This window comes from Patiria miniata, unplaced genomic scaffold, assembly GCF_015706575.1.
Source record: "Patiria miniata isolate m_02_andy unplaced genomic scaffold, ASM1570657v1 HiC_scaffold_20, whole genome shotgun sequence".
Lineage (NCBI taxonomy): Eukaryota > Metazoa > Echinodermata > Asteroidea > Valvatida > Asterinidae > Patiria > Patiria miniata.
Genome location: NW_024037059.1, coordinates 10,388,312 through 10,449,259, shown reverse-complemented (window position 1 = coordinate 10,449,259; position 60,948 = coordinate 10,388,312). Strand labels below are relative to the sequence as shown.

General features: G+C 41.2%; 2 protein-coding genes across 5 annotated transcripts; both read right to left on the bottom strand.

Annotated features, from left to right (window-relative positions):
* Window positions 1–11,349: 11,349 nt before the first annotated feature.
* LOC119727447 (zinc finger protein OZF-like) lies at window positions 11,350–44,169 on the bottom strand. 3 transcript variants are annotated; one of them, XM_038199328.1, is made up of 6 exons: window positions 44,082–44,169; window positions 29,364–30,628; window positions 28,736–28,851; window positions 26,214–26,442; window positions 17,183–17,332; window positions 11,350–12,131 (listed from the first exon to the last, which is right to left on the bottom strand). In XM_038199328.1, the coding sequence occupies exons 2-3, from the start codon at window positions 30,570–30,572 to the stop codon at window positions 28,774–28,776; spliced, it is 1,287 nt and encodes a 428-aa protein (XP_038055256.1). In that variant the 5' UTR covers window positions 30,573–30,628; window positions 44,082–44,169; the 3' UTR covers window positions 11,350–12,131; window positions 17,183–17,332; window positions 26,214–26,442; window positions 28,736–28,773. The 3 variants fall into 3 exon arrangements, with proteins under 3 accessions (XP_038055256.1, XP_038055255.1, XP_038055253.1); XM_038199327.1 differs by having other exon boundaries at window positions 11,350–17,332; XM_038199325.1 differs by lacking the exons at window positions 11,350–12,131; window positions 17,183–17,332; window positions 26,214–26,442; window positions 28,736–28,851 and having other exon boundaries at window positions 29,198–30,628.
* Window positions 44,170–50,949: 6,780 nt separating this feature from the next.
* On the bottom strand, window positions 50,950–59,561 carry LOC119728707 (monocarboxylate transporter 9-like). 2 transcript variants are annotated; one of them, XM_038201040.1, is made up of 5 exons: window positions 59,091–59,561; window positions 55,734–55,877; window positions 54,425–55,237; window positions 53,891–54,039; window positions 50,950–53,271 (listed from the first exon to the last, which is right to left on the bottom strand). In XM_038201040.1, exons 1-4 carry the CDS (start codon window positions 59,329–59,331, stop codon window positions 53,906–53,908), a joined length of 1,332 nt encoding a protein of 443 aa, XP_038056968.1. In that variant the 5' UTR covers window positions 59,332–59,561; the 3' UTR covers window positions 50,950–53,271; window positions 53,891–53,905. The 2 variants fall into 2 exon arrangements, with proteins under 2 accessions (XP_038056968.1, XP_038056967.1); XM_038201039.1 differs by having other exon boundaries at window positions 50,950–54,039.
* Window positions 59,562–60,948: the final 1,387 nt, after the last annotated feature.

The window sequence follows — 60,948 nt, the reverse complement described above, 5'->3', positions numbered from 1 at the left end:
TTAACATGATATTGTAACCATCTCAATGATGCAAAACTTGGTCAAGAAGATTTTTTTCTAGAATGACAACTGATGCTGACTGAAAGTAGATTTCTGATACCTTAATCATACTACAGATTGTTTACATAAAATATAAGTATTAATCAAAACTTAACATGAGTTTCCCATCTGAAGCATTGATCTGTTTTCAATAATCACACTAAATAAACATCTATGGTTCCTTTGGTCTGTATATTCTACATTTGTCAGATTACATTTGTCATACTATAAACTACAACACATGTGGATCACTGTCAGTACCGGTAGCTTCTGAAACCAGTGTAATCAGCTTGAAATCATTCTATAACATTTTAATTTTGTGAAGGTACATGTACATGGATAAACCCTGGGGAGGCGGCTTTGCCGCCTGTCGCCCCTTTGACTTTTTCCTATCACACATAATGGATAAGAATGTTGCCAACTTTATTTTGTTCATCAACCTTAAAGTGATGCCATTTGACATTACATTACTCAGACTTGTATAAGAGGCACCAAACATCGAGTCCAACATACATGTACTCCTCAAAAAGTGTAATTTTGTTTTCCAAGGAAATTCTTTATTACATAATGTGAGTGTAATAATATAATGAATACTCTGCATTTCTTTGTGATAAATCCTACTCTCTTCCTTCATTTCCCAAAGTAAGTTTTCTTCGATACTGTAGCACACAAGAATCTCAAATTAGTTAATCCATTTTTAAATCGTAAATTTGCGCTACACTGTTTTGTGAAGTTGGGGTAAAGTAACTACTTGAACGTTTTCAAACCAAATCCCTTCAAAATGCAACAAGACATGTCCTGCAAAACCATCAATTTCAAGTAAGAAAATAAAAAAATTTTGACATCTTTAATTCCATCAATATTTTGTAATTATAACAACTTTATCTGAATCAGGACACCAAGCAGAAATGATGATCTTTCTCCCAACAATGTCATTGTTCATAAATACATAGGCCTATATGCTAAATGCTCACTGGACCAGGACTACCAAGTGGTCTGGCAAAAGAATGACAATAACAAGTGACCAGATGAAGGCTTTTTTCATCATCACTTCAAGAATTATGAAAACTCAAGTATAGTGGGAGACAGTTGAAGGAGAATCAACTTTTCTATAGGGACTGGGAGATGAAAGAAAATACCTAGAGTTCCTGGCGGAAGATTCTGAGAGGATTTCTGTAAAGTTCAAAGAGAGCAGGTTAGAGTGGGTGATGAAGCAAAAGAGAGTGATGATCCATGAGACGCACACATGTACCGGTACATGTATCTGCATGTGCTGTTGCAGTAAGAAAAGAACATTGAAGAAGGGGAGGCAGGGTGGGAACAACAGATGAGGATTATGGATGGTGCCAACCTTTCTGTTTGAAAGAAAAAAGAACGCCATGGAAAGGAATGATGAAGATTATGGATGGTGCCAACCTTTCTGTTTGAAAGAAAAAAGAACGCCATGGAAAGGAATGATGAAGATTATGGATGGTGCCAACCTTTCTGTTTGAAAGAAAAAAAGAACGCCATGGAAAGAAATGATGAAGATTATGGATGGTACCACACTTTCTGTTTGAAAGAAAAGGGAAAGACATGGAAAGAAATGATGCAAGGGAAGTTGCCACGTGTTGGGTAATTTTGTAATCAAAAGGTGAAAGGAAAAAACATGTAGTTGGGAAAAGTGTGTTCTGTTCTATCCAGGAATTACTCTATTAAAATGAAGGCCATTAAAAGTAAATGGATAATATTGTGACTCAAATTGCTATGGCAGGGAAAAGTCAAAAGAGGGCGCGCTAGCAGCTACGGGCCCCTATAAAAGGCAGATGCAACAGGCTCACACAAACCTTTCCAGGGGTGAGACCACGCAAACATGAAAAATCCACAAACTTTGGTTGACATGTATATATCATAATTGTACCGGTACATATATTATACATGTATATTATTGTTCTACATTTGGTGAACCACCACTTCCTGTATTGAAATTTCTCCACTGAAATCTGTTTTTTTTTTCTCTATAGATATAGAAATGATGTGTGCTTTCTGGATGCTACATACAAAACAATCCAATATGCACTGCTGCTGTGCTGCATGGCAGTACGAACTAACATGGGATACAGTGCAGTGGCAGAATTTGTTGTCCAAATAGAAACCACAGCTGCAATTTTGAAAGGTGTCAAGACTGTGAAGACATGGATGGAGCAAAAGAACCTTTGCGGGCAGCCATCCTTTTTCCATTTCAGACTTTGATGAGAGAGACACATTGTATGTGCTATAAAATAACTTTTCCCAGGTTTGTTATCTCAGGTTAATTCCTACCACCGTGAATTTAATACCACGTTGATTTTCAATTTAGGAAGAGAAAGCTAACTGTTTCCATTGCTGGCTGCTCAGTTTGTAAGAATCAGTCACATGCAAGTTTGTTCAGTTCAAACTAGCCCATCAAAGTTTGATTTGTTTACACAGTTTTAACCTTTAAGTTTTACATGTTTCATATGCTTTGTATATCTTTTTTTCATAGAAAATAAAATGGTACATATGTGACTTTCATCATGAGCAGTCGTAGAGTTGGTGGGCTAGGAAAGGTACAAATGAAGTAACATCATGCAAGGAGGAAGTTTTGGCTCATCTGGGGCTCTGTGCTCATGCTCCAAGCCAACAGAAATTTAAAGAAGCTGTTCAGAAATTCCAGAAGTCTAAGGTGGGGACAAAAAATCCAAGACTCAAAGAGTTGGATGTCCAAGCCATGGCGTCCAAATAGCAAGGTACTGTTATAATATTAAAATCAAATTTAATGTGGCACAATGTACATTGTATATTCACACAGTCGAATGACAAGCTACAGCATCAAGCTTTTCCTTAATCTTCATCAGTAAACTTAAATAGATAAACATGTATACATATTTTATGCTTCAGATAATTTCCCATTTATTTGTACATGTACCGGTATGCTCATGAAATGAACAGCCCTGAACAAAAGAAGGCAACATTTTGTTGAAAGTTTGTAGTGTGAAAATCATGTGTTTCTGCATCCTTAGAATGTTTAACACTTAAACCCTAACCCCTTGCCTATCCTAACTACAAAGAACATCTATCCTGAATCCGCCAAAATGCACGTATTGTACGTGTCATGCACAAACATATTGGTGTTGGTGAATGGTCAGTATGGAGGTATCCTGAATCCATCAAAATCCTGCAGTGTTGCTAGACTTGCAATCTTGAATTCATCAAAATCTCCCTGTTTTCAATCCTGAATCCGCCGAAGTTCCCCAAAGTAAGAGTATGGATTTCTGGGAGGTTAGGGTTAATGGATAGCAACTTCTAACAAATTATTTCTGTTAATTTCAGATTCATCCCTCTGCGTCTGGGCCCATAACTTCAGAAATGCTCCTGAGATCCAATACCAAGGACTCCCGAAAACTGACAAATCGTTTGTTAACGTGCCTTTGTGATGAGCAGCACCTTGCTGCTCATTCGTTGACTGACGGGAAGTCAGCAAAAGTAGAGGAATCCAAACGAAAGGAGTGCTTGATGGGAATGCGGTGAATGCCATTATTGGTAATTTGAAAACAAGTGTAACGGTTGGTGTTGAAGCCACCTGTCTCACAGAATTTGTCACTTAAAGGGCCTTCAATGAGTCGCTCAATGGCCAACACACAGTTGAAAATGTTATGAACATCGACTTGCCCATTCAGAAAGAGCTATTTGATGAAATAGCATCGCTTGGAAAACTTACTGAATCCCAGCACTTCCACTTTGAAAGTTGTACTGGTATAGCCTTTTGACACTCTTTTAAGAAGATAACAATAGCGTGCTTTTAATAGCAAGGGGGACTTTGCATACGAGACACCACACACAGTCAGCTTTCGCCTCACTAAGAGAAAGCCCCTTGAACAGTATTCGTCTGAAGGTAATTTGGAAATTATCCATGGAGGCTTTGTGTTCAAATTGAAGTTTGTTCGTGGAATAGGAAACACATTTGAATTCCAATCCTTCTCAAAATAATCCCCCAATGTGACTCATCTAATTGTATTCTCTTCACATTATCTACATCACTGTGTGATTTTGAACAACGTATAACTTAATGCCATAAAATTATTCAGTGCAAGGTGGCATACAATGACACCTACATATGCCGACCAATGGCCAAAAAAACCCTCAAAGAAGCCAACACTACCATACAAGGAAAGATGGTGACAGCAAGTATTTGTGCAGCAAAACACTGCAACCACAAATTCACTCTAGCAGTCTTCATCCAGGTGACTGGGTCCTTGTCAGATGATTGGCTCTTCCAGGAGGACCAGGGAAACTCCAATCATATCGGGAAGAAAAGGTACAGGTGGTGGTGAGAAGAAAAAGTGATGACATCCCAGTATATGACATCAGACCTGAGGATAACACTGGAAGAGTTCATACCCTTCACTGAAATCATCTTCTTCCTTGTGATGGCTGGCCTCAGAAGACCCAGTAGTTCCCATTCAAAGTAAGGCAAGCAGCAAAGTAACCCATTCACATAGCAGATCATACATTCCAGAATGACTCGGTGTTGAAAGCCCAGCAGATGAGGTCCCTCAGCTTATCCAGCTTATTGGAGAGAGTACTGCACATTTAGGTTATGGTGCACCTCTGCCTGACGATCCAGCACCAAAACGCCAGAGAATCAGATGATGTACTGTACACGATATGTATCAAATCACTCAGATGAGGGAAGTGAATATGAAAAAGTTTAAAACAATAGGGCAGGAATACATCTTCAAGTGTAATGACGACATTATGACTGCGCATCTGTGTTGCCAACCTTATATCATGTTTTCCAGAGCCTCATCGACACGGTGACCAAGGGTGCTGTGCCTCAAGATCTCATTTGTATGGTGGTTGTGCATTCTGAGATAAATTACCCCATAACATTACCTGTCATCCCTGAGCAACACTTGACAGCAGAACATTTCTTCTCGTGGGATGAAAGAATGTTGCAAACATACAAAGAGTTTACGACAGACGGTAACCTTGAGATACATATGTAGCTACATTGTATGCCTCTAGGTGGCAAAATTCCAAAGAAAAAAATGTGGATTTTCAAGAAAGCTTTTTGGAGGAGAAGCAATGCATTATTCAGATAGTGAAAAAAAGCTTCATTGCGCACAAGCCATAGTCACTGCCAAGGCTAGAACTGAAAAACATGAGGAGTGGGAGGCCACCCATAAAGTGTGGAATTGACCAAATTACCCCCCCCCCCCCCCCCCACGCAGAAGGGAGGATGGGGTATATGAATGAATGCTTACCAGAAGAGCAATTCAAATTATGCATATTCCCCATACTGGCAGGTATTTACGCTAAGACTGTTCACAATAGCGCCCTCTTGTGTCTTACCCATAGTGCCCTGCAGCATGTACACTGTGTATGCCTCATGAGTGTCCTGTTTTCTTGAGCGCTAAGTTAAGGCACTGAAACATCAAAGATAGTGGGGTAGGAGGGAGGGATGCCCTACAGGTAAGTATTCGTTCGGATCGAGACCCCATCCATGCTTCTGGGTAGTGGGGGAGTCTACATCACTCTACTTACCTGTAGAGCAATTTACTTTATGCATAGACTAGCACCATGATGAGGCTCAGCTAGCCGCCCTCAGCACTGCTCTCCCTGCTTTGCCCTCAATCTGGAGAGCGTCCTTTAGGTAACATTTAGTGAAGGTGATGGGAGTCTTCCAACACGCTGATTAAGTGATGCTCTCTAAAGAGATAATGCAATTCTTGGGGATCCTGCATTCAGCTTGTCTGACTATTTGATAAAACCATATCCCGAGGGCTTGGCAACTGCTGGGCAAAAAAACTTCAATGAAAGACTCAGCCAAGCTCGCATGTTGGTTGAGCATTGTTTCAGACGATTGAAAGGACGTTGGCTTTGCATCATGAAACGCAATGACTCTCATGCTCACAACATTCATATCGTGGTAACGGTATGTGTCATTCTTCACGACTTTTGTGAAACTTGGAAGATTGAGTACGGTGGCAACAGACACCGATTCATTCATAAATACCCTCCAGGGCTTCATAGGTCGTCGTGGAGAACCCTTTGAAATCCACTCTTATAACAGCACCAACTTTGTTGGAGCACAACGTGAGCTTCTGCAAGCAGTACATGAGTGGAACCAACACAGAATTGAGTGTACTTTTTAATTGCACCAACGTGAAATCCAGCTGCTTCTCATATGGGCAGAGTACGGGAGTGCCAGATAAGGACCCTGCACTCCATCCTCAACAGTCTTCTTCACCAGCAACTTACCGATGATGAGGGACTGTCCACTGTAATGCGCATTGTGGAGGGAACCGTGAATGGACAGCTTATCACCAAGCTGTCAAACGATCCAGAAGAACTTGCACCACTCACACCTAACCACCTACTACTACTACTAGCAGTAAAGTCCACCTAATAGCAGTCTGGTCCAACAGTCTGGGCACTTCGCCAAGAAGGATCTCTACAAGAGATGTTGGTGACAGGTTCAATACCTTGCTATTATTTTCTGGTCTTGCTGGTTAAAGGAGTACCTCCCATCGCTACAACATTGCCAAAAATGGTTGCACCCTCAACGGAATCTTCATGTTGGAGATCTTGTTCTAATCTGTTATGAGAACACCCCTCGCTGTAAGTGGCCTTTGGGTCTAATCATTACCACATATTCCGGGAAGGATAGGTGTATCCATTCAGTAAAAGTCAAGACCCAGGCTGGAGTCTACAACAGACCGACTCACAAGATCTGTCTCCTTGAGGCTCAACTGGCAACTGTGATAACTCAAGATCCCAGACAAGATAATGCTTAGAATTAAGGGACATTTGCTCAGCTTCAAATATTTGAGAGTTGAGTTTATTGATTTAGAGTAATTGGCCTTGACTTGGTCAAAACTGCCAGCATTTTTAAGGACTTGATTTGTCATGGGTCAGATGTGCATCAGAGCTGTAGGGAAAATAATTGTACAGCAATGTAAACTATAGTTATGTAAACTGTGGATTTTTTATATGTCTGGGATGGAGTCATGACAAGGTGTGGGATGGTCATTTTATGGTAAAGCCCAAACTTCCTGAGAGGGGTGACGATGCTGGTTGCACATACACTGATACGGAGCAGAACCAGCCTGTGCCTTTGAGTATACAAGTGCAATCCCAGCCATACATGTAGAATAGCTTGAAAGGGGTGCACATATGTAGTATGTCTGGGAATGGACCCCAGATTCAGGGGAATGTGTTACCAGCTGCATTTCTGTGCAAGGAACGAGACTACATGTACATTTGGGTCCATGTCATAAGGACTGAGATAAATGAAGTATGTCACCGTTCATATGATGTTCAAATGGACAATTTAGAAGAATATGAAGAGCGCCAATGAGACGTACATGTAAATGTTGTCAGCATGATTGCCCTGAAACAAATGCAGCTGATTTTTCGGACTACACAAAATAAATTGATGGAGGCAGAGACAGGAAAGCATGCAACATCTTAACAACTCCAGTCTGTCACGAATGTCTGTAAAAATGCACTTCACACAATCACTGATCTCCGAAGGAAATTGTTTCATTCTCTGGACCAACACAAACTCAAGTCTGACAAGATACCACCCTGCGGCTTTGATGATGACTTAGTCATCCAGTTTTATCCCATGGAACCCAATGTTGGACGGCTGCCCAACAGCAGCACCTCTGTACCAATTCTACATTTGCCCTGAAGAATGGATGATGCAGTCACAATGGCACATGGTTTTGGGAAGATTTTTTTCAAATTGAGGAGGAAAGAGAAACATTTTGGTCTGTTTTGATACATCAGGAATACTCAACCTGATGTTTTGTATTTGACTCTTAATTAATTGGTCAGAGGATGATTGATGCTGTTTATAGCACATTCAAAGACAAGATGATGTATTTTGTACAATTCCAGCAATTGTATTATAGTTCTTGCAATTGTCATTGCGTGAAGATGCTGGTGCCTGCTGGTATCATTGAACGTATTGAGACAATGGACTTATTTGCAAGGAACCATGCAATTTGATCACCAAGCAAACCTGCAGCTGATTTCATGAAACTCAACGTAGTTTACAATGAAAGTCATACTACCACCTTCGCCACAAGATAGACACTGCAAAATGATCTATTTTGCTTGACAGCTGTAAAACCAAAAGTCAAATCTCAGTGTATGGTGAATGTTCATTGAATAGGAATTAATACACACATGTACATACACCGGTAGTTGGATTTTTACCATTGCTAGCTGTTGTGTACTACTGGAATTCTTGGGGCTGATTTCTTGCAGCATTTCAGTTTAATGGTTGACAGTGAAAACAAAAAGGCTGTACACAATAAAACCTTCCGGACGGTTTGGGGCATCCTATATCACATGCATTCAGCCATCTTTGCTAGCCCTGATCCAAACACATCATACCTCGTCATTTTGCATCGGTACCAAAACAGCACTTGAACAGGCTTGCAAGCACAAATAAGAGGAATTTGAGAAAAAAAGTATTCAGCAATAAGGAGCACAGGATGGTATTTAAATAGACAGGCAACAGAAGAGTGTGTAGGAATTTGACGTTTGATCTGCTTAATGAATATTCATCTACATATATTGCAGACCAATGAATGGCCATTTGAAGACAACTTCAGTATAAAACTGTTACAGTTTCAAGTTTTCCCACTGTAAAATATTTCATCTCAAGCCACGGAAAACCTTTGTCAATTGACTTACAGAATGATAATAGTTCACCAAAATGAAGAAAATGATCTCACCGTCCGAAAAAGGCCAAACGACAGCTCAAAGGGAAAGAATACCATAAATGATTACATTCCTTGCAGTAATTGCTTTGGCTATTTCCATCGTCATTATCTGTGGAAACACAAAGCAATGTGCCTTTATAGAAGTAAAGATAGCAAGTCATGTAACAGAAGGGTGAATGCTCATACTGACAAAATTCAATCTGTCGGTACATGTACAAATGAAAAATGAACTTCAGGACACGAAAAGTGATCAAATTTCTCCGATTGTCAGAAATGACCAAGATATCCTACAGGTTGGGGTCATGTTCTGGGTAAAAGCAATTCCAATAGGAGCAGTGATAAGGCCAGGGAGAAGATGAGGACCCTAGCAAAGGTACAGGTACTAGACATCTCCAGACAGCTGAACAGCAGCATTCAGCAGGCAAAAGATATTGTAAAACCATCATCTTTTGATACTGTTGTTAGAGCAGCTTTTAAATTATCAGGTTATGATAGTAGTAACCAGTCATACAAAGCATACAGCACTGTCCTTAGGATAGGCTTTGCCCTCACAGAGCCAGCAGCTGTCGCAAAGAACAACTACATACATTCTGAAAATCATGTATGATGTCTGGTGCTGATGATTTTTTGCACTTGATAAAGTCAGAATGGAGAGGCCAAAAGATAGCTCAAAGGGAAAGCATACCATAAATGACTACATTCCTTGCAGTAATTGCTTTGGCTATTTCCATCGTCATTATCTGTGGAAACATAAAGAAATGTGCCCATATACATGTAGATGTAAAGATAGCAAGTCTACCAACAGTCATGTCAGAGAAGGGCGAATGCTCATACCGACAAAATTCAATCTGTCTGTACAAATGAAAAATGCACTCCAGGACATGAAAAATTATCAATGTCTCTGATTGTCAGAAATGACAAAGATATCCTACAGGTTCGGGGTCATGTTCTGGGTAAGAGCAATTCAAATAGGAGCAGCCATAAGGCCAGGGAGAAGGTAAGGACCCTAGCAAAAGAACTGGACATCTCCAGACAGCTGAACAGCAGCATTCAGCAGGCAAAAGATATTGTCAAACCATCATCTTTTAAAATTGTGCATGGTTCGAGCAGCTCTCAAATGTTCAGATTATGATTGAAGTACAATGTACATATGTACATTGTAATCAGTCGTACGTGCACAAAGCATACAGCACTGTTCTAATTAGGGTAGGCTTTGCCCTCACAGAGTTAGCAGCTGTCACAAAGAATAACTACATACATTCTGACAATCGTGAAAAGGTGTCTGGTGTGGATGATTTTTGCACTTGTTGAACATCGAGGTGACTGATTTTTCACAGGGTGTAGGGTGCAGTTGATCTTGTGGGTGAAAGAAAAATGGGAGGAAGAAGCTCTAAGTGTAGGCCTCAACACATCGTCTGCAACTGATGAAGATGAATGGGGAGGGGACGCCCTCTGTGTTTTTCATCATTATTGTGAATCCTGCTTGACGTTTGATGGTTGCGGGTGTTCTTGCGAAGGGAGACCTTCCTGTCTGTTGTGGGGACCCCAGTATTCTTAGGGAGCAAGATTTCCAGCAGATGTTGGTAACATTGTCTTCATTGTTCATGAGTGAAGGCAACAGTGATCTGCACGGCGTAGTGGAGGCAAAGAAAGGGGCATATGGCCAGATCCCAGTCAAGATAACGTCCAATGATATTCACTGTCATGAAACAGTCCGCCACATCAGATGTCTCCTTCAAAGTAATGCTTGGCCAAGGTGTGAGTGAGGTCTGCAGGATTCATAGAAGTGACTTGATGGCCCTTGCAAGTCGGGAGAAGATGAAGTCCTTCAAGGATGTGTCCATCAAATGCTCGATATCTAACAACAAGTTGATGAATCAACAGCTTCAGGAGAATGTTTCCCTTCTGCAGACAGACAGGAGAATCCTGCAATGCCTAAGTCTGGCTTTGAAGAACACAGTAGCCTCCATGTTGGAAAAGGAGAATGTAGCTGTTGATAGAAATCAGCATGAGCAATTACGGACGACAGTGAAATCATGTCATTCAAAAGAATATGTTGCAAGGATGATGAAATACCAGTCGCCACCCATGTCATGGTTTGCATTAAGCCTGTTGCGGGTACCCGGGTACCATGTGGCAGTGGATATGTAAAGGAAGCACAATACAGAGCACATTCTGAGGGCATGATATGGAAGGGGCCAGCAGATCTGTTCGTTGTGCTGATGATGTCCAACTGTCTGCTACTCTGCATCAATATCCATTGATATGACATGGGAAGTAGCCATGTGTGAGCTAAAGGTCACCCCAGAATGTAAATTCTTTGCTAACATTCCCAGTGCTCAACAGTTGCCTTACGGTACCTTTCACGGATGGTTGAGATTTGGGGGGTATTGAATGTGTGTGTGGGGAACAGTGAATCCAGTGAGCTGGTCAAATGGTTACACCTCTATGTTCCGACACCCCTATGTTCCGACTGCACATATTCCTATTCCTAACCCTAACCCTAACCGGGAGTAACACAATATAGGTTGTCGGAACATAGGGGTGTCGGAACATAGAGCAGTCACCGGTCAAATCAATGGAAGGTACATGTAGTAGGGGCCTAATTCAGGCAGAGATGTTTATCACACATACCCAAATGCCACCATTCGTCATAAGATGTGCACACTGCTGGTGCAGAAGCCACGATGCAATGTGCGTCGGATTCATCAAGTATAGATCTGCATTCTTTGAGCTTTCAGCTAAGGATAAGTGTCCTCATCATGTTGCAAAAACAAGGAATGATATGCTGTCTGCAAAACAGCTCAGGGCCAAGGCTGCACTTTCGCAGGCACAGAAGAGAACCTTGCTACCTAAAAACCAGGGGCTCACCAGCAAGATGCAACAAACAATGGAGACTGAAAGTATCCGTCTTCCCCTCAACAAAATGCTGCATTTCAAGATGCATTCGAGGAATGTGATTAAACCATCACATAGGATATCAAGGCATCCTCAATTTTAAGCGGCGTACAATCTTCTTTGTAAAAGTGGTTTCATGAACCTCGCTGAAATCGTCCAAGTTGAAATCCCCAAACATGAAATGCTCCGAACCTTATGCAGCCATTTTAGAATGATAACGTTGTGTTTTGCGCATGTGTGTAGGAAGTTATACATACCTTCCCACAGTGCCACGCCAGTTGGTCAGGCTAATTAATTAGATTGATGTACTATTTACACAGCTAGCCTGCGGGCCCCCGACTCCCACTGTTTCTATGACTGCGGTGACCATCAATCTTCTGCAGCATCTCCAATGTCTCATCACACAACAGGCAGCCAGTGGAGATATCTGGACAACGCAAACTTCAATGGAGAGATCTGGGTGAAAATACAGGTACATGTATGTATATAAGAATTCTAAGTGTCACTTTCTTTTCGTCTTCTTTTTTGGTGCTAATTTTCCTTTCAGATTTCAGCTTCAGGAAATTATGGTCTCAGTTTTTGATGATTCCTAATACCTTGAAAGTTTTATTTTATCCAAATCATCTAATGGAAGATGCCATTCAGGCAACTGTGGTTATAGTGACCTTGTATTACATATGAAAAAATAATACTTGGGCACACCTTTTAAAAAGTGAGATGAACAAAAAGACTAGCTGGCTTGGCTGCAAGTTGCAAGGGAATAACATGCATGTTTGGAAACACTTTGTCTAAACACTTGCTTCTCTATTATTTTTCAGAAAACATACATGTTGTGAAATTTAGCATGAAAAAATATCGGCTGTGCTATAGAAAAAGTGAACGATAATTGTTTAACTTTAAGCCTGTTGAAAAATTAAAATGACTTAAATGTCAGGAGGATATGCCAAACAAAAGTGTGTTTATTTAAAGCGGGGAATGATGCATTACTGATAGTCAATTGTTGTTTTCTTGCATTAAATACAAGTAACAATCATTTTCCCTTTTCTTTATTTTCAACAGGGAGACAAGGGGGAATCCAGTACAAAGCTCGCAGTACATGTGTGTAGTTCTACACAGATGGGAATTCAGCAGACAAGACAGATTTGGTAGGAATGTTTCATGGGTCAGACACATGCCAACATGCAGTTAGTCTTTGCCATTTTCAGGAAGCAACTTCCTAACATACAAATAACATCAATGATTACTGTAGTTGTGTCTCCCAAGTTGGAGAGTATGATTTTCTGTGTAAAGTAACAGGACATATGGGAGCCAGCTTTGCCTTCCATACCTTTGGTGTTCCATTCCCCGCAAGTGGGGAAACCATTCTCCTTAAATTAGAGATGATGCTTGTGAGGGCTGGGTAGACAAACGACATGAACCAGACCAGATTGTACAGGATCTAGCTGATAAGTTGGCAGATCCACGGAGGAGTGGTAACACCAAGGCAAATGGCCCTTCCCCCATAACTCTAGTGCCAACCAATTGATCCTACCTATCATTCATGATACCAAACACATAGCTCCACCCATCCTCAATATTACGTCAGGTTTTGTAGTTAGATACCGTGACATTGAAAATCTATGTACAAGAAGGGATCAGTGTAATAGTCTACATTTGTAGGTGAAAGAGATGAGGAATTGAATGAAAGATTGCATTTCAATTGAGGCAGAAGAGAATGAGAGGCAACACAGTCAGGCAGTAAAGGATTTAGTTGTTGCGGGCTTCAAAAAAGTGATGGTAACCCTTTCTCGTCAACTGGGTTGCAACATACAAGATCAGCATTAGGGCAACATGGGTGTGTACAAGTTGCAAAATTCAAAAAAGATGGAAAGCGGTCCTGGAACAAAGCAGATTACTGCTTATATTGCGGGGAAAAAGAACAAGCAAAAGTTGCACACCATTGCTTAATGAAACACAAATACAAACATCTAGTCAGTGAAATAAAGCTCTCCCATGGAAGTCTATAGAAAGAAAACAAAAAATCACTGTTCTTAGCAACAACAAAAATTACTTCCACCACAATCTGTTGGTTTGAGAAGATGCTCTGGGCAACTTGTTCCCCAGAAACGTCCAACAGCAGATGAAGCAGCTCCAGAGTACCAATACCTACTTTGTGAGTGTTGCCAGGGTAGCTTCAAGACAGATGGTTTATGGAAACATCAAATACCGGTAGAGTATGCCAAAAGAAATATAATGTTGAGAAAGCACCGAACACAGTTAACTGCAAAAATGCTGATCCCTGAAAGTTATAATGGTAAGGCAACTGAACGTCTGAAGACAAATGTAATCAGTCCAATGCTGGCAGATGACATCACTGCATGTACGAGGAATGATGCTGATATCTTGTCATTCGGGACAAAAAAAATGAAAGACCATCCGGAACCACATCAAGCACTTCCCATGTCACAAAACATGCGTGACGTCGATGTAGAAAGGGATTTTGGTGGTGGTGAAGACCACATTGAATCCAGAACAGTTGTCTGATGAGGAGCTTTGCAGAACTGTAGAGAAGGAAGCCAGAATGATATTGATGTTGGAAGCATCCCTTCATCTCCTCCTCTGGATCGATGTCAATCTCCAGCGGCAACAGCCTTACGCTATAGTGACCCACCACTACTGGGGGACAAGGACCAAGTGGAAAGCCCTTAAGGAAAAGCGACTGCTGGGTGTTAATCCCCTGGGTTAACCGCCTCAAGCAGGTAATGGAAGGACTGGCTGCAATCCACAGAAGATGAGTGAGACACAGTGACTTAAAAGGTAAGTACAGTATTCCATGTTGGTACACTCACTTGGTTATAAAACCATCAAGTCCACCTTATAACAGAAGACAATTTAATTCCAAACTTTTATTTATAACTTTTAGTTAACAAATGCGTTGACAAAATGGACCCAATGTGCATGACTAATTGAAAAGAGCGTACATAACTCAATTGCATGGCTGCAGCAAGTTTTTTTTATGCACGTATAATATTTGGCTGTCTGGTACCAAAAGTCAGAGTGGAAGGAGAATGGCAGAGAAGAGGATGGAGTAGTTCCAAGCAACTGGCTCAGTGGGAATCATGCTGTGGCCGCCACTTGTGAACAAAAAGGAGCTCAACAAAACGTTGAGATTATTTGAGCTCATCAAAATAAACTTTAGCTCAGGTATGTACTGCAGTTGAAATTTCCTAAACACAAAGCTCGGCACGTAAGATTTCATATCCGTCTGTTTTTTCTTTTTGAAGATACATGTACCGTAGCTCTTTTAATTTCAATGGAACAGGTCTCAATTCACAATTTTGTTGTTTATTAAAAAGTGTACTGTTATACTCAAATTCCGATCTTTCCGAGGTACATGTAACCATTTTGGATTCTAGATGATCTATGACGCAATCTGAGGCATTTCGTGACTTCAAAGTTGGGAACGAAGTATTTTTCTTACTTTTCTGTTTTCAAGTAATTGCAAGGTTAATTTTGTTCAATTCCTCTAGGTATTCAAGCCTACAGCAGAGTACATGTACATCATAGTAAAGGTCCAACAGTATATGCTGCTGCACTGGTGTATGTTTACACCATGTCGGAACAGAATACAAATAATGAAAAACTAGGGTTGTACCAGGGTATCTGTAACCCGGCCGCTGATTACAGGTACCCAGTTCCATTATCAATTTTATTACCTGAAACTGCCAGAACCATAATATTAGTCATATTAAATTAATCCCAGTAATTCAATGTTAGATCCATTTTCTTGGGGTTAATTACAGCTAGAATTACAGTCTGGGCCAAGTGAGGAATATATTAAACCAGGGAACAAAATCACGATCGTCTTTCAAATAAATTTCTTCCAAGAAGAGCTTCCGGTCAATGATTGACAGCTGACTTGCATTTGTACAGTGTAACACAATGTGTATTTTTTTGGAGATACCTTAACTTGGCCAAGGAAAATTCTTTTGAAATACGCTTTCGGATTGTCGAAGGCCTTTGAGAATATCTGTGCGACACAACTTATCAACTAATGAAAATGAAGAATTTATAAACTGAACTTTGGGATTGGATGACGATCTTGTCACTGGGGCATTGGGCAGCACTTGGGGTTTGCGGACTAGCTGTGCCAGGATGTTTGTACTGGAGATCACAATTGATAGCAGGCAGTGATTGTAGTTAAAATCTCAGAAACGCTCGGCAGTAGAGAGGGCAGCGACGTGGTCGAAAAAAAATAATAATTCCGGGTTTTGTTATGATTTTTAAAATAATCACGGGTACCCAGGTCCCAACAAAACCCGTATACACACACCCCTAAAAAGAACTCACTGGAAAAGACAGTGGTTGCTGAACCATGCATGAAGAGCCAAGGGCATTTTGCAGCCTTGTCTTGATGGATTGAATAGGACTATTGGTCCAGATTATTGGTCACTCAATAGCAGTGTGTAACTTTTTGGGACGAAAATTCAGTTGTTACTCATGCTGCTTTTAGTTGACAGATTCACGTCATATTACATTCCTCAGTTACCAGATTCAATTCTAGATATTGGAATCCTGGCTGTGAAGCCACTGATTGTTTTGCTCAGGATTTGTCCCCATATACAGAGATGCCACAGGGTCTGCTTGAAAAAACCGAAACTGGGTCTGCTTGAAAAAAAACCCAAAACAGACCAGCTGCTTTAAAAATCAGAACTTTATTTTTTTTTTGTGAAAACAAAGTCCCCATTCTCATATTTCTCGTGTAGCTAAGCCCAATTCCATTTTATGTTTTATTTTTGCTTCTATGACCTATAAGCTGTCGGTTTGTTCAATCACTTTGACTTTTTCTATATTCCTATAATTAATTCTGCCTACTCGAATTTCCAATGTAATATGCGACACGAAACATGCACGATTCAACAACAATGTTTGTGTACATGACCTTTGCACTGCGCGATGCGTAAGACGAAAACATGGTTGGTACCCGGCGTTTTTTGTATTTACATATACCACTGCAATTGGAAACCACCGATAACTGAAATGATAGACTTGATTTTCAGGCTGAATGCTAGGGGTGCTGAGCACACAACACGCCCGCATGCCGTGAAGCACGCGCGAGGCGCCGTTGTATACTGCTTGCAAGTGCGTTGGCTGCCTGTTTTGCATACAGGCTCGATAACAACAAGACTTGTTTTTAAGACTACTTCAACGTTAATGCGACATTGTGCCGTATGTGCGTGTACCTAATTGTACTAAACTAAAAAAAGCTAAAAAAGTAAAAATCAACGCATTTCCCCAGTTCTTCTTCTCTTTGTCCAGTTTATTTTGACGGCTGGAAAAACCGGAATTCTGTGAGATTAAAAAACCCCAGAAATTCTGCTAAAACCAGAAAAGTGGCATCTCTGCATATAATAATTGGATTTGCCCTCCTTTTACCATGAAACTAGTGAAGTATACCTCAGTGGGAACAGTGTGCTGAAATGGCCATTGAAAGTTGGCCAATCCATAAATAAATTTACGAGACTTACCTGCCTTGAAGCAGGGAAAGTAAACACAGGATAGAGCCAAGTTGCATGCACCAAACCTGAACAGAGTCATGGACTGGGAAGGCTGCTTCATCAGAACAGGAACTGGACAGGCACAGCTAGGGACTTGTATGCAGCAACACACATGAAGATCTATAATATATATGTAAAAAAATCCTAAACCAATTAAAATGAAATTGCAATTCAATAAGAGTACACATAGGAGATACATGTACACACCATTACAAGTTCAAGCCTGAGGGTTATGGATTTCCATTACAGCATAAATTTGTTTTTGTCTTTGCCATTTTAAAGGGAATATACATCATTTGCTTTTGCTGTAAGTTTCAGAAATGGATGGAATTGGGGGGTTAGAAATATATAGCAAATATAGTTACACTGACTTTTTTTTAGGTTTTGGGTTCGAAAATGGTATAAAAACCAAGAAAAACAATCATTTTCCTTTAGTCTGGTTCCCTGACTCCATTTAAGAAGAAACAGAGCAGTTTACATACATTGGGGAATTGTAAGGTCAGGGAACCAGTCTAGCTGGCTTGTACCCTGTTCATAGGTGTGTAATGGATTGCAAACAAGTGCGATGGTCAACTGGGGCCAGTATTTGAAAAAAGCCAGTTTTTTCCAACGCTGGTCGGACGATCAGCGTTGGAAATTGATACAAAAATACCATTTTTCTTGAAAATGACAGTATACCAGGTGCCATGATTTTACAGAATGCTTTACACTGTCATTTACTAACAGTCCAGCAAGGTTTTTCAAAATGATTTGGTAGTTTTATTTTTTGATGTTTGCAAATGTTGTATTTTCCCTTTAAGGAGACTTGTCCATGTTGCACCACAAATTGACCATGTACGGTCCTAACTTGACCCTGCCTGAAGTTATGCGTGTGATAGCTGGCACCCAGTATGGTTTCATAATGTTATCTTCTGAGTTGTTAGTCATCTATCAACATTTCATGGTTTGACGTATAGTCCGAAAATGTGGGACTCTCAATACCGAGTATGAGACTGAGTCCCAAACCAACCTTAGGTCCCTAGGGTGTGTGGAAACTCATATGAAAATTGAAGGATTCAGGGCTTTTAGGTACTGAAACATGCGATACAAGAATATAGACTGGCTCTGAAACAACCAGTCTAACAACTCTTCAGTACTGCATCAATCAACTGTGCCAAAAAAGGAATATCTAGGATGTCGGGTACTAGTTTCTATTTCTACACATAATTCTCCATAGTCAGGCACCAGACTAATGACAATGAATGAAAACGTCAGGTTTTTCAAACGGTTGGACCATGGTTGGACATATACCAGTCTACATGTGTCTTTAGCCTCATATTCAAATCACTTGACTTCCCTCTTATGTGTAAAATATTGACAAAAGTCTCCTTTAAAAATTGAGTTGATCTTATAACTTGGTTAGTGAAATACTGAGGACCTTTTCTTTGCCAAATGAAAATTTTGGTGATTTTTGCTGGCTCAAGAGTGAGTAAAGTTGGCCTGATTTGGTTTTGCATGAATTTCAGCACTCCAGGTCCCAGTCTGGGTTGGACGAAATCCCGGTACATACCGTTATTTCATTTTACCGTTTTGGATTTCTTCAAAAACAAAAACAGTAAACGAGCCATTGACCGTTTTGTCATTTTACAGTTTTGTAAAAACGGTCAAACGGTATTAAGATAAATACGATTATTCCGTTTTATCAGTTTAGTAAAATTCATTACAGCATAACGATCAATGATTTTTGTTTGACAGTTTTACACATATAACTTTGAAGAACAGCGAAACGGAGTATTGAAAACAGACTGGATTTTTTCAGTGTCATAGTTAACAGTCCGTGGTGCATTTTGGGGCAGTTGGCAACGGGGGTGGATGGGGACCATGACGTGCATGAAGAACTGTTACCTCGGCATCTATTGCGATTCAGTTGGTGGGGCTTAAAGAGTTGCAAGCAAAAATGGCGTTGGAAAATTTCACAATGGATGCAGGATGGTAAGACGTATGAAGAAGTTGCAGATGTTGAAGGAATTGGGAGTCCAGCATGGCTCTTCAAAAGTCAATATTCTCAAATTCTGTCGTGAGAACAACATAAATACAAGGAGGGCAATTTAGAGCCGAGCTGAACTCCAATTTCCTTCAATATCTGCAACTTCTTCATACATCTTACCATCCTGTATCCATCGTGAAATTTCCTCCTTGAAATTTTCCATTTTTTCTCGCAACTCATTAAGCCCCACCAACTAAATTGCAGTAGATGGGGGGTCAGGGTTGAAGTGAGATGAATCAATGAAGAACTCAGAGGAGATTATTCTCAGGTTCTGTGCCACTGCAGCTTTATTCATCAGACATAATGTAAGAGTGAGCGCGGGCGAACTGTTCACCTAATGTGCTTGCGCACATACAAAGTAGTGCTCATGAAGTATCACAACATCCCTCCCCTTTTGAAAGTACAATTTCAGGAATAATTATTGGTGTACACATAAAACTGGAATTTACTTAATTAGCAAGCATTTACATGAAATGTGTAGTGATGGCTTTTCAATTGACAGACATATGAAACATTGGTGGCCATATCTTACTGACAACTACAACTTTTGTTTCTCTGCAATAGTTTCTCTGCAATATGTGGCACACAGTCTTAGTACCTTCTTTTCGAACGGTAACAAATTTAACTTTAACAGTAACAAGTTAACTTGAACAGTAACAAAGTGAACTTTAGTACTTTCTTTCTTTTGAAATTTGACTTTGGTACTTTCTTGCTTTCTTCCTTTTTGAACTGTTAACAAATTTAACTTTAAACAACAATAAATGTACTGAAACGGGTTTAATAAACATATGAAACTTTGAGTTCTGTTTCAAATCGTGTGGGTTATTTTTTGTTTCCATATGAAATTAAATGTGAAATATCGTTTCTGAACCAAATTGTTTGAAGTATCTGCTATGTATAATCTGGGTGTGTGATATTATTCAGTGTATCTGGCTGGTTTTCGGATTGTGCGTCCAGATTTTGTTTTGCGAGTGACAGTCGGAGACTTGTTTCGATCTGTGTTGTTTCGGTCTGTTTTGTTTCGGTCTGTTTGTTTCACAGCTTCTGTGTCTAGCTTTTTGTTGGACAGTGGAAGTGATTCATCAGCGAATCGAACTCGTTTGGGCGTAGCCAGGGATTTCATTTGGCTGGGCATCTCACGTAGGTGCGAACGGTTGCGACGTAGTCTGTGTCCATTGGGTGTGGTGACTTCATATGATCTAGGTTCCTTACAGACTGTTGTGACTTCACCAGGCAACCAAGTGTGGTTCTGCTGGTCCAGGATTCGCACTCGTTGGCCAACATAGAGTTGTGGGAGTTCTTTTACTGCTTGTTTGGCATCATGGTCGGTCTTCATCTTTTGTCGTCTTGCCTCTAGCTGGTCTCTGATATCCTCAGCTTTCTGGGGGTTTGCTTGCAGGTGGTTGTTTGGCAAGGTAGTTTGTATCGGTCTGCCGAAGAGAATTTCAGCTGGTGACGGTAGTTTGGAGTCCACAGGGGTTGCACGGAGGTTCAAGAGTGCTATGTCGACATTTTGTCCAGACTTCTGGCATTTCTTGATCACTGACTTGACGGTTCTGACTGAACGTTCCACGAAACCGTTTGAACGTGGATAACGTGGAGACGAAGTTGTGTGCTTGATGCCCCATGTGTTACACATGTCTTCGTAGTGTTTGCCTACGAATTGGGGGCCGTTGTCTGACATAACCTCAGCTGGTGCTCCAAGGAGGCTGAATGTGTGTGAAGTGATGCCAGCAACTGCTGCACTGGTTGTGCTGTTCAACTTGTGAACGACAGGGTACTTCGAATGATAGTCAACTATCAGTAGATAGTTGTCTCCGTGGATTTCAAACAGATCAGTGCCAAGTTTGGTCCAGGGGGTCGAAGGTACTTGATGTGGCTCCAATGGTTCCTTTTGCTGTTTGGGTTGGGATTCCTGGCAGTAGGAACACGCTTTGACAAGTTCATCAATATGGCGATTGATGTTGGGCCAGTAGACCGACTCTCTGGCTAGACGTCTTGTCTTCTCTATACCCATATGGCCTGTATGGAGCTGTTGTAAGATATCCGTCTGAAGTGAGTCTGGAATGATGACCTGTCTTCCTTTGAAGATTATTCCCCAGGAGATACCAAGCTCATCCCTGTATGGCCAGTAGACCCGTAGGTCTCGAGGTAGTTCCTTGACGGAGTCTGGCCAGCCACTGTATATTATCTGACACAGTGCACTTAGTACAGGGTCTCTTGCTGTTTCTCTCTGCAGTTGCTCTTGCTTAGACTGCCCAAAATGCACAAGGTCCATGCACATGGCGTCTTGGCCTTCATAGACATCAAAACTGCCGACCAGTCTGTCTAGGGGTATGTCATCACTCTTTGTCGGGTTTGGCAATCTGCTCAGGGCATCTGATAGCGTCATTGTTTTCCCTGGTCTGTACTGTACGTCAAAGTTGTATCCTTGCACCTTAATTAGCAAGCGTTGCAGACGAGGTGGTGCACTCGAGAGGGGTTTCTTCCAGATCATCTCAAGTGGCTTGTGGTCAGTGTGGAGTGTAAACTCTTTCCCGAAGAGATAGCTATGGAACCTGGTGATGCCGAACACTAGGGCTAGTGTTTCTCTCTCTATGTTAGAGTAGTTGGCTTGTGCCGGGGAAAGACTCTTCGACGCAAATGCTATCGGCCTGTTGTTTTGAAGAAGGCAGGCTCCCAGACCCTTCTGTGATGCGTCGACTTCCAGCACAGTGTGTATCTCTGGGTTGTAGTACTGGAGACACGCTTCAGTGGTGATGGAATATTTCAAGGCTTCGAATGCTGCTTGATGGTCATCCTGCCACAGATATGGCACATTCTTCTTCAGGAGATCCCTGAGGGTCGCTGCTTTGTCCGCCAGGTTAGGGATATATGCAGAGACGTATGTGATCAGGCCTAGGAATTTTTGCAGGTCTTCCTTGTCCTGAGGTGTTGGAATGCTGTGGATGTCCTCAATTCTGCCTGGGTCCGGCCGGATGCCGGTGTCGGAGTACAGTGACCCAAAGAAGTTGATTTGGTTTGTCTTGATGTGGCATTTGTTGCTGTTGAAAACTAAGCCTTCACGGCTGGCTGTTTGAAGTAGATTCAGGAGGTTGGCATCGTGTTCTTCCTCAGTACGGCCATATACAGCAACATCGTCAGCAATGCCGACGCATCCTGGGACCTGTTCTATGATGTCGTCCATGCACTGCTGGAAGATGTCTTGGCTGATGGAGAGACCAAATGGAAGGCGCTGGAAACAGTACCGGCCAAATGGCGTTCGAAAGGTGGTCAGCTCTTGGGATTCTTCCTCGAGCTTGACGGCCCAATACCCAGCTTTAGCATCAAGCTTCGAGAAGAATTTGGCTTGAGAAAATGCTGGGTTGAGTTCCTCCAGTGTGGGTATTTTGTGCGGACATCTCTTGAGGCTCTGGTTCAGCCGCTTAGGATCCAGACAGACCCTAAGTGTCCCATCTTGTTTGAAGCTCGTGGTTATCGAACTACACCAGTCGGTGTGATGGGTGACCTTTCTAATTACACCTTGCTGTTCCATCTTGTCGATCTCTATTTTGAGCTTCGGCTTCAGGTGTATGCTACACTTCCTGGGCGCGTCAATGCTTGGTTTAGCATCCTCCTTTAGATGAAGAGTTGCTCTGGCTTTGAAGTTTCCAATTGTGTCAAATTGGTTGGGGTACAACCTCACGAGGTCGTGGACCGACTTGATGGTGTCATGTGACAGATTTTGGGGTTCACCCACTCCTGGTTCTTTGGGTGATGCAGGGGGTTGAGGTGACGATTCAGTGGAGTGGATGGTGACCACTTCAAGCTCGCTGCACATGGGCAGGCCGGCTATGGCTGGTCCGGGTACATCTACGACGTAGAATCTGTTCTTTGTCCACTTCGGTGTCTTGTAGCGGCATAAAAGCTCAATGCACCCTAGGCATACAATCTCTGTACCGTTGTATGCCGTCAGCTTGGTCTTCACAGGCTGGACGAAAGACTTCCATCGACTTCCATACATCTGTTTGATCGTACGGAGTGGCAACGTGTTTCCTCCGGCTCCAGTGTCAACTTTTGTGATTAGTCGGTGTTTGCCGATGAGGTCGGGGCAGATAACGTCAAGCGTTGTGTATGCCTCCCTGTTGTTGTCTATCAAGCTCATGCAGAGGTTCGAGACAGTAACTGTGTGGAATACTGTTTCATATTCCTCTGAAGCTTCTGCTGAATGGATGGGTTGTTCATCTCTGTTGGTGTCATTTGGCTTCTGCTTGCCGGCATTGGATCGACTTTTGGATCTTGGTCTGCGAGTTGTATTTCCTCGCGATGGGCTGCGGCCACGTCTGGACGGAGATTTGCCCTTGCGTTTACCCTGGCTTCGGGTCTTTCTGCAGAATTTGGCCCAATGGCCCTTGGAACCACATGATTTACATGTGTCCCGGTAGGCAGGACACCGTCTTGGTGGGTGGGATAGACCACAGTTGCCACAGGTTCTGCCAGTGGGTCAGAAAGCATGGACAGCTGTATGTGACGCCTCCAACGTCTCAAGGCACTTTTTGCCAGCAAGGATGGCTTCGTACTTCCGTCCCTCTTGTAGCATGTCATCGATGCTAAAACCAATGGGTTTGTCTAGAAGATCTTTCTGGAAAGATTCAGATGTGGTAGACGCAATCACTAATTCGATGATGCGTTCCGTCATTTCCTCTGGCCCGAAGTTACATTCGTGTGCCTTTGCTCGGCATCTGTTGACGAAGTTGTCCAGGGATTCATCTGGTTTCTGGCGATACCGCATAAGCTCCAGGCGATGTATGCGGAAGTTCACTTTGATGTGAAGCTGCTTCTCGAACAACTCCCATAACTGGTTGGGGATCAGTTGTTCTTCTGCTGACAGGCTTGAAGAATTTATCATTTTGAGGCCTCCAGTTCCGACTGCTATTTGTATCTTAACAGCACGCTTGGCAGGATCGGTGATTTCCTGGTCCCTGAAGCTCAGGTCCATCCGTTGTTTAAAAAGCTTAAACTCTTCTGCGATGTCTGTGGCACCCCAGTTCATTTCTGGGAACTTGGCCATGATGCAGGGCTGTGGGATAGAAATCTCTGGGATACAATTCAATATGCTACAGCACACGAAATTGTAAACAATAGCAACTGCAATGTAGCTTAAAGGTAAGTGCTACGATTAGTGATCACAATAAATCACAACAATATAATTATTTCAATAATAATTTTGACTATTCAACAATATATTTGTCAAAACACATATTATTGTTCATATATGAAATGTCCAGAGTTCTTTTGGTAAGCAGTCCTTTCTCCAAGAATGTCCAAACACAGTTTGTCCTGCTTTTCCACAGAAATGAGCGATGTACTGTCAGATTTCCAACTTGACTTGATGTCCCGTACAGGCCTCCGTAGATATGATTGATGCACAGTTCCGGCACTGGCGGATGAATACGGCGAATGTTCACTGTGATGAGCGGGAAGCGCACAGTTCCGGCGATGATGCGGAGTGATAGGGTCAAAGGTCACACTTGACGTAAAGATGCGTTAAGCGGTTCACAGGGCTGGTGATGTTCACGGAACTATTTGTTCATACGCACAGCTACAAGAATGTGTGCACGATAGCGAAACAATGTTTAACAATATGAAGGTGATTCAAAGGTGTACATTGTTACGTGAACTGGCTGGGTAGGGGGGGGGGGGCTGATGATCACTCCCGTAGATCAGACTTTTGACAAAGTTATTGTAGTGACTTGCCTTGGTCACGCGATGGTGCGACGGGCTGGTCCCTGACCGGTCGACCGTGTGTACGGGTCGAGTAAGCTCGGTCGAGTCCCGGTACGGTCGCGTCAAATCGGAGCTCGATCAGCTTTCACTCAGCTCCACGAAAAAGACGAAAGAGTCCTCTGTCGCTATGATGCCGATGGTCGACTCGGGGCGAGGGGTTTTCTCTTGTCCGTGCTGTCCACAGCACGGTGTAGCGGTCCGCCTCAGCGTTGGCTCGGTGATGGCTTAGGCTTGGCCTCAGTCCGGCGATGACTCCGGGCTAGGCTACGCACGCAGCTGAGTTTCAGTTACGTTGCGTGCGGTGTGCAGTGGGCTTGGCGATGGTGGGTGTGCGGCATACAGTGTGTGATGTGGTGCGCTGAATCTACGCATGCGGCGAGTACATATGGATATGTACAGTTCACACTGGTGATCACAGCGGAAACGTTGTTGTCGCGGAGACAATTTCTGCTGATCTCCGGTAGTTTTCAGTTACTCTGCTTAGTTGAGAGTGATGGGTGTTCCCTGGCCTTTTTCACCACCGCTGCCACCATGAAGTGAGATGAATCAATGAAGAACTCAGAGGAGATTATTCTCAGGTTCTGTGCCACTGCAGCTTTATTCATCAGACATAATGTAAGGGTGAGCGCGGGCGAACTGTTCACCTAATGTGCTTGCGCGCATACAAAGTAGTGCTCATGAAGTATCACAACAAGGGTCACGCCAGGAATCACACCACGCATTAATTATGTCGAGGTAACACTTCTTTGTGCACGTCATGGTCCCCCTCCACCCCCTTGCCCATCGCCACAAAAATGCACCACGGACTGTTAACAATGACACTGAAATAAAGAAAAACAGTCTGTATTCAATACTGACCGTTTTACTGTTTTTCAAACTTATTTGTGTAAAACTGTAAACAAAAATCATTGGTCGTTATGCTGTAATGAATTTTACTTAACAGATAAAACAGAATTTATAACTGTATTTATATTAATACCGTTTGACCGTTTTACAAAACTGTAAAACGACAAAACGGTCAATGGTTCGTTTACTATTTTTGTTTGTGAGGAAATCCAAAACGGTAAAACGGAATAACGGTATGTACCGGGATTGGACGAGTGTTCCTGTTCTTTAAGGTGTGAAACACACTTCAAACATATTACTCCCTAAAGAAGATTATGGCAATTGGTATCTATAGGTTATTTAGAACAGCACTCATTCACTCACTTGTTTAGACCAGAGAACAATCATCATTGTAGAAGAAAATAGTGATAGTGACAGAGCCATCAGTAACGATTCTGAATTTGCTGATGATGGGGTCTGTGTTGACAGGGGTGGAGATGATGCACACAGGCCATGATGCAGGCAACGATGACTTACATGCAAGTTGAGATCAATGGTCTAGTTGACTGGCGCATAAACCATCCATCCCATTCAAACATACACGCAAGCTTACCTGAAAACAAATCACATGTATATGATACAGGTCAAACTTTCAAAGGAGATCATTTTTTTGTCTCTAGCATGTCTAATATAGTGATTTTCCAGAATAAATGTTTAACTAAAATTTCAATGTAAGAGAGGGGTCTATCAGGACATAATTTCCTGACAAGCATGTTGGATTTCTGGCTGGAAAGAAAGTAATTAAGCTATACTTTTTAATTCAAAATTTTGCCCGTTGCCATGGTAATGGGCCATTGTGTTTTGGCCATTTTGGGCCAATTTCGAGGCTGCAAAAATTGATGATTTTTTGGGCCTTATTTTCCATGTGAGGTAATGTACATGTAACTGTATCAAGGCACAGCATCACCCTTACTCTAACAAGAACAAAATAGAAACACTTTTTAAATTTCATCTTTATATTATTTATATTATTATTAGGCCCAACAGTTTCAGCATGTTTTCACAATCTAGCAAAATTGCATTTTTACCCCATTTTTAACCCTACAAAATGCCACTTGCTAGGGCACTCAGAATAATTTCGTTTTGGCCACGGTTAGTTCACTTCAGACACTATTTAAGCTTGCTTTTTTGTGAAAATCACCTTTTTTTGGAGCACTACTGCTCAAGGGTATACAAAACCCCAAGATGTTTTCACCAGATATGAAAACACTAATATCTGAAGTATAACCATGAAGCCAAAAGGAAATTATGAGTGCCCTGGCAAGTGGCATTTTCAAGGGTTAAAAAAGGAATAAAAAATGCAATTTAGCTAGTTATAAAAACATGCTATATTACGGGGCCTAACAATAATAAAGTGAATTTTCTTTGTTTTCAATTGTTTCTCAATTGCATGGGTAAGGATGATGCTTTGTCGTGATATAGTTACTTTTGTGACATTACTACACATTTTGGCTTCATGACCTTTGAAAATAATGCACAAAAATGAATTTTTGCAGACTCAAAAATGAATTTTTGCAGCCTCAAAATTGGCCCGAAATGGCCAAAACATATAGTGGCCAAATACCATGGCAACGTGCAAAATATTGATTTAAAAGTCTATTTTGGTTACTCACTCCCCAAGTCCTTTCATCATAAAGTTTTTAAAAATCTGATTTTTTGAGAATGGAAACTTAAGCCTACATGTATAGGAAGTAGTTACATGAAATGAGTCTTGAACAACTTTTTTTTATGTTCACGTGGGAATTTCTGAGATTTGCTCAAGTGTGCCACATTCAGGAATACTCGGCCAAATTTATGCCAAAATGTTCGAATGTAGGGCAGTAAACTCAGGCCAAGTCAGCACTCGCAGGAAACGGAAATTTGTCACGACTTACATGAATACCAACATCTGCTGTAATTCGTCATTTTGCTGACTTACATGAATGGCTATTTTGCACATATGTTTCATTGCACTAATTGGCTTTGATTACCCTGGTTTATTTCCTTAATGCTCAAGTTGATTCCAGCAAATTAATCCTCCAATTTTATCATCGCGCTTGAGGTATTGATACAATGTAGTGGAGACCACGTATACAAAATAGTATATGGTACGTGTACAGTTACGAATTAAATGCGTGCCTTGTACTGACTGCATCACTCAATAAGACGACCCCCAAAATGGACAGAGTGCATGCGTACAGGACTAGAGGGGGTACTGGTATTGATATGCTCATGATGCAGTAGTGGAAAACCCCTGGGCTTGGCTGTGCAGCGACACCGCACGATGCATGTAGCGGTCACGGGCCGTGCCGCGCCGGCCAAACCACTTTTCACACTTCTTGCCAACCGCAGTGCAGGAAATGGGTGCCAATGCATACTTTTTTTTAATGCCAACTTACACAAAGGATTTTGTTACGCTTTTAATGGAAAGGGGACCGAGACTAACACGACGACTTGAGCGAAATGGGGACTTATAAAAGCCGACTTACATGTATAAATAAAATATTCAATGGAAATGCTTTAGACAATCGAGACTTTAGTCAGACGGCCGACTTGAGCGAATTGACGAGTTGTGCAATGTCGACTTGGCCGGAGTTTACTGTACATGTAAAAGACTTTAAATTCTGACTAAATTTCATGCATAACCAGACAGTACAAATTACTTGCTTTACTCACCTTTTTGAATGCAATTACATGTACAATGTAGGTCCTTTCATAAATAGTCTGATAGCTTGGACCCTACTTTTGCCTTTTTAACACAGGGCATGGTCTAGCGATAGTAAGGCCAAATAAAATTAAATGGTGTATTTACGATAACAGCCTGAAATAAATTTTGGTTGGTAGTTAGGGAAATACAGTAAACTTACGTGGAGGGCCGACTTATGCTGTTACATGTAGTTAGTCCTCATTTTGCCGATTTACATGAATGGCCTGTGCACATATGATTCATTCCACTAATTGGCTTCGATTTACCCTGGCTTCGCTGCAAATGTCACAAGCAAATAGTTTCTCATTAGTGTGACCTCTCTGATGTTATTGAAGGAGACATTTCCGTGAGAAGGCTTTGTCACAAATGTCACAAGTAAATGGTTTCTCATTAGTGTGGATCCGTTGATGTCAGTTTTAAATAGGTCACTGTTTAGTGCAAAGGCTTTGCCACAAATGTCACAAAGCAAAGGTTTCTCGTTAGTGTGGATCCTCTGATGTTGTTGAAGGTGACATTTCCCTGAGAAGGCTTTGTCAAAAATGTCAGTCACAAACGGTTTAGTGTGGATCCCCTGATGTTGCTGTAGGTTGCAACTTTGCAAGAAGCTTTTGCAGTAAATGTCACAAGTAAATGGTTTCTCATTAGTGTGGATCCGTTGATGTCGTTTTAGGTCAATGTTAAGAGCAAAGGCTTTGCCGCAAATGTCACTCACAAACTGGTTTCTCATTAGAATGAATCCTCTGATGTTGTTGAAAGTGACATTTCCGTGATAAGGCTTTGCCACTTACATGTATGTCACAAACAAATGGTTTCTCATTAGTGTGCATCCTCTGATGTCGTTGAAAGATATATTTCCGTGCGAAGGCTTTGTCACAAATGGCACAAACAAATGGTTTAGTGTGGATCCCCTGATGTTGCTGCAGGTTGCCACTTTGCGAGAAGCTTTTGCCACAAATGTCACAAGTAAATGGTTTCTCATTAGTGTGGATTCGTTGATGTCGGTTTAGGTCACCATTTAGTGCAAAGGCTTTGCCACAGATGTCACAAACAAACGGCTTCTCATTAGTGTGGATCCTCTGATGTTGTTGAAGGTGAGATTTCCGTGAGAAGGATTTGTCGCAAATGTCACAAAGCAAAGGTTTCTCATTAGTGTGGATCCTCTGATGTTGTCGAAGCTGACGTTTTCGTGAGAAGGCTTTGTCACAAATGTCACAAACAAAAGGTTTCTCATTAGTGTGGATCCTCTGATGTTGTTGAAGGAGATATTTCCGTGAGAAGGCTTTGTCACAAATGTCACATGCTAACGGTTTAGTGTAGATCCTCTGATGTTGCTGCAGGTGGCCACTTTGAGTGAAGCTTTTGCCACAAATGTCACAAGTAAATGGTTTTTCATTAGTGTGGATTCGTTGATGTCGTTTTAGGTCACTGTTTAGTGTAAAGGCTTTGCCACAAATGTCACAAACAAATGGTTTCTCATTAGTGTGAATCCTCCGATGATCTTTAAGGCGACATTTCCGTGAGAAGGCTTTGTCACAAATGTCACAAACAAATGGTTTAGTGTGGATCCTCTGATGTTGCTGCAGGTGGCCACTTTGGGTGAAGCTTTTGCAACAAATGTCACAAGTAAATGGTTTCTCATCAGCATGATTAGTGTGGATCTGTTGATGTCTTAGTAGGTTGCTGTTATGCGCAAAGGCTTTGCCATCAATGGCACAAGCAAATGGTTTCTCATTAGCATGACCTCTCTGATGTTGTTGAAGGTGACATTTCTGTGAGAAAGCTTCGTCACAAATGTCACAAACAAAGGGTTTCTCATTCATGTGGATCCATTGATGTCGTTGAAGGTGACATTGCTGTGAGAAGCCTTTGCCGCAAATGCCACACGTATGCATGTATGCATGGTTTCTCATTAGTGTGGACCATCTGATGTCTTGTTTGACCTCTGAATGAAGCTCTGGTTGATCCTTTTTCTTGTCTGTTTTGCTGATGGCATTCATTGTGGTTGACACAGACTTTCAAGAATTGAAGACAGTCTCAAACCACCATAAGATTCCTGGATGGAAAAAAAATATATTTTAAGACCAACACGAGTGACATAAATCTACAGGGTGAGTAAAAAAAAAATGAAGTTCTGCATGAAGCACTTTCAAAATTTCAAAATCTAGGATATGAAAGCCCAATTAATGAGCTTCCTTTTCATACATGTACATGTAGTACAAGATTCATTCAAATATGTACTTATCAAGCTACAGAATTTAAAACACAACCACAGTTTTAAAGTTCTGTCCACAGATCACAAAAACGATCACTATTGCTAAAACAATAGAAATCTTGCCAATGTGATAACTTGAGAAATTACTTCACATAGGAACTTGAAATTTGGTTTGTAAGTTGTTCGTGATAGTCTTAAAGGGAATGTACATCATTGGCTTTTGCTGTAATTTTCAGAAATGAACTATTTTAGGGGTTAGTATAATAGATCAAATATTGTTACACTGACATTTTTGAAGTTTTGTGTTCGAAAAAGGTTGGAAAAACCAAGAAAAACAAAAATGTTCAAGTAGTCTGGTTCCCTGACTCCACAAAAGATCAAATGGATCAATTTATAGATGATGGAAAATTGTAAGGCAAGGGAACCAGTCTAGCTGGCCTGCACCCGTTCATGAACATGTAACCAATAGCAAACAAAATTTGGACTGAAAAATTGTAAATTTGGAGCAGTAGTTGAAAAATAGTTAGGTTTTTCCAACGCTGGTCGGCCGACCACCGTTGGAAATGTATACAAAAATACCATTTTCTTGAAAATGACTTCACACCAGGTGAAATAATTTTACAAGATGCTTGAGACTGTCATTTGCCAACATCCTAGTAACGTATTTCGTAAAAATCTTGGTAGTTTTATTTTTCGATGTTTGCAAATGTTGTATATTCCCTTTAAAGGGAAGATACAACATTTGCAAACATCAAAAAACTAAATGATCACATCATCACGAAATACATGTACATGTATTTTACTGGATTGTTAGGGAATTACAGTCTAAAGCATCCTGTAAAATCGTACAAATGTAGCTCCTGGTGTGCTGACATTTGCAAGAAAAATTGTATTTTCCAACGCTGGTCGGCCGACCAGCATTGGAGAAAACTGGTTTTTTTTCTCCACTGCTAAATTGTTGGGTTGCACCCCAACAAACGTGTGTGAATACTACATGTAAATAATGAAAGGTTTGCAGAAATACTAAACTACAAATGAATGAATGAACGTGTGAATAGGGGCCTACTATTATTTTTCTGAGTAATGCAGGGCTTGAAATATTCACTGGACCGTGGACTGTGTCTAGTGATTTCGGTGTCGGTCTAGTGCTGTGTATGACTGCACTAGTCCGGCTGTCTAGTGTTTTTTTCTTGCACTATATAAACAAAATGATGCCCAAATAAACTAGCAGTTAACTTAAGGTCTGATTCTGATCGTTTTCAAATTTGGACACATTCATTCTGAGTATTTGCTGTGTACTTCCACCGAAAATTATTGTCAAATTCGTGTACAGAAGTAATGTGGTGTGCGTTCTTCGCAATCACCTTCTAGTGCAGATCTGGAAGGTCACGACCCGGCACCGCTTTTCGTGTGCACTCGGTTCGGTTCAAGTGAAGAGCTTCATCTTGCGCTTTTCGGAATAGATCCGAAGACGTGCTTTCACGTGGTGTGTGTTCCATCCAGGTACCAGGTCGATCGGTTCACAAAAAGTGGAGGTACGAAATTTTGAAAATTTCAGCATTGTTTTTCGAGATGAAAATTCATGTTATTTACCATGTTTACCAGGGAACAAGGTGTGTGTAAAACATTGATATTCAAGCTTTATATTATATAGATGACAAGTATTTACGATTTGAGAAAAATCAATTGAAAGTCAAACGAAAACGATAGCACTTTTGGGGAGTTGCGTTTACGCACGTACTTTGTGTGTACGGTGTGCGTGGACTGGCTAGCTAGCATGCCTGCCTGGATGTGCGGCGCTAGCCAGTCAGCACTGGGCTACCTACATGTACATCCATGCCAATGTGCCGTGCCTTCGTGCCGTGGGACACGTGTTGCTTGGATCGTTTTGTCCGTTTCTGCTTCTAATTGAGGAGCTTTTTTTGGTGAAAATTTTCACCGGGGATAGTGAAAAGGGCTCCAGCTTATATTTTAGTGAAATTGACAACAAAAGATGTAAAGTAACTGTCGTATTTTTTCACCCTTTGCGACCGATAATCCAGTCATTGACTTCGCCCCCATAATGGACTCTCAACCACTTTGCCCCATATTGCCGTTAGAGTCTAACAGCCACATTGCCCCATGTCACTCAGTTCTCCCGAAATATATCTTCTTGTATTTATTATCTGAAACTCATAAAACAGATAGTCAGGGATGTTAGGGCGTTATAGGGGCTGTTTGGTTCAGATTCTTCCAAAAGCACCAAATTTGGCACAGATGTCGTCCATACCATACTATTTCACATTTTGACGGGCGCCAAGGCGGGCGTTCCACAGGGCCGCCATATTGGCAAAATCTAATATGGCCGCCAATCGGGTCAGGGGTCAATCAAACTAAACGAGCTAGAATCATAAATAATACCACTTTTCAGGTATGTTCGGAGTTGAATCTGATGTTATTTTAACGATTTGAGGCAAGACAAACGCCCCAAGGGCCCGCCATATTGGCAAAATCCAAAATGGCCGCCAATTATCACAGTTAAAAAACTAAACCAGATAGAATCATAAGTAACACAACTTTGGAGGGATTTTGGTGTCAAAGAATATGAATCTGAGGTGATTTCAATAATTTGATGCAAGACGGATGCCCCAGTGGGCCGCCATATTGGAAAAATCCAAAATGGCCGCCAGCCAAGGTAGATGTCAGCTAAAAACTAGACGAGCTAGAAGCATAAATAAAACCATTTTACAGGGGTTTTCAGGGTCGGAGAATCTGAATCTATTGCTTTTTTTTAAAGATTGTAGTCACATTTTGTTCTAAAGGTCATTATACTAAGGGATTAGACTTAGGTATCAATAAAGATTATTAGTTGAACTACTTTTATTAAAATATTTGAAGATGATATCTTCTTCATTTTGGGCAAATCTCATTCTTGCCCAAGTTGTTGGACAACTGAACCTTTCTTTGTAACGGTCCATAGCTCCGATGCCTCGTTTGTCTGACGTCAGACTTATGAGGCGTTGGACTTACCAATAACGATACTATACGGCCCCCTAATCTTCACTCAAACACCAACATAAGCTACAAGTAACTGAACAATGTACATCAGAACTTGGGTCCAAAGTTGGTAAAGCATGACATTTGGCCAAGTATCATTTCATGTACCCACCCATGGTGGAGATGGGGCTAGAAGTTTTGGCATAAACCACAACAGTGACAGTCTGATTTTTGTGTGTGTCTGAACTTGGCATAAGGAGGTACATGTAGATGCAGTGTAACATACAAATAATTGAGGGGCTTTACTGTTCAATAGTGAATTCACTAATCTGTCCGGTACATTGCCTAATCAGGGAACATTTAATTTGTCTCCAGATCAGGCAACACATTTCCAAAACAGGATACCATTCACAGATATTATATTTTGCTCATAATTTTTTAAGCACATTGAAAAAAAAAATTGAAGATAAAAACTTATTGGATTACTTATTGGACAAAATGGAAAAAAACCCATTTACTTATATTATTAATTTTACATATATTTTTCTCAAAAAAGAATATTTCATATTCTCATAATTTTTAGTCTGCAACACCTCACCGCTTCGTTATATAAAGATGTAGATCATTAAAAATTGCAGGTCAAAACAGTCAGATGAAATTAAATTAATGTTTCCTGAACAGGAAGCACTCTTATTTTACATCATGGATGGTCCCTGTTTGGGAAACGTTGTAAAGTGTCTCCAATTTTGGAGACATCTAATTGTTCCCTGTTCAGGAAACAGCTACGGCATCTTCAGTTCTGGAGACACTTTAAATGTTTCCTGATTTGGGAACATTGTGGATGTTTCCATATCTGGATTCATCGGATTGTTTCCATTTTTGGAAACATGCCTGCCATGTTTCCTGTTTAGGAAACATTTATCTTCTTATGGCAACACTTTTAAATGATATAACATGTGTGATTAGGGTATTGTAAGTAAACTTCAAAAAAAAAAAATTTTTCGGCTTCATTACAGTGTTGGAGTACTCGTACCGGGTACCTGAGTACAACTCGAGTACACTCAAGTACTCGGCCCGTGCATTGTGGGAGACGGTCGACAAAACATGAACTGACATGACGTCATCCTACAATTGCATCCTTAATACCCTGTATCTACAGAACCGGAAGTCCGATCGGGTTCAAACTTGGTATGTAGGTATTCCAGGAAGGGTTATGGACAAAAATTGTAGTGACGTCACTATGATGTAATCATGTGATTTCATATAAATTATTCAATTTTTGGACCTTTTACTCATATCTCATGAACGGAACAAGGTAAATTCAAAGTTCTTTTTGTAAACGGTTTGTTAGGTGAAAGATAGATGTACAAACTTTCGTAAAATGTGTGACGTCATCATTACATCATCAAAAATATGATTTTTTTGATTCACATATAAGGGTATGTCCAATCCTTATGAAACTTGGTGGGCAGGTACATGTAGGTATTGATAAAAGCATTGAAAATCTGCAGTGATGTCATCATGACTTCATTGATCATCTGATTTTTTATAAATTTGTTTAATTTTAATATTTTCTTCTAATTACCAAAATTAGATAAAATACTACCCGATCAACTTCAAACCTGGCATACACTTAGACCACCATCTGGAGATTCAGGCTGAATCATGACATCATCATGACGTCATCATGTGTCACGTGACATCATCCTTAAATTGTGATCTTATCGCCATCATGTGATTTTATACGAACTATTCAACTTTTGGACCTTTAAGCCTCTTAAACACTTCGACCACCAGTAGGCTATAGAATACTCATGGAATTGTTCATTCAACTTGGATGAAACTCCTTTGAGGCAGTTGTTGCTAAAATGGTCGAAACAGCTCAGTGTTTGTCCACAAACACATTCCTAGTTTTGTTTTATTCTTTTTTATTTATCCACTTGCTTATTTATTTATTTGTGTGTGTGTGTACTTTTTGGTATTGTACTCGAACTCTGACTTGGACTTCGGTACTTGGACTCGGCCCAGTACTCAGCCTTGAATGTACTCATACTCAGTGCTTTGGACTCGGACTCGTCACAGTGTACCTGGACTCGGCCCCTAAAGTACTCGGAGAACTTGGTACTCGGCTTTCAGGACTTGACTCCAACACTGCTTCATTATAAAGATGATGACACATTGCGTATTGTGACACTGTGTTCAAATGCGGTACATGTAGCTAAAGGGGCACTGCGTCCTAAAATCCATGATATTTTCATGCTGTTGATTGTTCACTTATACTAGTTCAAACATCTGGTTAAAAGGAAACCAACCTAATGTCTTACCGTTTCCGAGAATAGATGGAAAAAAAACTGGGTTGTTTACATCAGACACGACAGAGTACAATGTACGTATACATTTTTCCTGTCGTCTCAATCTTCGATACACGTTGTGTACCGGTATGTCACTTAAGCACAAATGCACAAATGTGGTTTCTTACCGGTACATGTCCGCAAAAGGCGAACACATCACAACTGGCATGAACAGCCCGACTTTTTTGGGTCGCAAAAGTGGACCCCGAAAGTCGTTCTCACACGCATTTACACAAGAATAAAACAGAAATGCCCCATTTTAAAAGGATAGTTGTGTGGATGTTTATATCCTTCTTATAGGCCTAAATGTTCTTTTCAATCAGCATTTCGTTAAAGCACATTTTTGCAGTCCAATTAGGCACATTCCAGGATGCAGTTGGGTACAATCCAAATCAGGAAACGTTTTGTTTCCAGATCTGGCAACATTTTTCCATAATGGGAAACAAATCACTTAAACCGTACAAAACCAATTTTAATTAAAACTGAAATATTTATGCAAAAACATTAATGCATAAAAGGGGGAGTAATCTCAAATGTAAAAAAAAAAAAAATACTTTTATTAGTTTTTTAACTTTACATACTTTTTTTAAAGCAAAGAAATTCCAAATGGCTTTATCTTGTGATTGCCCGACTTCACCACCACCGCACTTTGAGGAAATGTTATTAACTCATTTTATCATGAATATTTTGTGGCATTATCATTACCTACTGTTACCTAAAGTTATGGATTACAAAATGTCGCATGTAAAAGCTGGAAACAAATGTTCCCTGAACAAGAGACACATTTTCCAGTCATTTATGATGTTTTGTATTTAAAAGGAAACATCATGAAGCATCTCCACTTAAGTTTGGAGACATACCGGGTATTGCAAATGTTTCCTGATATGGAAACAGTCCCCGAGTTTTTCAGCTGTTTCCTATTTTGGAGACAGCTCAACATGATTCCTGTTCAGGAAACATGCTTCTTATTTTGGAGACAACATAATGTATGTTTGTACATGGAACTAGCACAATGTTGTTTGAAGCGTGTTGCTTATAAGTTATAAAGTAAACTACAAGTACATGTACCAGTACGTTGCACAAAGTTGCGAACCATTTTGTTTGTAAAAACTGTGAATTTTTGAGTCCATGACCAGCATTTTAATATGAGAAGTTTCAGGTTTTGTTAGATGATTTTTGTGTGGTCATGGGTGCTCAACAATTTGTACACACAGCACCTTTGATTGTACGTGTATGCAGTCACTACTTGGCAATGAAATCTGGGTTGAAAAAGTGAGTTTGCAACTTGTGGTCCATTTTTCACGATTTCCGCATGACTGAGCAAACAATTTGGTTTTAGAGAGAGCCAAGACAATAAGCAATGTGATATGAAAAGGCAAACCTATACACGAGTACAGCATTGTACAGTATGTAAAGGTGCATGTTTGTGTGCAAAATCGTGGGGTCAATATTGCAACGTTAATATCACGTGTATTTTCACGTGACTGACATACTGTGTGGGCAAGTTGTCAAGTTGATGCAGTATGTAAACCTTGAGTGCAGTGAAATCTGTTCAATGACGTGTTTGTTTTCAATCAACTTTTTAGAACATTTTTTATGTCTTTTTGCACCACGAAAGGCACAGAAAATAGCCCCAAAATGTAAATACAAATGGTGTAAGGCCGATACGATACTGAAAAAAAATGGGGAAATCGCCGCGGTGGACAAGTGACTGTCGTTATGTTTACCACGTGCCATGCTACATGACCGGCCGAGGCTGCAATGTCAAACACGGCATGGCAACACGTACATGTATCACACGGTGAGGCTCAGACCACGTGTACATGTAGCGAACTTTAAAAATGGAAAAGTGAAGACTCTTCTTAGCGCGGTTTTTGCCGAGGCGGATGTTCTACGTGACCTTAGAAACTGAGATAAACTGCTTTGAGTTGAACTTGCTATACTTAAAACGATGTCTGGACGCTCGGTAGTTTTATTTTTACGACGGGCCTCCTGTGGTGAGAGACCGTTTTAACATTTACTGTTTTAGGTAACACGGTGTCTGAACATGGCCTTTAATTCATCCCATTTGGAAATTTGGAAATTACAAATTTTTTTAGTGTGAGTCAAACAAAAGTGATGAGTGTTTCCCCGTAAAAGAACAATGATCCACCACTGAAGCGTACATGTGTTCTTCTATAGGCCACTGGGTCTGGATAATTTTTGTCTTTACTGACATTGACCTTTGCTGTCACTCAGAAGTTTTGCTTTAGAAGAACCCATTACAGATGGTGGAATGTTCTATCCAGCTGAGTGAGTCCCAGATATAAAATTACAATTTCATCATGTCAGTCATCATACATGCAGACATTGAAAGTCAAATGAGATTTTAATTGAGTCAGGACTGATGTGAAGAATAAATTATAAAGTTTTTAGGGTGTAAATTTGAGAATGGATGATTTTGTCTGTTTTTCTTTCCAACATTTCGTTCATTGTATTTAGAGTGTTTCATCAATGTGTGTCGATAAGTTATCAGCGGTACCATGGAGTAAAGTTGGCACAGTCGACAACTAAAAATTGTGGTACTTTTATTATACCTTTGGTAACTTTTAAATATGTATAAAATACATGAATTTGGAAACTCGATTACATAATTTATTTCTATGTTATTTCTATTATGAAGCTATCGGTATCCACACATATATTTTTAATATTTTAGTAGCACGGTAGATTCTGCAAAACCCAGATCCCCCCAAAAAATATGGCTTTCCTCAAACACTTGATGCTTTTGAATCTGTCTGGTCAACATCATGCATGTCAATCTCTCTTCATTTTTATGGTACATGTGTGTATGCAGTATGTGTGTACATGTACTGTGTATTGTCTAATCAGTATACATGTGTACAAATGTACATGTATAATTCCTAGTTGTAATTGTGAGTTGGAAAATTTTGATGGCTTACATAAATTCCTTTTGATAGAAATCTCCATTTCCATACATTTACTTAAAATATATGTTAAATGTACGTTCATGTACATTTATATGTATGCTACATTATAACCATGGCTCCAAGTTATTTAACTTAGAGGATGCACTACATGTAGTTTACATTGTATGTTATACACATAGTCATGATGGGCTAGCATTTGTGCCTGCTCTTGCAAGGCTCAGAAGTCAGAACAGAAAACTGGTAATTATGCAGGATTTCATCTTACCATGGAACTAAAATGATACCCATAATTACTACTTGTGCACAAGGGCAATCTAGTGATAATGATGTTACATAATCAATCCCTGTGGTAAAGGCCAGAAACTTTGGTTACTACATTGTATATAGTTACCATGCAACCACAGCAGGCTTCTTGGTAGGCTAAGCATGGGCTATTAGTCAATGTTCACTTTTCTGATTAATGCTGAAGTTTAACCCTAACTCCTGGGGCTCTTTTACTAGAAAGTATCCTGAATCCGCCAAAATCCACCAATTTTGTCATGCAAAAAATGCTGGTATTCTGAATCCATCAGAATCCCCCAGTGTAGATTCTGGAGGTATCCTGAATCCGCCAGAATCCACCAGCAAAAGTCTTGATGGATTCTGGTGGATTCAGGATACCATGGTGGCATAAAAAAAAATACAGCATGTTTTTCCATAGAGTCTTCAAAATCCATCACCTAAATTTCTGGTGGATTTTGACAGATTCAGGATACCATGCTCGCATGAAAATTGTGATGTGTGTTGTTGCATAGAATCCGTCAAAATACACCAATGCATGGCGACCCCAGCATGGATGAGTACCGAAGTGAATACGTCTCGCGCACAAAATTTGTGTGAAAGACATTAGCGCATGTTTCAGCCCATAAACCATAGATATAGAATGAAAAGACTAGATTGGCAGCGCGTCTACACGCGCCCAGTCACTGTGCGATAAATCTCCGCCATTTTGGTTGTCTCTCATAGACATGCAACAAATTAACGTAAAGTAATGGAGCTAAATGTATCTTTCCTCCAGCACGTGACCTAGCTCAACACGCGCAAAGCAAGAAATGCGCACCGAGTATTTACGCGATGCGCACACATAATTATTAGCGATGCACATGGTGTTCTTTGCGCGTAAACGGCGTTGCGTTCATCACGTTTTCGCGCATTATTTGTATCTTTCCTCCAGCAAGCAAGTGACCCTCAATGCAAGTCCACCCAGTACATGTGTGTACATGTTTGTACAGTATGTGACAGACTTGCCAGGGCTAGTGCCAGCAGTATTTACTTGACCACAAACATTGCAAAAGAGTTAAACTGTTGAGATCCTGAATCCATCAAAGTCCCCCAATAGCTCAAAATGGAGGTATCCTGAATCCATCAAAATCCGCCAGTTCCGCTAGGCTTCGAATCCTGAGTCCATCAAAATCCCCCAATTTGTTCAATATGGAGGTATCCTGAATCCGCCGAAATCCCCCGAAACAGGGGGGTGGATTTTGATGGATTTGGGTACGTTAGGGTTAGGTAGAGAATATACCGGTACCTAACTTCACTCTGATCATGCTAATGGGCATTTTTGAGCCCCAGAGTGAATGGGAGCAATAATAAATGTCACGTGTTCTGTATGTCATTTATACCCACTATATTGATGTAGGCCTACAGTTAACTCCCATTATATCCCGCTATTTTTGCATTGATGGTGATTGGTCACCACTGTTCCCGAGACACACAATGTGTATCGTACATTGAGAACGATACGAAAAACGTATTCGTGCTCCGTCGTGTCCGATGTAAACAAGCGGGTTTTTTTCGTCTTTTCTCGGCAACGGTAAGATATTAGGTTGGTTTCCTTTCAACCAAATGTTTGAAATAGGCTAAGAAAACAATCCAAAACACGAAATTTTCGAGGATTTCCGGACCTTGTGCCCCTTTAAGTGGACCGATGGTCGCATTCATTGTACACAGAAATTCAGTAGGGACCAAGGCTTTTTGTTTGTTATAACCAGAATTTGTATCCAGCCATTTACATACGGCTGCCAAGTAGGCCTATCGCTTTTCTTTTAAATGGGCACGTACCCGGTACATGTACATGTATGTAACACAAATTGGGTTAAAAATACATCTTTAAATACAAAATATATGCAAACTACATGTACCTCAGACATTGTCCATTTTAGGCATGACATTGACACAAGATTTGGTCCTTTTATAGCTCCATGGTCAGTTTTAAAACGTTTGCAACTTGTTTTTAAAACAGCCCTAAAATAGGTACATGTAACATTCAAAATGAATTATCTGAAAATGAACTATGTAGTCCTACATGTACATCTGTTCAATTTCAGACCCAAAGTAAATTATGCAGGCCCTCACTTTATTAAAAAAATGCTGATCGGCATTAACAATTGAAAGATAAAATGCGGATGTGCACATCCGCTTACTGGTACAAGTGTGTTTAGCCTGCAATCGGGAACCCCGATTGTCCCTCTTGTACTTTAGGAAGACCCCCCCCCCTCCCCCATATAGGCATGAAAACGCTGTGTACTACACAACGTTTTCATGCACTTACAAAAAAGGAGTGACAACCCCCATGGTGAGGTGATAAATGTTAAGGATTATTATAAAGCCTCTATTTGGACAAAGGATTAAAATAGATAAGAGGACTGGCCAATTTACAGGTAGATCTACTGTTTTCTGTAAGAAGTTTCTAGTAGAGGTTACACGCAATGTTAAACCATATTTAGTGACTTCATATCCCTATTTTGCACAATCTGTATGCACGTTCTGGAATCATGTGACATTTCTGCTTATTTTGGGGAAAGTCATTTTTGGTAGGTTGTTAAATCTCCCCAGTTCAAAAAATGACTAACGCGCATACGACACTGAAAAGATGACGTCTTCCTCTTTAAGTTAGTACCTGATTTGTCAGTCTACAATGGGGTTTTCCGGGTAAAAATGGCATTTTAATGTAGCACTCAGAGAAAATGATGGGGACAAGTTCCAGGTTGGCATCGCGCCGCGCGCTGCGGTCCCACATTCAACTTGCCGTCGTGAAGTTATTTGGAGTCTTTACGAAATAAAATTTGCACACAAAACAAAAGGTATGAAAATGTTTATTGTACACAGTTTCAGCCATTTACGTCACCTAAAACGAGATACCAGTACTCTGAAAACAGCCCACGACCCCGAGAATCAGCGTTGTCTAGGCCGTGCACGGGGCCGTTCGGCGGGCCTAGTTATACAGCACATAAGACTGGACAATTCAGGAAGGTTAGTGGGCAATCTCTATTTTGAATTAGAATTGTTACTGCGTTAATACAGCGTCCCATCCTACTGCCGTACCAGTATGGTTACACCTCTATGTTCCGACACCCCTATGTTCCGACTGCACATATTCCTATTCCTAACCCTAACCCTAACCGGGAGTAACACAATCTAGGTTGTCGGAACATAGGGGTGTCGGAACATAGAGCAGTCACCACCAGTATACATGTACCTCTCATGTGCAAAATAATGAAAAAAACTGAAAAGTCTCCTTTATTTAAAGGCAGTGGATATTAAATTGCCGGAGACGGCAAACCTTAAGTAAACGTTAGCTTGCTGGATATGCACTGAACATGCACAGTTACTGTATTTTTTACTTAGACATTTTCCGATGACAAATTTTAGTCTGGCTTCATGCCAACATTATCGATGTAACTTCATATTCACAAAATGGGAATCGGACCATTTTACAATTTCGGACTTTATTTCCCTTTAAAAAAAATCCTCCAGAGCCACAAATCTGAAAAAGAAAATGTAATACTCTGCAATAAAATGTTTGAGACATGTTAATATAATAAAAGAAGAATATTCTTATTTTTTGGGAGTGGGGGAAAAAACCTTAGAAATGTCGCCAGCGGGGATCGGGATCGAACCCGGGTATTCCTGCTCATGAGATCCGTTGCTTATCCACTAGACCAAGTGTGCTACACAACTGTTGGTGGTATTTCATCTTATAATTGTGCCCTATCTTAGAGAGTACAGTCATGACAGTGCCCTCTGTTGATTACGGATTGCCACCGGCAAACCTTTAGTAAATGTTGTTAGCTTGCCGGCATTACCTCCGGCAATATATCCACTAGGCCCATCTTATTTAAATTGAAATTTGAATTGACAATGATTGAGTACAGTATGCAAACTTGATTGGTGAAATATCAAAAATCACCTTTACAATCAAAAGCAGTCTTTTCTCAATTATAATGACACCCGTTTTGCAATTTTGAACAGATTCTTACTCTTAGGCATGTTAGGGTAGAAATCACGATTTTCCTGCGCGGTTTGTGCCTTGCGATTCAGCGCGCCGTGCGTGCTAAAGGAACATCGGGCGGGTGGATCGCCATCTTTATTTTCGGGTCGCGTGTTGTCACCGCGCTGTCATTTTACCCCCAAATTTCCATCAAAAAATCTAAACCCTGCCCTCTATCTATGACATACCTGTTTTAGTGTTTATTGAGAATGTCGCCAACTAGTTTGGTAGGTCGATTAATTTTAAAGTGGATTTTGTTCCCAAATAGGAACCGGGCCCTACACTTCATGATCGCCCTTTTCTTTGCCCAGTGGAATTTTTGGAGAAATTTGCTGGCTAAAGAGTGAGTAAAGCCTGATTTAGTTAAATGCACGGTTCAGGGCACTCATCAGAGTGTCTAGTCGACGACGCTCAACCGTGCACTCTGCATGCCGTTATAGTTCGTTTCTTGTAAGGCCCTACATAGTACATGTACACGTGAGAATGTCCGTGTGTAAACCTTGTTTTGTCAAACTTTGCGTAAGTGTATAGTCCGAGTAACTTGGACTCTACGGATCGCTTTTTAACGATTAGTACCACCATCGCCCGGCCAAATGTCCTTATGTTAAAAAAGCAATCCGTAGAGACCTAGTTACTCGGACTAGCGAAAGTTTCACTACCAGTACCAGCGTGACCAGTACCATTCGGACAGAAATATCTACAAGAATATCATTAACAGAAAAACTTACTATTTGGGTGTAGGGCCTAGGTAATCAGGTAATTGCAGAATACCCCGCCACTCGGAAATACACCCCTAAAATCTCTGGCTACACCGTTGGAATCACTGGAAAAGAAACAATTCAAGTCCATTGCCAGCTACGCGGATACTGAGTGGGGTTCATTATTTGAGAACGAATTGTTGATGTACCCTATCCGGTTCGTAAGTGTGACGTCATCTCAACTTACTGCACCAATGGAACCGGAAGTTAACGCAACTTGAGTGTTCATCCAATGGGCGCTCGTAATCAGTGGTGCGTGCGCGTGTATGACGAAGTCACTTACGAACCGGATAACGTGGCACGGCCCCTAGCCCAGCCCCACTAGTACAGTGTGGCCGCGGTATGCTGCGCTGAACCTCTGAGCGCAGCATATACCGCGGCCAGTGGGCCGGGCTACATACACGGCCCCCAACTACTCCTAGAACTATGCATATAGTTCTAGGAGCAGCCCCCAACGTGGTGGCGCACTTTGATTTTTCGCCTGTAGCGCCTACTGCAACCTCGTCCCCAGGGTGTCGAGCAGTACGCGTCCACCACTACCTGCTCTCTCACCCTGGTATTGGAAATAAAGTAAGCACTGGGGACGAGGTTGCGCCTACTGTACTTAGAGCAAAAGTTTTAACTGAAATTTCACAGAAAGCGACATTTCAGTTCTAAACACTCCCATTCATAAATCGCGAGTTTATTTACCCGTTACAAAGTTAGAAGAAAAATTTATCAAGTTAACAGAAATTCTTAAATGTTAATTTGGAATTTTCCGAGTTTTATTTAAGTGCGCCACGTTAGGGAACACTCCGCGAATTTGTGCCCAATTTCCGGACGCCACCGTTTTTGAATTTCGGATTAAATTTTATGAAACCGAAATTGTTCACAGAGGTTAAATAGCACGCATTAATAAGGTAAAAGAACCAGTATTTTACTGCATGAATTTGAGGTTTGTCAACAAAGAGGTTTGGCAACACGAGGAAAGTTGGGTAAGCTTACTCCTAGAACTATGAGGTTCCACGTAGATTTTTGAAGATTCCAGATCAATATTACTCAATGTTATCTTACAAAAACATCAAACTGTATTATCATAACTGTATGATATTACGAAGCAAGTGATTTATTTAAAGATTTGATCAGAACATTAAAAGCTACAAGTGATAAAGCGATATCGGAAACGAAGCCGCGCTTTGAAAAAGGGCCATTAATGTCGTCATGTTTATTTTTAGCCGCGGAGGCTGCCTGACCCATTGATCTCCATATATACACAGATATGGAGATCAATGGACTGACCTCGACCTCGTGCCCCGTGGGTACGATTTTGCAGCGCCATTTTGTTTCCCATCATGCCTTGCGCGATCGTAACCCCTGGAATTGTGTAATTTAAATATACCAAAATACGGTATATTATAATTAGGGCTGCAGTTTATCCGTTTTACGTGCCGACGCCATCTTTAAAATGTTAAAAGTTGTGATTTTGAAGAATCAATCCTTTCAAACACAACGTTTGGACGTTGTGTTAATTAGCAAAGATTTGTATTAAATGTACGTACCCCTTTCGTGCCTTTACAACCACAGATACAGGGTTTTTTTTAGCGAAAAACGCGGCTGACATAATCCATATCGTACAGGCATCGCGACGTTTGAATCATAATTTTTTTGTTCGTACGTGACGTTACGTGCAAAGCTAAGCACGCGAGCGCGAGCGCATTATGGGCGCGCCCGGCGTGCAATCTTCGAAATGCCCGCGCAGTACGCTGTGAATAGCCATTCAGCGTCATTTACGTCATCATCACAGCCAGGGGTTAGTGTAAAGAACGAGCACGCGCCCCTGGAGTCGAGGCTGGCCTGACCTACAATTTAAGACGTGAGCGTCGGGAATAATTGTCAGGTCTGGGAACCAGACTACCTCTGGCCGACTCGCCCCAACCTCGTCCCCAGGGTTTCGAACAGTACGCACCCATCACTACCTGCTCTCTCTACCATTGGAAACCAGGTTGGAAATAAAGTAAGCACTGGGGACGAGGCTGGACTCGCCCCTGACAGACTCGCCCCTTTACCAGCCTCGACTCCAGGGGCGCGTGCTCGTTCCTTACACTAACCAGTGTTGTAGGTCTTGAGACCACTTTTTGCTGGTCTCGGTCTCGGCCTCGGTCTTGGAAGCTGTGGTCTCGGTCTTGGTCTCGGTCTCGGTCCCCTTTGGTCTCGATATTTTGGCTGGTCTCGGGTCGAGACCGGCAATATGTAGCTTTTACAGCTTGAACGATTACTTTGTGTTCACTTCGTTCAGTACCGTTGTTATTTAAAACATTTGCTAGCCCGTAGATCAAGCTTGTTATATATCGCGGTCGATTTGGACTCGACTGCACGTTGGAAAGTCCCCAAAGTACATGTAAAGCTGCAGCAGTACCAGTCACTGAACGATTTGGAACAAGTTCGGCATTTATCTGTTGAGTCGGCCACATAAAGCAAAGTATAAACTTGTAACAATTTATGCAATAAGGGTCAACCATTTTCGGGGATTGTGTAGTTTAGCCCACCCCCTGTGGGCGTAATCACTTGCATTTTGTATTCTGATAATAAATGAGGTGCTTCAAATTAGTGATATTTTCGACCCCACACAATGTTCTCTTTAATTTGGGACAGTATTTTGAAGAAAAAAGTAAATTTTTCTACCTGATTTTCCAGCTTTGAACTCACACACTCTTACCAGTTACCACTCACTGTTGCCATGAGAGTGTATGATGAGACCCCATTTTCTGGCTGCTCATTTTGAAGTACCCCATTATTCCTCAAAAATTAAAGTCCCGTTCAGAAAAAAATTAAAAATCCATATCTGGCACATTCTGGCTACCACCTCGCAACTTGTGGGTCTACATGTACAAGTCCACATTCTTTGACAAAAATTTAAAAATTATTTCAACATTTTCTAGCTCCCATTTTTAAAATCAAGTACACAATTCTTGTTAGAAGTTAGTCCTAAATTTATTTTAGGAAAAAAGAGGCAATGTAAAATTAAAATTGCATCTTTTATATCCGTTAGAAGTCATAGCTGAAACCAAGGGGTGACTGTGGAGTTTAGGATCCGAGTTCCTATAACAGATGAAACATCTACCTTTATTAAACTTTTTACTTTTGTCACGATTGGGTGCAGACAACATGTCAAAGCCCATATTTCTTAAGTGTAACTACTTTTTGCTCAAGTAAGGTGTCATGTATCAATTTGTCAACACTGCCACTGGTCAAAATTTTGGTCTGTATTCTTTGTGAATAGAAAGGTTACATTTTTCAACTATAATAACGTGTCTTGTTTTTTTTATTTCGACTATTGTTATTTATTATCAGCGGTCTCGGTCTCGGTCTCGGTCTCGGACCATATTGGTCTCGGTCTCGGTCCGACTTGAAGGGGCTGGTCTCGGTCTCGGTCTCGGTCTCGAATCTTCAGGTCTCGGTCTTGGTCTCGGTCTCGGACTATCCGGTCTCGACTACAACACTGGTGAAGACTTGATGAGACTTCTTCACTGTGAACCAACGTCCGGACACTTGGGACGGACTAAGACGTCTGACAGAGTTCAGCCAAGGTTCTACTGGTACGAGTGGCGAAGTGACGTCAGCAAGTTTTGCAAAAGTTGCGATATCTGCGCAACTCGTAAACAACCGCTGAAGCACCGTCGCAGCCATATGAAGACGTACAATGTCGGCATACCAATGGAAAGAATAACCATTGATGTGATGGGTCCTCTGCCAGTTTCAGATCGAGGGAACAGGTACATACTGGTCGTTGTAGATTACTTCACGAAATGGACAGAGGCATACGCCATTCCAAATCAAGAAGCAACCACAGTCGCCAATGTTCTCACAGAAGAATTTATCTGCAGATACAGTGTCCAGTTACAACTACACTCAGATCAGGGTGGAAACTTCGAGTCACACGTGTTTCAGGAAGTTTGTCAGCTACTCGGCATCGACAAAACTAGAACCACTGCTCTTCATGGTTGAACGGTTTAATCAAACGCTGGAAGCCATGCTCTCCATGTTCGTTTCAGACAACCAGCGTGATTGGGATCAGCATCTGCCATATATCATGATGGCATATCGAACTTCGATTCACAAGACCACGGGATGCACGCCAAGTGAGCTAATGTTAGGCCGTGATGTGAAATTACTTACGGACTTGCTAATTGAGCGACCCCCAGAAGAAAGGAACAGTGAACATACAGAGTATGCAGAGAAGTTACTCGAGCACATGGAAACCACACAACGGTATGCGAGAGAACACCGGAAAGTAGCGACAGAAAAACAAGAAAAACTATGGCCACAAAGCAAATGCAGGCGGCTACAACAAAGGAGATGTTGTATGGTTGTACAACCCAACGAAGAAGAAAGGGACAAGTCCCAAACTACAGAGATACTGGGAAGGCCCGTACCGTTATTACCAAGAGATCGAGTGATGTCACTTACAGGCTTCAGAGAGGGCCGAAGACAAAACCAAAGGTCGTACATAGTAATCGACTCAGGCCATATTGTGGAAGCAAGCAATTAAAATGGCTTTGGACAAGCAGTAAACAAGACACCAAATGTAGCCGGGAAGAAAAAGAAGTCAAGATGGGCCCTGCAGAACAAAACAGAAACAGAAGAAGTTCAACGACAGTATACAAGTAACAACGGGGCGCAGGACTGGACGACGAGATAAACCTGTGGCAGAAAACAAAGAAAGTAATCTACGAAGAAGTCAGCGAAGCAGGTGCCAACCAGAAAGATACCGAAATTAGCACCAGTGAACAGGCACATCCGGTAACCTGTGAAGTTCCCTATAACTCAGGAGAGTTATACTTCTTAGGTGAGGGGGGTGTTATTAGTTTAACACCAGTGAGGGGTTAAGCTCCCTCTACTGCCCCAGCCAGGTGTAGCAGGGGGGTGTACCTGCATCGCCGAACCCTTTGGGTTTGAGGAGCAATCTGAAGTCAGCCACCACACCTTGTCGCTTGGGGTGTAAAATACAATGCCGGGTCTACCAGTCTAATAATGCAGCTGCGCGGATCGACATGTCGTCACCATCATCATGAAGCTAGCCTCAACTATTTCAGTCAATCGAGTTATTCCGCACAAGATCATCAAGTGTTCATCGATGGGGCTATCTAGCCCGGCTATCCAGCGCACCAGGGTTAGCCACCCTCAGCACAGAGTTCATCGATGGAGCTATATTATCTAGCCGGTACCTAGACTTGATTCAAGTCGGAATTGCTTTAAGTCGGTATCTTAATTTAAAATAAAAAAGTAGCAAGAATCACTTAGTTTACGTCTTTCCAGATGCCTGACAAGGTACACTTCAGCGCGCGTTCCACTTCAGTGCCGTATAACAATGCGCACACACTGTATGTACATTGTACAACATGCGTATTACACGTACATGTCACTGCATGTGTGTGCATGTATTTCAGAGCATGTGCATACATGTGGTGCAAAAGTTAGCAAAATTGGGTTGCTGCATCACTTGAAAATAACATGTACATGTACGTTTTTAACATGATGGTCTGGATTCGACGCATGAGGGCGCGCGTTATGTACTGTAAGTATGCGATATGCGCTGCGAGTGGATTTACTATATAGGCACAGACCGAGCGCAACCCAGACTTGGCCAAGTCTAGCCGGTACCAGGGTCAGCTAACCTCAGAGGTTCCCAAGTGATCATTAGAGAAAATTTGGTAAGTTACGAGTTGGTACAAAAACGAACACAGTGAAGAATGGGTCTTGAAATACAAATTCGGGGAGTTTAAATTTTAATAGAAGTAGCCTGCTGCTTTTGGACGCGATGCGTCTGAAGCGCATGTTTCTTTAATAATGTGTGTAGCGCCCTCAAAAGTCGAGGCGCGAATAACATAATGGCGCTGCCCTATAGCTTGGTCTGTGTACCAGTGTAGTGTATATGGCTCGAGCTCTGGTGTAGAACTGCGGTAAGAAATTTTGCCGTTTTGTTTGAAGTTGAAAAAGTAACATCAGACGGAAACTGTGCCTGTTCAGTATGGTAGACACAAGAACAGTTTGTTTTTGTAGAAGACATGTATCTTTGATGTATGTAGGACAAAGATAAATATTTGTGCGAAATTAGTAAATTGTTCTGGACGGTGTGTATAAATGTAGGGATTCAATAATGACTGTCATGCTAGTTGTACTGACTACGGAAACTAGACGATGTTTGAAAACTGTGCTGTCGATTTAAACATCAGAATGCTTTTTTCCAAATGTAGAGATTAAGTTATTTTATTTTAAGTAAACGTTTTGTTGAGGATATTTAGAGTTGCTGACCATTTCTAGTTTTATTTATTATTGTTGAGGATATTTGTTGCGGACTATTTCTAGTTTTATTTATTATTGTTGAGGATATTTGTTGCGGACTATTTCTAGTTTTATTTATTATTTTTGAGGATATTTGTTGCGGACTATTTCTAGTTTTATTTATTATTGTTGAGGATATTTGTTGCGGACCATTTCTAGTTTTCTTTAAATGTGTATTGTTGCGGATATGTTGTTGAGGCCTACTTATTGTATTGAAATAATTGTGGACATTGCTGAGGACGACTGTTGGAATATCTTGGGGTGCATAAATTACTTTAAGAGTGGCGGACAATTCTAAATTAAATTGACCGGACTTTTTAAGCCGTGAGTTTGGCATAAGATACCAAATATGTTTCTTTTATTGAGAACATTGTAAGACTGCCTGGTGCAGTCAAGTCATAGGTAGTTTGAATACAAGTGCATTTTCGTTAACTTTTAATTGGTTCATTCGTAGTTAAATGCGAGGGCGCATTTGTGTCTTAAGTTGGGGAGAATGTAACGAAAATGCAAGTCATGATTAAATTCCAGTAAGCACACTTTATTCTTCACTCTGATAAAATACAGGTTCCTTTCATAAACTTAATTGATAGGACTTACGGAAGATAAGAAGATAAGTTTAAAGTTAACAACTTATATTTCAATGAGAAGAATTAATGCCAATACAGTTGACTGTGTACTGATAATAGAGCCTATGATAAACTAATGGTAGAATAACTGTTAAATGAAATGACTTGTACAAGTTTAATTCATCGAAGCTTTATAGGTCAAGACGCTATGATTATTATGAATAAGAATAATATTTGGCGCAGTGGTTTATGGCCAATCAGAGCATTGCAAGAGACATTTTGTTATGATGCGCTAGCTCCTTGCGTTATGTACGCGCCCAAACGCTATAAAAAACGAGCCCAGTCAGGGCTCGGTGTTCAGATCGTGACTGGTTCTGGCCCGGTGAGGAAGTTCACATAGAAGAAGGAGCGCGTCGTACTCAACGTTCGATTGCAATGCACATTGGCGCTCCGCCTCATCGTTATCCACATAGACATTAGATTATACGCATCGGGCACGGTGTGCTAACAGTATTGGAAGACAATAAAACCGTTAATATTATTTGAAGAACAATACGATCTCTCCAGTCAGAATTCTTGTTTAGTCTCTAGTCATTTAGTACTTGAACTAGTAATTTCGCGCCCGTTACAATATATTTTCATGATTAGGCAGATGCATTTATTCAGGGTTTTCCTGACTTATCAAGGTTGGTTCTCGAAGACAGTTGGTTGCATTTTCATATATTTATCTGTCACTGATTTTATATGGGATAGGAATTTGTGTGTCTGTTTTTGCATTCCTAATTTAAGTGTAGCCGTGGTGTCCGATGTGTTTATTTGTTTGCCTGTTTGCTACCTTGATGATTGAAGAGAAGCAATTCCATCCCGGAGGTTCTTACCGGAGGTTCATTTCTCCACCCTTCGGTGGTCCAGACCCCGTCCCCCAACCCCGCGTGCAAGCGCTGCCGCTACAACAATACTTTTTTTTTCAATTTATTTTCGCTAATTTCATGGTCACACTATTTGCTATTAGATGACGAGGAAAGCCGAGGATTTATCAAGGCTGTTTCTATAACACTAATAATATTTTCACATTCGAGCATACATGGACAGATTTATTTTATGTGGTGATCAATGAGATGTTCCACTTCATCTGTTACCCTCTGGTTTATCGTTTCCATTGCAGTCATAAACATTCATTGTCTGTATGAATATTAAGACGACAGTTGGGCCTACAAGCAAAACCAGGTATTAATCGACTAACTGAACACCACTGTACCGCATCAATGTGGTGGTTGGATTGGTTACAAACCTAAAACTTACTGTCCTCACGGTATATACCTAAAAGTATCCCGAAATCTCAATGTGGGCCAGACTTACAAAATTTATGTAGCTCCAAAACTCTTCTTAATGTTTATGGCCATGACCCTAAATGTAGCCCGCGCTTTGTTCCCATAAATCGTCTGAATGGACTTCCTTAGTGTGTATTCCCTGTAATACAGAAGATAACCCGAAACAAATATGCTCCCGGCAAAGCAAAACGGGACACTGGTATTTTCAAGACATAACTTAAAATTCATTTAAATCTATAACGTAGATGTATATTGGCTGTATAAAACATTCCAAAATACCAAGCACACCAGTTACACGTATATATGGATACAATGTGGGGTGCTGTGGTCCAATGGTTACGGTGTCCTAATATACATGTACATTATGTCTCGCACATGTGTGCTTTATTCCACCCTCCATGATAGGAGCCAGGTTGGGACATGGGTTCGAATCCTGACCGTGAGAACATGGCGCTTGTGATCTTGAGCATGGCACTTTACCATTATTGCTCCGTCCTTCGGATGGGACGTAAAGCCGTAGGTCCCTTGTACTGTAATGCACGTTGAAGAACCCAGTAACACTCATCGCTAATAGAAGGGGCAAGTTTGCCCCGGTGTTTCTGGCAGTGGCTGCAATATGCGCCGCAGCACCTTGTAAACCATTATATAGGTGCTACATAATGGTTCTCATATTTCTCTTGTACTTCATTTACATGTCTCTAATAATAGACATTATTTCATAATTGAGTACCTAATTGTTGGTAGAGACGTGCTCTATATAAGACTTAGGTATTATAACTATTATTACTACCTTTGGCATGTAGTCTACATTTAGGGCTCAGTGTACAATTTGCATTTAGGTCCGTACTACATTTAGGTCTCGCACATACGTGCTTTATTCCACCCTTCATGATAGGAGCCAGGTTGGGACTCGTCTTCACATGGCAATTATGTCAAGCACACCTGTGTAAACAAAACGTAACGTCATTAGGCCTACGTCTTGGAAAATGAAAACACTAGAGATAAGTTTAGAAAACAGTCAAACTTGCAGCCAGCTGACCCTAGCTGTAGTCAGCTGGGTGCACTGGCGTGTCTATACAAGGCGCTTAAGGTTCGTTCTGCTGAGTCGTCTAGCAGGCTACAAACATTTAATATTAATAATAACAACAATAATAATAACAACAATATTTATAAAGCGCCATAGCCAAATCAAAATTGCTCATAGGCGCAGTACAATAAAATGTTAAAAACTATCCTCCAAGTTAAAAGCTTTAAAGATATACAATATAATTAAAAACAAAATTACATAAAAAAACAGAAACTAAAAACAGATACAGACAGACCGACCACCACAACTAGAAAACACTCACAGCCAAATACTACAACCAACCAAACGACCGACCAACAAACCGACCAGCAATTTGGGCGACCAACAAACCAACTAACCGACTGACTGGCCTGTCGTCCATAAAAGTAAGTAAAGTAAATTTAAAACATTCCATAATACCAAGCACATCAGTTACATGTATATATGGATACAATAACCAATGTTCACCAGCCCATATGTACCAAAAGCACATACGTCTTCTAACGGAGGTCAAACTGGGTTGTCCTTCTTAGTGGAACGGGTCACGTACATCAGGACAATAAGACCAATCAGACTAAGCGACTCTAGGAAGCCTATCATGACGAATGCAGCATCGTAGCTACCTGTCTGGTCGTAGATCCAACCTGGGTAATGAATAGAAGTAGGTTTTTAATATTTTCGAAATAGGTAACATCTGATGGACATTATTGATGATCTATAGTATGATGTCGAAAAAAGGTAAATACAACAAAACCTAACACGCCAGACTGCAAAATGATTTGTTCGGTGATTTGAGGTGGGTTATGTATTTGGTGAATTTGTCATGGTCGACACACCCCTTAAAAAAGGAACTAGACAACTACCAGTCAAGGACATGACCATATCGTTTGTCCGATTCTTACCAACTACCCATGCAAAGAATATTATACGGATGTGCGTTGCATACATGTACTATTTAAATGACTTGTCTGTGTACCGTTTCTAGGCATGCACATGTACAGTTTTAGAGTAAATTGTCTTTTGCCTTACCTGGGATGAATCCTACTATAATTCGTAGTAATGCTGCTTTCAATCCGAGCCAGCCAAAAGCATTGACCAGTTGATCTTTACCGAGCAACTCCTTCGTTATGACATCAGTTAGGTTAAAGGAAACACCAACGAAAGGGAGAACCATGATACCGCAGCATATTATTTGCCAGTTTGAATTCATCCACGGGTCGATGATCAGTCCTGCGGTTGGGATGAACGCTGCGATGCCCATTAACACTCGACAGCTCACGTAACCTCCATCCACCAAAGGACCGTGAACGATTTTAAGAATCAAGGTTACCACGCCAGCAATCGTAACGAACAAAGCAGCATCGTGTGAGGCCACACCTTTGGCAATAGCATGGGGCACGAAATATATGCGCCACATACCTGAGGTAAGATGCGTACCTGAGGATATCAGCAATGTTATCCAATAGAAGGGATTAGTAAACAGCTCTCTGTTTGAGGCGATGTGTTTGTTTTCGCATGTCGGTCTCCGTTCGCTACTCATTTCGCAATCTGAAGGATTTCTTGCAGGAGGTAATAGTGGCGATGTTTCGTCTTTTCTTCGAGGTTCCTTGTATCTTTTCAAAAGGGCGCCGCACACGGCAAGGTGCATACAGATAGCTCCTACGATGAGCAGATTGCCTCTCCATCCGTAGGTGATAAGACACAGATGAGTGAATGGCGGCATGACAATGTAAGCAACAGAGTCACCGGTCTGTGCCCATCCGCTGGCCATCACGTATTGCTTACTGAAACTTGTTCCGATGATATGCCGTGCCAAAATGCCGGAAACACCTATACCAAAACCTACGGATTGATAGAAAATCAGACTACCGTTAATGGGATAAAGCCCAAATATTATTTTCAGATTTTTTAAGAATTTATTTTTATAAATTAAGATCACATAAGTAAAAAGTGAGTTTAGATAAAATATGGGTTTTCTTATTGAATTTTACACTTGTATCATTTAAATTCCATGGAATACTTTTTTGCAGAACGCCTTTTGGCTGCATTGTCAATTCCGATTTTATATATACTCAAGTAGATTTCATATTTGGCCCGGTGTAATTTGTTAATGTAGCATTTTGATTCGTCCTACGGTAGTTTCCGGAAATTCTCTCGTATTTCCTTTTTATAGTAGGCCCTACATGTATTCTAATGCATGCATATGTGTTGTAACATTCATAAATGTTAAAACGTGACAAAAAAAACGTCGGTTGGTGCAGTTAATTTTCTATCTATTGGCGATTAAGTTTTAAATGTCACACAGTAAATCAACCAGAAATAAGGGAGTTATTCTCACCAGCAGTCGTCGTTAATATAATAGCCAGCTGGATTGCACTGGTCACGAAGGAAGCAGCTATGATCCCACCGCCTACTGCGATCCCACAAACCACAATGATACAACCAGTTCCCATGCATTTAGACAAAGGAAACACCAGAGTTCCTAAGAGCAAAAACATTTTTAGTTAATAGCACTTCATATGTATTTTGGAATTTGTCTCACTGTATTGCCCTACAGATGTACTTTAATCCATCATTTAAGCCCGGTTCATACTGCACGCGAAAGCAAGTGCGAAGCGAAATTCATGTCGTCAACAATGGTGGACGCGCTTCGAACGTATTGTTAACGTCACGAATTTCGCTTCGCTTTCACTTACACAATCTTCATGTCCGTCATGTCCAGAGTGGTTCACAGAAACGGACAAGGCAGACTGGAGGGAGCGGACAGGGGTCGCCATCCCTGTTCGTTGGTGGTCCCTCCATCCTTGTTCAACTTCTCGTTCTAAAAATTAAGGGAAGCTGAAACGAGTTCTTTTTGGTATGAACCATTGATGTCCCTCACCTTCCTAGTAAATGAGGCATCTGACGTTCCCCTGCATAACGGAGCCCAGTCACGCAACGAGTAAACCTTCCAAGTTCACATAGGTCGGCAGGGACCTATGCTTGACCCACGCTGTTTACTATATATCGTGATCCACAATCCAAACTTGTCTGCTTGCTTGGTCAGTTGATGAGAAAGCGCCCTCACTATTACACAGTCCACTTTAAAGTCTCTTCTGTACGGTGGCCCTGGAACGACATTTTAATATTGACCTTTTTAATATGACCCTTGTAACTTCTTAATATTGACGTTGTACCTTCGCAATATAACTTCGGGGCACAGGTGGCTTCGGTCAATTATTTAATTGTTTATTCAGTGCATACACCCGCAACATACTCGAGCTTGTCTAGGGGCTAGACGTTTTTATGGTTGAATGCGCGATTACCCGCTGCAGCGATAACCCGCCACCGCGAGAGAGCGCCGCATCACGACCGCACCGTTGCGTTGAGAGCGAATCACGTGTTGCCGGGGCACCCTATACGAAGTTGTTTGCTTGGAGTTCATGCATACATGACTGGTCGTCAGCCAATTGCGAATATTCTTCATGTTGCGGTCAGGCGCGGATATCCGGGGAGGGGGGGGGGGGTATGTAGGGTTCGACTATTATAGCAGTAGCCCGAAAACCAAATGCTCGTCAAAACAGCGGGGATCCTCATACTATTTGGTAAGGAGCCCTGTTGGCGAGTCAAAAATTATTGGGATATGGCTTCAGGATGCATGTTTTTACATGTATGCCCAACCTTGGGTTATGGTTAGCCTGAACATGAATTATAAAAGATGAGTGAAATAAAACAGAGAGCCTTGAGTCATGATAAAAATCACTACAAGGTAGACGCCCAGGTTAAGTGACATTAAACAGCCGTCAGATTGAAACTCCATCATAACTGGTTGTCTAACTATGGGCTTGGCAAGGACTTCGTACTTTTTAGAATGCATGATTCACATTGCGAAGGAGGACGGTTCAACAATGATATTAACAAGATGCAAGGTCAAACGTTCACAATGCGAAGGTACATGGTTCATATTGCAAAGAAGCAAGGTGCAACGTTGACATCAAGCATGATCAATGGTGAACATTGACACGTGAATATTAACGAGTTGGAACATTCACATTAAGAAGGAAAAACGTCCAAAATGCGATATTAAGCCACGTGCAACGTGCATATTGCGAAGGTACAACGTCAATATTAAGAGGTTACAAGGTTCACATTAAAAAGGTCAATATTAAAATGTCGTTCCAGGGCCCCCGTACTTCTGTGATGTTACCTGTTACCTATGCCGTAGTCTGTCTGACCGTATGGGCACCCCTTGAATACCTGGCAACCAGCTTCCTTCATCCTTGTCGATCCTCAGACTTTCTCAGGGAGTCACTCAGCACCAGGCCTGTCCACTCCGAGATGTTGTCCTCCCACCTCTTTCTCTGCCTGCCTATCTTTCTTCCTGCTTGTACAGTCCCTTGCAGGATCGTCTTCGCAAGTCCTGATGATTGTGAAACATGCCCGTATCCATACCACTTCAGTTTGCGCTTTTTCACAGTGGTCAGGAGATCTAATTCGTAGGATCCAATAACGTGCCTGATTCTAGTCCGTATCTCCTTGTTGATGATGTGATCTATGTAGGAGATGCCAAGAATCTTTCTGTAGCATCTCATGTCTGTGGCCTGTATTCTCTTCTCTAAGTCGGTTCCCGTCTTGCGATGACTGTTGCCCAGCGGATGAGCACGTTTGAGAACAACTTCGTTCCCATGCATGGATATAATTCATTTCAATCTCGGTCTCAACATGAAGTAGTATTGTGTGGGGTAACCACCTTCCCATGATGACTGATTATCGTAAAAACAAGTTTTGAAGTTGTATCTTGTAAAAAAAGGGTTTGTTTCAGATCCGAAATCACGAGTAATGGTCTTAGTGTAAAACCCTCAACATCCCCCCCACCCCCCCAAAAAACCGACAAGAACGTGGCTGTCGATATTATTTACCGACCATTCCGCACATTACGGATAATTCCGCACATCAATATACAGGGTGAGTAAAAAAAAAACCAAATGTCGGGACCATTTTGTTTTGATATACAACCCTATGTGAATTGTTTTCGTTTTGCTGAAAGAACACTTACCTTTTTTGGATCCGTGGATAGAACCCCAAAACGGTGTTTGTGTTTACAGTTCCGCAATTTGAAAAGTACATTAATATGAATTGAATGATTCTTGTACTAAAAGAAAGCTTATGAATAGGAATTTTAAATGCTACTGAATATATATTGAGACTGAAAATATAATAAGGCATTTATATTAAATAAACACCTATCGAACACCTGTTCCAGGTAAAAGGCAATTTCTTTTTTTTTTTACATTCGCATGTTTCTTACGGATTAGCATAGGATTTACATCTTTATTCAAAGCATGAAAGGAGCATAAAATATTAACATGCAATTGGTCTGTTTGAAACCGCATATCTATTTTAATCTCATTTAATAAGAATACAACGTACCACTCTTACTTTTCTGCCCACCATTTTCTTAAGGTCACGATGGGGGGGGGGGACCCGCTCTAGTGAAATTCTTTGTTAAAATTTAAAAAAAAAACCTCTCTTGTTTTGTGTAAAAGGTACCAAGATACAAACATTGTGCAGCTTATAATGGTTATTTCCAGTTTTTGGCAGACCGTAATTCGTCCAAATAGAGTTGTTGCACACACAATTTTTTTTCTTCTCAATAATGACATGTTTTTGATTGTCGTCTTATTAAACAGGTGATATCATGTAATTGTTGTCTTACCTGAGCCTTCGGCAATGCCGTCTACTATTGCGATTATCCCTCCGAGCATCCAGGTTGGCGTTTGAAGCTGTACTGTGAGAGTAGGTAACATGACTGCCAGACATTTAATCAAGCTGTCCCAGACAAACCAGGTTGTCCATAGAGACAGCACGGCGGACCAGCCTATTCGGCCACCATCCCGCATGCACCATTCTACACCAATTTTTCTCTGTTGTCGAGCCGCGTCAAGTTCCTGCGCCATATCAAAACTTTAGAAGTAAACTCTTTTTGGAGGCAAAACGGCCTGTTCAACAGCCTGTGCCTCGAATTGGGCTAATTAAAGCCTGAGTTTGCTTCAATCAGTTGATCATAGGTATGATAGACTGTATTTGTCAGCTTAATAAGTGGATGATGACAGTTTTTGCAGCTGCAACTTTCACTGTTAGTCGACCTGACTCGGTCTTAAGAAATGGTGGCATCGCCCGGTAAGCTCGTGCACTATCCGGTTCGTTAGTAAAAACGTCATGCACTCGCGCGCAAGTACCACTGATTACTCGCGCCCATTGGATAAACGCTCGAGTTGCGTTAACTTCCGGTTCCATTCGTGCTATGCTACATCACCGTGTGAAGTACGCATGGTTGAAATGAGATGGCGTCACACTAACGAACCGGATATGTAGTGCACATGTTTATTTTCCAGGAAATTCTTGCATTATTGGACGGGTTGGTGACTGTATTATGTGACGTCATTTTGATTCAAGTCGGAGCCTCTTGCAAGCGCAATAGACGGCGCTGCGTTGTGATAACCCATCAGAGCTCCAGTGCTCGGGACACGACACACGACAAGTAGGCCTGTGCATAGTTCAACTAATATGCAATGGCGTATGACGGCATGGATCAATCGCTGTGCACACATTTGTTTTCCCATCAACATGCCAAACGATCGCGTACTACAAGCGAATTATTCCAAGACAATAACGTAGCAGTCAAATAGTTTCAAAAGGAATTGGTTTCTTATTTTGAGTAATTTTGTATTGAATATGGTACAGGTACCACGTTTTCGTTTTCAGGCGCGACGAAATGGTGGGATTTTTCTCTGAAACAGTGTCCATTTTTTTCCTTCGTTCTCATAATACTGATACCGAACGAACATGCGTAAAACCTGACGTGTCTGCAGTCAATCATTAATAATTATCACGTGATCTGGGGGTTTCGTAAGGTGTGGAATTCATTGGAGTTCATAACAAATATTTGTTAACCCCCTTGAGGCCATCGTTCGAAATGCTGAGTTTTCTCATCGGTGTTTTGATAAGTCGCTAACCACACGGGTGGATGAGCTCCATTGATGTAAGAACCTCATGGCAATTGGAAGCAATATTTGAGACGAATTTTATTTCCACGTGGCTGGTTTTAACAAACAATAATATATGTACATTGATAATAGCAAAGTAATTATTGTGCTCTTTGAAAAGATCGTTGAAATAAAACGGAAAGAAAATGCTCATGGGTTTCTCCTTACCAGCTGGATGGTTGACCTATGTGGAAAGTACATTAGCAAATCGCGTGGTGATTATTGTATTCTGTAAAATGTCAAAATGCATACCAGTTAATTATCTATGAAGGAGCATCCTGTTTAAATGTAAATGTGATAGCTTCCGGAATATTTGAGCCAGTTAATTAGTAGTTCTGATAATTGCGTCAAGAGCTATGATCATCACCTTTTTTGCTGCGGAAAATTATGGGTTACTATAATGGCACTCGTTCACGGTTGTTCATGATTTAGGATGGTTGCCAAAGAATTCCAACCTTTTTCTTTACAAACTGGAAACATCTAATTCAAAAATTTGGTGGAATGATTCTGATGTTTACTGATGACTTA

Bases quoted from the DNA above. Each gene is read 5' to 3' on its own strand.
- LOC119727447 (XM_038199325.1), bottom strand. From the start codon at position 30,572: ATGAATGCCATCAGCAAAACAGACAAGAAAAAGGATCAACCAGAGCTT.
- LOC119728707 (XM_038201039.1), bottom strand. From the start codon at position 59,331: ATGGCGCAGGAACTTGACGCGGCTCGACAACAGAGAAAAATTGGTGTA. The intron at 55,878-59,090 runs GTAAGACAACAA...TTTTGCTCTTAG, and splicing joins CGGCATTGCCGAAGGCTCAG to GAACTCTGGTGTTTCCTTTG. The intron at 55,238-55,733 runs GTGAGAATAACT...ATCAATCCGTAG, and splicing joins TATATTAACGACGACTGCTG to GTTTTGGTATAGGTGTTTCC.